Source organism: Haliotis rubra, unplaced genomic scaffold (genome assembly GCF_003918875.1).
Source record: "Haliotis rubra isolate DU_JTF1 unplaced genomic scaffold, ASM391887v1 Scf154, whole genome shotgun sequence".
Classification (NCBI taxonomy): domain Eukaryota; kingdom Metazoa; phylum Mollusca; class Gastropoda; order Lepetellida; family Haliotidae; genus Haliotis; species Haliotis rubra.
Window position 1 is genome coordinate 1,648,717 of NW_025765492.1, and position 72,089 is coordinate 1,720,805.

Sequence of the window (72,089 nt, forward strand, 5' to 3'; positions counted from 1 at the left end):
ACGTGAGGTTAAAAGTGGTTTATGTGACTGAAACAGAAATGCACAACATTCATCGAAAAACTGTTTTAGTGTCCATAAAAACGTGACTGAGTGAACATATTCAAACGCGTTTCATTGTAACACTCCGAATACAGATGTAACACACACCATTTTGCACGCCAGGCTGAAGATGCATGTTTTTAACATGACAAGCTGAAAACCTATACGAATTTGGCCACACCGTAATGATTCCATTGGAGTAAGTTCGTTACGGCTTGTGGTTCCGTGGTATGACTTCCTGGTTAGGCAGAACATGACATAGCAACCATACTGAGAGAGTAACACTTAGTTCAGCCTGATACCAGACGGACTATTCACTGGAGACATAGCGGTTGGATTCGCTTCACATGATGACCTCATTTTCTCAGTGAATAACATGATCCAGGCTTCTGAACCTCATTGTACTCCTGGTTACCTGAATCCCATGCAAAACCCGAATGACGCGATATCTATGCAGATGTAGGCGAGGACTTGACACCGTCACATCAATACTTGGATTGTGAGGGATTGTGACAGATTGTGGCCGTCTACTTTCATGTACATATATGCAGTGAATGCAATCACAGTTCTTTGAACAAGGCACGGATTTCGTTGAAGGTCTTATTATAATGTGCATATCATTAGTGGAGTAACAATTCGATGTGATTGTTTTGCGGTTGTATTCTTTTCACTAACTATGGAATTAAGTTTTTTATTCCGTGCGATACTTACAGCTGTGTGCATGGGAGGACTGAAATGCGTGGAACTCAAGGACAACGGATATGAACTTGTAGTGGCAATACACAGGGATATCCCAGAGAATCTCGCCATTATCTCGCAGCTGCAGGTGAGTTGTGAGCCAAGGTCCCTGTTCAGCGTTCAAAATGTGTTATGGTAGACATATGAAGCCCATTTCCAAATATGACGCATCAGTTACTATGAAGAACGATGAAAGTCCCTCTTTTTGTATGTACCAAGCGTTCCTGTGTATCTTTCAAATAATTAATTGACATACGTTTGCATATGTGTGACGGGTGCCACAGACGGGGCTGGATACCCACACTTTTCCGTAATTTATAGTATCATCGTTACTTGACAGTCCCTAAAAACATACTCATAGTATGGTAGGAATCGTGCAGTGGACTCTCTTTATAAATATTGACAGGGTTTTGTCCCTAACCCATTGTACAGTACAACTCGCATTGGTGCTGAAGCCAGCGTTTCCCAAATCAAGTTCCATACTTTCAGGCTATAGTTTCCACATTGAACTCAATGTTTCGTAATCTCGTCAAAAGTTTGATATCATTTTCTCATTATTGTATTATTTGTTTAATGAATATTTTGAATTGGTGCTGTGTGTTGTGTGGAGCATGTTCATAATTGTTTGTTTTATGCTCATATATATGTTTTCCTTCACGACCTTTTCAAATATTTCTCAAAATGAAATGCATATTATGTTTTAATCTTATTTCAGAGCATGTTTACCTCTGCCTCGGAGTACCTGTACACCACAACCCGGAAGTACACTTACATAAGAAATGTGACCATCTTAGTACCAGACACGTGGACCAAAGATCCAAGCTGGACAGACGAAGGGGAGATAACCTTTACTGATGCGGATGTTAGAGTCGACTCGCCACATCCTACATGGGTAGGTCAACCTTATGAATTATGTAGCAAGTTATAATCGAACTGTTCAGGTCTTTTGTCCAGGACAGCTAACATTTGCTGAGAAAGCACCACTCATGTGAGAGGAGAACCACCAGTCTGACGCTGCTATAATGATATTAACCCGTTTGTTCAGCTGATCAACCATCCATCTATAGACTGAGAGAGCACCAGCCAATATGATGTACCAACCATAATATCAAACTCTTTGCCCACTGGCCAACCATCGATCATTCGATTGAAAGGGGCGTCCACCAGTCTGATCTGCTATGTAAATATTGAACCGTTTGCTCAACTGGCCAACCATCAGTAGAAAGTTTAAGAGAACATGAATTAATCTGATGCTGGCATGTTGATATCAAACGTTTGCTCAACTGGCCAACGATCCATCTAATGATGGATTTATCGACTGAGTGAGACCAGAATATGCGTTAATATCATACCTTTAATTTATCTGACAAATCCTCCATGTATAGATGTAATAGATATACCCACACCTTCCAAGATGTATCGTCCTATGCGCCAGTGAAAGTGCAGATATATTTGTATGACAGATGTCTTAATGTCGAGCTGACGTTGAAAAAAACAAACAGTTTGTATCCATATCAGGCATTTTGGGTTAGGGTTCTTTCTGTGTAATTCATTTGCACCCACACGTTAAGACTTTCTCAAACGAACCCGTTCTTGGTTAGAATTGGCCTTTAGCAACCCATGCTTGTCGTAAGAGGCGACTAACGGGATCGGGTGGTCAGGCTCATGACTTGGTTGACACGTCATCGTATCCCAACTGCGTAAATCGATGATAATGTTGTTGATCACTGGATGGTCTGGTCCAGGCTAGATTATCTACAGACCGCCATTATAAAGCTGGAACATTGCTGATTGCGGCGTTACACAACAAACAGAAACAATCTAACGGATCGGGTGGTCAGACTCGCTGCATGTTATCGCATCACAACTGCATAATGAATGCAAGTCTTGTCAGGCACCGTCGTGCAGCGTTAAACAACAAACCAAGCAGCCACAACACGTGACAATGGATCCCCTCGATACAAAGACGTGGACTTGTTACAAGGATCCCTGAACAACAGTATATTGGCAGAGCACATGCGGTTATAACAGAAATGCATTTCAAAATGTACCCACTATATGTCCTGGATTTTTTGCTTTTCATAAAGCTCCCCCATATCAGTTCATATTGAGTAACGTGACGTCAAATGGAGATACCCGTGGCGTTTTCTCCCACTAACGTTCTCAAATGATGAGATTTAAATATAGATTTCGAATCCATGACAACTAACAGGCTTGTATGCATGTTACGTGGTGCAGACATATAACATGGGAACGCGACATTGTAATAGATAGAATGCCCTCACGCTGTGTTGCTAGTCACGGTCTGGTGGTCCAGTTTATCTTGTTTTGAACTGGTATAAGAAATAGAGCATTGATAACTTCACGATAACATTATTTGGATGAAAAGACCTACACTCCTTTGCATATGTGCAGGATCCATTTCATATTTGATATTAATGCTTGTCATCGCATAGACAAAGTTATACAACGGAGATTATGAATAGTTTTTGTTACACCTTCATTGACCCATGCTTGTCGTAAGAGGTGACAGACGGGATCGGGTGGTCAGGCTCGCTGGCTTGGTCATCGGTTCCCAATTGTGCAGATCGATGTTCATGCTGTTGATCACTGGATTGTTTGGCCCATACTCGATTATTTACAGACCACCGCCATATAGCTGGACTATTGCTGAGTGCGGCGTAAAACTAAACTCACTCACTCACTACATCTTCAGTGACATTTCATGGTATATCTTCCGGATATCATTCCAAACAGGCAAACATTCCTTTGCGTATTTTTGGCTCGATTTAATCATGCATAGTTTTTGCTGTTACTTAGCAAGTTTTCATTGTATTTTTTCAGTATAATTATCCAAAGAGGCTTTGAAATTTGATTGAGTTTATATGAAATATTGCAATGAAATACATCATGCATCAATTTAGTCATAAAAAGGAGATCGAACATCCAGCCTTGACAAACCAGTAGAATGACAATAACGCATAATAATGATATTTGAATGCTTTAACTATTGTCGTTTCTAGTCATGGAAATTTTTACAACCGATACTCATAACTATATTGGATCAAATAGTTATTATGTTCCAAATTATGTAGATTGAAGTGTTAGTTTCGTTAAAAGCCAGTGCGCGTGTCGCAGCGTTTACCACCCGCAAACACGTACATGATGCTTACAAACCTGTGTATATACATCACAGTGGGATTCGAACACGCCACTTCCGGATCCTGGCATAGATCAATATGTGCAACTGTTAAGACTAGGGCCACACGGCCAGCTTTGCCCCGTGCAGATTGGGGGAATGTATATGATCTCGCCGTCAAGTTGAACCAAGTTATGAAGGTTTAATTACAGAAGGACATGGGTTACCGTAAAGACTACCATTATGGCATGTAAATGCAGAGCAAGACTATGGATCATCTGAGAAGACATTTCTCAGCAATTTTGCCTAACAATTATTTGTTACCGAGTATTCTGCACACACTGAATTATTTTGCGAAGTTCACACGGACTTTTAAAAATGTTTGTCACATTCCACTGAAAATGCATTATAGGCCGCTCAGTTGTTTGTGGTTTAGATATAACGTTACCTCGTCATCAGCAGGGTGCTCGCTGAAGCAAACATGTGCACAATACCACTCTTACGTTAATGATAGACTAGCTCCATTATACATGTTGTGTTTGCCACTGAAGTAACCCTGTGACGAGGCGTAGGCTGAATACTTGACGCTGGGCTATGAGCTGTATTGTTAGTTCTTAGTAGATGTCAAGTTTCCGCTTGTCCTTTCATTTGTAAGTGCTAAAATGTAATTTCCATAATTTATACTCTCAAAATAAGGAGGGAATATGAGAAAAATACAACAGACGACGAATGACGATAGCTGACTTGATGTTGATTAACTGAGCAATATCCCAGCTATATGGCGGCGGTCTGTAAATAATCGAGCCGGACCAGACAACCCAGTGATCAACATCATGAGCATCGATATACGCTATTGGGATATGATGACATGTGTCAACCAAGTCATCGAGCCTGACAATCCGATCCCTTTAGTCGCCACTTACGACGAGCATGGGCTGCTGAATACAATTTCTAACCCGACTCTTCACGGGTTGGACAGTATATGAGACGAGTCGCGATTAAATCTTTCTCTACCCTCTAAACAGGTCTGGCGTCTGTGTAGAATGTGTCGGTTTGTTAATGGTGGTATAACTGACAGTAATCTGAACTCCAGATGCCTTGCGCAAGTGAACAGCGATGGGATTGGCTTTTGGGCTCGATTTCTAAACGTTGTTTCTGACAGACATGGTTGGACGGGTTGTTGACCCAGGGCGCCGTTGGGGCCAATTGCTTATATTTTGTGTTTGCAGAAACCTATTCCAGGGTCTGCAAGTCACAGACCGAGGGCATATTAACTACATCTCGCTGAGTTATACCAATTTGACGCATATCCACGGGGTATATTCGTTCATCGGGTTGTGGACGACGCAAACTGCATTAGGCCAAGCGCAAAGAGCTTACTTGTTACAGCGAAAGGCAAAGGTACTAACTACCTTTTACCGCGTGTGGCTCCGAACACATAGCAACTCCATGGTACACGGGGGCAATACTTCGGGTGTGTTTGGGGTGTTAGAATTTGGCTTCTCCCGACAGTTATTTTCAAAGCTGATCTTTCTTCTGACGATCGATCGTAACATTTATATGTCATGATGTAGTCCGTGGTCCTGTGAATAGAACTCAAAATTGCGCCTGTTCATCCAGCAGAAAATGGGTACCCAGTGGGATAATAACCTCCTAGTGTGACTATAATCTTCAGGCGCCTAACAGGCAGTTTGGGTTATCCGGGATAATAACGTGTTAGCGCCAAGAGCATGCTTACGCGTTTGGACATGTGCGCATGATAAATATGCACACTATATAAATATTGTGAATTACTGTTCTTCAAGTGGAGAGTGCATACTGAGCAATATGGAAATGCATTAGAAGTGTGCAAAGTACCAATATCTAGTCCACCTTTGGATTAAATAGAGGACATAGACCTTGTATATATGTTTCACCATATATTTCAGGACAATACTCCCTACACGTTCCAACCAGGGCAGTGCGGGGAGCCTGGACGTTACATCCTTCTGACGCCCGACTATGTTCTGGACAATGGAATCAATCGTGTCCTTCACTATGGCGATGCAGGTAGATACAAGTTAGACATATGGAACCAACGCCGTCCTAATTAACGATTCCAAAGTTATCTACAGATATACTGAACACAAAATATAAAATTTAATATAAATATTTTCCCTCCTTAGATAATTATAAGATAATAATTTATTGAAATATTCTGTGTTTGTTATACGAGAAAATGTTTAGTATACGACGTCTACCTTTGACATGCAACAAACATTCTGAATATAGGGAAACAAACAATAGTTATGCATTCCCAAAGAAAAATATTCGTCTTCACCATTGATCCATGGGATATATAATTACTGTCACACACATCACATTGTTTCAAACTCAGAAACCACTATTTCACGGGAAACTATTGGATACAAGTAACAGCCCTGAAATAGATCCAAAACAAATTAAGTTAACTTTTGAAGGAAACGCGGCAAAATACAAAAAGAACAATCATACGCATCGGGAATTGTTCTATTCTAACTGTATCGTGAGCATGTCGTGTTTATGACTTTTGGTTAAATAATGATGATAACGCGTGTATCCTGATTTAGGATTTAATGTATATATATATATTAGGGTATTTATATAGCGCACATATCCACGCAACTATTGCATGCACAAGGCACTGGTAATTTTTCCCTCGTTCATTGGATGTCAATCTCAACGGCACATCGTATTATCAATCTCAACTCCCTGGGAGTATACAACTATTTAATATATAATCCTAACAATATCTATTAATCAGGGTTTTGGGGTTATAGGGTTTGAAAAGATTAATGTGGATCTCGGTCCAGTTCAAGATAATGTCAAATTCTCTATTTCAAGGTCGTGCTCTGGTCCATGAGTTTGCTCATCTACGGTTTGGAGTCTTTGACGAGTACGGCGTTCCCGGTAGCGACGTCCATCCAGTTGGGTATATCGACGATACGTCAACAATCCTTCGCCCCACCGCTTGTTCCAACGACATCAAAGGTGACTTTGTCAATTTCGAAAAGGACGCCAGCTGTTCATCGGTCAGCACCGCCAAGCTACTGGATGAAGGTTGTGTATTCCTTCCAAACTCTTACATGAACAAAGCCACGTCATCCGTGATGTATGCACAATTTCTAAAGGAGGTAGGTGAATACTGTACACTTCTTGGTATGGATAAGATATCACATGTTCTTGCTACGAGTGAGCACACATGACTTTACTAGTGCATTTTTCTCATTATGACGTGAAAGAAACGTCATCCATTGTTTGTGAAGTACTGATGATTCTCTATGGCGTCGTTCCAGTCATACAGTAACTAAGCAAACATGAAACATACAACGTTATGGATGACAATTTATTGCAAAGAGCGACGTTTCGATGTAGATTCTTACATCGTTATAAAGCTAAAAGTCTTAGCTAACGATGTAAGAATCTACATCGAAACGTTGCTCTATGCAATAAATAAGAAGCTGTCATCCATAAAGTTGTATGTTTCATTTTGGAGTCACCAACTTGTAGAATGCCCATCAAACAACAAGTAACTAAGCAGATGGTTGACACTGAGATTAAGAAACCTATCTATTTCTCGCAGAATATTACTGTGATATAACCATGTAGAATAACGTCATCGCTACTCGGAGCTGAATTTTAATTGTCTTTCTCAAATTAAAGTTAAACTGTATAGTTACAATAGTAACTCACCCAGGAGTTAAAATGCCATTTAGTCATTGCTATGCTGGGAAGACCTACATGCCACTATTCGTTGTTTCAAAAAGAGAAACATCAAGCTAGAAATATGGTAATGCCTGCATTGTTGTATGCCCCCTTAACAATTGCTGATTGCTGCGTTAAATAATAAACGTTGTACGTGGTGGAGTGAGGCTTTGGTGGGTTTGACTTCAGGTACATCAGGGCGAGCGAGCTTCTTACGCTTGCTGGTGGCATTCGTAACTACTCGTGTCATTCCGGCATGTCTTCTTGTAGTCACGGAAAGAGGCGAGTAGGAACGAATGTTGCTGGTGGCTGTCATCGTGCTCCGATTCAGCTGTTGCTTGTTGTCACTCTCTGATTTACTGCAAATAGAGTAAATCTTTTACAGTAGATGTAGCTGCTTGTTAGATTATTGCTTTACATAAACATGATTTCCTTTGCCGTAACTGACATTTCCTCGTATTTGAACAAGGTTAGTTGTCGAAAAGGGGAAGATCGAAATGAATGCGTTTCTGATAATCGACCGAAACTAGTCGCACCCTAACACAAGGTAGTTTACTCTGTATTGTATTGTGGGGTCACTCGGTCTTGAATGATCCCAAGTATGCGTTAATTTGCAATTTAACAAAACACAGCATGTTTGTTTTTCCAGGTGGTCAATTTCTGTGAAAGCAACCCTGAAAGTGGTCGTATGGATTTGAAGCATAACCCAAATGCACCAAACAGGCATAACAAAATGTGCAATGGAAGAGGGACATGGGATATCATCCGGGAACATGCAGACATAAAGGGACGTAACCCTCTTGACGTTACCAACCGAAACCCACTGTTTAATATTGTATACCGTCAAAAAGAAGCAGTTGGCAACACCACGGTTTGCGGGCGAAGATTTGTATTCGTCTTAGATCTCTCGGGCTCAATGGCATCGGTAAATTACGTACAATCTGTTAGAAAGTTCCCATTGCTATTTTGAGGTTTGTGTTCAATATTAATTAATGTAGTGAAAATATTGATGGATAAGACATTCGCCCTCCTCTTCAGAATAACAGATACTTCAGACTCCGTCAAATGGCTGACAAGATTATCCGAGACGTCCTTCCTGAGGGAACTGAGACAGGAATCGTTGTCTTTTCATCCTCCGGAAGAGTGTGGTCTCCCATGGGATTCCTCACATCTCCCTCAGACAAAGATGCGCTTGCTCAGGGGCTGCCGCAACTTAGAGACTTCGGGGGCGGCACAGCCATCGGAAGTGGTCTTCTCGAGGCTGTAAAAGTAAGATCTTATGTGACAACCAGAGCCCCGTTCCACATAGCGATATTGGGGCTACGGTGATCGTAAGCTTTGTTGAAGAATGGAACTTAAGGACACCACAAGTTCGCTTTGTGACCCCGGTCCTAGTGTTTGGTGCAACGCGATCTAGCAGGACCGTAATCTATACGCTAAACAGCATAACTACACAACTATATGTCTGTATGTGTATTCTTATAACCAGTCGATTGACCATTTTCTGTGCGATTATAAATTTTTGAACTTTATATAAAACTTAAATTCACTATTGTGGACGGAGAATACAAGTTTTACGATTTATTTTATGGATTCATAACAAGGTCATTGAGGGATGTCAAAGTGAAAATATCATCCCGCTTACTTGACCTCATTTGTCTAGCATGCACCGTTGACATGTATCTGATGGCCATATTTCAGTTATTGGAGTCCAACGGTAAATCAGCAGCAAATGGGCGGATATTTCTCATCACTGATGGGGAACAAACCGTCGCACCTTCTGTACAAGATATATGGACAGACATCACATCAAAGAATGTGGTTGTCCACACTCTCGCCTACAGTGACGCTGCTGCAGCGGTACTGCGATCCCTGTCTCAAGTCACTGGCAAGTAGTCCACAGACACTGACTTGACATGATGCTCGTGGTAATAGTGACAATGTATTTCAGTTATATGATGGACACTATTTTCTACGTTGCATATTTATATAACGTGGCCAATGACCCTTAAGTAGAGTAATAATTTCATAGCGTGGCCAGTGATGTTTACGTAGTGTCATATTTACATAACGTGGCCAGTGATGTTTATAAAGTGTCATATTTACATAACGTGGCCACTGATGTTTAAGTAGTGTCGTATTTACATAACGTGGCCAATGATGTTTAAGTAGTGTCGTATTTACATAACATGGCCAATGATGTTTGATAGTGTCGTATTTACATAACGTGGCCAATGATTTTTAAGTAGTGTCGTATTTACATAACATGGCCAATGATGTTTAAGTAGTTTCGTATTTACATAACGTGGCCAATGATGTTTAAGTAGTGTCGTATTTAAATAACGTGGCCAATGCTGTTTATGATGTTTTCGTATGTACATATTGTGGTCAATGGCCCTTAAGTGTTGTCGTATTTATATAAACATGTAGTGAGGTATTAGACTCATCGTGTATCCTAGCCCAGGAGTGAGTGAGCGAGTGAACATAATTGTACACAATATTCCAGCAAGGTGATGCTTACACTGATGCTATTTGTGCTAGGTGGCCAATATTCCTTCTTCGACGAGAGTACGAGTTCCACAGCCCTTGAAGGAGCAGCGGAAAGGCTGCTTGAGGATGTCAGTGTCTGCGAACAGGAAGTAGATGCAGCTGTTGAGGTAGATGTCACAAACTAATAACGTAGAGTACTGTAGCAAATGCTGGAAAAATTCTTTTCTGGCGTCGTTTTATAAATACGAATCGAATGGATATTCAAATTGCAAAATTCAACATAACGCAAATCGACCTAATCTAGCCTACCCAAACTGACCCTGGGATCATTCACGGGTACGTGTGTAAGAGTAATGATAACTTAGACAATTTTAACGTTCTCATGCATGTTTGCAACGGCCCCTAGCATCAGGTATTTATCTTACACCTGTCGTGACATAATGACGTCATACCCAAGACGATGCGTGTGTAATGCGCATCTTGCATCTTGGTAAAACAAGTGAAGATCATTTTCTAAGATGCACACCTGTCCACCACATTACTTGTTTTCTGGACACTGGAGGTTTCAGGAAAAGTACTTTGGTAACATAATCGCATGGCCATATTTCTATAGTCCGTTACAAACTTCCCTCGTTGAATATATATTAATGTTAACCTGAACTTACTGTTTCCGTTCGAAGTTCAAAGTAAAAGTGTATACTTTGTGTCTGACATAACTCAAACAGGAATGGCAGATCGATAATTACTCAATCTTTCAATATTCAGTGTGAATATTTTATCTTTTTTGACAGCCAAAGACAAAATTGTAGCATTTCCGATAGTACCTCTTTATATTGGGAATGGGAGAAACTTACATTATGCGTTTTAGATTTTTCATCATCTATTGAGGAAGTTTTACTATTTGAAGAATTATTATGTCTGAACCCAGACTTACATGCTCCACTCGTTATCTCGTATATATATTTTTAACAGATTGACCGCCATGCGATAAGTTTGAATTCGACGTTGTCAACGTACGAACGGAATATCTTGATTGACTCCACCATCGGGAACAACACACTGTTCGTCTTTACACTTTCGAGAGGTTCTGAAACAGAGGTAATCTCATATCACTTGCTTGTATAGAAACTGGTAATGTCATACCAGATGTTTGTGTACAACTGGTAATGTCATATCACGTGCTTGTGTACAACTGGTAATGTCATATAACTTGCTTGTGTACAACTGGTAATGTCATATCACTTGCTTGTGTACAACTGGTAATGTCAAATCGGTTGCTTGTGTAGAACTGGTAATGTCATATCACTTGCTTGTGTAGAACTGGTAATGTCATATCACTTGCTTGTGTACACCTGGTAATGTCATATCAGGTGCATGTGTAGAACTGGTAATGTCATATCAGGTGCATGTGTAGAACTGGTAATGTCATATCAAGTGCATGTGTAGAACTGGTAATGTCATATCAGGTGCATGTGTAGAACTGATAATGTCAGCTCAGGTGCTTATGTACAACTGGTAGTGTCATATCACTTGCTTGTGTAGAACTGGAAATGTCATATCACTTGCTTGTGTACAACAGGTAATGTCATATCACTTGCTTGTGTACAACTGGTTATGTCAAATCGGTTGCTTGTGTAGAACTGGTAATGTCATATCACTTGCTTGTGTAGAACTGGTAATGTCATATCACTTGCTTGTGTACAACTGATAATGTCAGATCAGGTGCTTGTGTACATCTGGTAATGTCATATCACTTGTTTGTGTACAACTGGTAATGTCATATCACTTGCTTGTGTAGTACTGGTAATGTCATATCACTTGCTTGTGTAGAACTGGTAATGTCATATCACTTGCTTGTCTTCAACTGGTAATGTCATATCACTTGCTTGTGTACAACTGGTAATGTCATATCATTTGCTTGTGTTCAACTGGTAATGTCATATCACTTGCTTGTGTAGAACTGGTAATGTCATATCACTTGCGTGTGTAGAACTGGTAATGTCATATCACTTGCTTGTGTTCCACTGGTAATGTCATATCACTTGCTTGTGTACAACTGGTAATGTCATATTACTTGCTTGTGTAGAACTGGTAATGTCATATCACTTGCTTGTGTACAACTGGTAATGTCATATCACTTGCTTGTGTACAACTGGTAATGTCATTACTTGCTTGTGTAGTACTGTTAATGTCAGATCAGTTGCTTGTGTACATCTGGTAATGTCATATCACTTGCGTGTGTAGAACTGGTAATGTCATATCACTTGCTTGTGTTCAACTGGTAATGTCATATCACTTGCTTGTGTACAACTGGTAATGTCATATTACTTGCTTGTGTAGAACTGGTAATGTCATATCACTTGCTTGTCTTCAACTGGTAATGTCATATCACTTGCTTGTGTAGTACTGGTAATGTCATATCACTTGCTTGTGTACAACTGGTAATGTCATATTACTTGCTTGTGTAGAACTGGTAAGCTTCGGTGATACTTGCATATTACTTGCTTGTGTAGAACTGGTAAGCTTCGGTGATACTCCACAATGAAATGTAAACGTTTGTTTGCCTCAATGTTACATCGAAGAATTGAAAACTGAATATATCTGCTGAAAATTCTCTATGTAGACGGATAAGAACATGTTTTATTCAACGTTAATGGAAAATCCGTTTTAGAAACGATTCAGAGCGATGACGTTTTGAAACGCCGCGGTTCGAACTATAAATGGGAGAGTGAGTCCCGGTTGTAAGAATCTTCTCAGAAAACCGAAAAACCACTATACACTATTGGAACCACCACCATGCTCTGATTCTCTGCTGCTGCACTCGACTGACACTGATGCTGAGGTCAGTGGATGGAGAGAGGTCCTCGTGAAACGTCGACCGCCAAACCCAGTGGTATTTGCGCAAACAAAGTGGCGCAAACCCCATAAAACCTGGATTATGATATCTCCTTATGATTTACCTTCATAACACTTCCGCCCCCACTCCCTATCTACTGCCAGCTACCTTGAAGATACATAGATAGCGTGATATTTGAATCACAACATGTCATACCTAACCCAGTTTCGTGTAACTAAACTGGCTGTACATGTGAATTCCTTGCATTTTACAACTGGCTTAATCAGCGACAGATCATCAGTTGTTTGTATTACTATATAGTTCACAGTCTCATAGTTCATTACACATCCTTTGGTATTTTGTTACAGGTCAGCATTAAAGATCCTTCAGGGAATGTCCAAAACATGGATTCACTAACATACAGTAAGGACGAATCTCTCAACATCATCCGGTTCCTCATTCCGCTGGCCCGGGTATGTACGCGTATTTGGCTGAAATCCACACGATGGGGCTAAATACTTTTGAATAGCAGTGTACTCGAGTTTACATAAGGATTAAGCCAATATGAGTGAGTGAGTGAGTGAGTTTAGTTTTACGCCACACTCAGCAAAATTCCATCTATATCGCGGCGGTCTGTAAATAATCGAGTCTGGACCAGACAATCCAGTGATCAACAGCATGAGCATCGATATACGCTATTGGGAACCGATGACATTTGTCAACCAAGTCAGCGAGCCTGACCACCCGATCCCGTTTGTCGCCTCTTACGAGAAGCATGGGTTACTGAAGATCAATTCTGACCTGGACCTTCACGTTTGTAAGGCAATAGTAACCTTTTGTGAAAATTCAGATAACTGATACGTTTATATAGCCAATACATTTAGGTTCAGTGTACCCCAGTTATAAAGTGTGGATCTGGAACTGATATTTACCCTAAGGTAAATGAGAGACAGCCACGTGTACTTACATGTGCTTATTTCTCTTTTAGACAGGGAGATGGACGTATAAACTGAAACGTGGTGCAAACTCAGTTGAGTCCGTTGTGGGTGTGGTCAAGTCTCACCCACGTGTCGGAGCCCTGCCCTATGAGGTGGAGACGTGGATTAGCTCAAAAGAGTTTAACTATTCAAGAGGCAGCGGAGTTGTTGTGTATACGTACGCCCACCAAGGGTATGCTCCAATCATCAGAGCCAAGGTTGACGTCACTGTGTCCAGAGCAGGAGAAGCTCCCTTCAATGTGATCCTGAGGGACAACGGACTGAGTAAGTGAAGGGAGCCTCTGCTACTTCAAACTAGTGAACCCGCCTTACTTCTGGCTGAGTAAGGCCAGTGAACCCCCGTTACTTCTGGCTGAGTAAGGCCAGCGAACCCGCGTTACTTCTGGCAGAGTAAGTGCAGGAAACCCGCGTTACTTCTGGCAGATTAATTGCATGAAACCCCCGTTACTTCTGGCTGAGTAAGACCAGTGAACCCCCGTTACTTCTGGCTGAGTAAGACCAGTGAAACCCCGTTACTTCTGGCTGAGTAAGGCCAGTGAACCCCCGTTACTTCTGGCTGAGTAAGACTATTGAACCCCCGTTACTTCTGGCTGAGTAAGGCCAGCGAACCCGCGTTACTTCTGGCAGAGTAAGTGCAGGAAACCCGCGTTACTTCTGGCAGATTAATTGAACTGCATGAAACTCCCGTTACTTCTGGCTGAGTAAGGCCAGTGAACCCCCGTTACTTCTGGCTGAGTAAGACCAGTGAAACCCCGTTACTTCTGGCTGAGTAAGGCCAGTGAACCCCCGTTACTTCTGGCTGAGTAAGACCAGTGAAACCCCGATTCTTCTGGCTGAGTAAGGCCAGCGAACCCGCGTTACTTCTGGCTGAGTAAGTGCAGGAAACCCCCGTTACTTGTGGCTGAGTAAGACCAGTGAACCCCCGTTACTTCTGGCTGAGTAAGACCAGTGAACCCCCGTTACTTCTGGCTGAGTAAGGCCAGCGAACCCGCGTTACTTCTGGCTGAGTAAGTGCAGGAAACCCGCGTTACTTATGGCAGAGTAAGTGCAGGAAACCCCCGTTACTTCTGGCTGAGTAAGACCAGTGAACCCGCCTTACTTCTAGCTGAGTAAGTGCAAGAAACCCCCGTTTCTTCTGGCTGAGTTAGACCAGCGAACCCCGTTACTTCTGTCTGAGTAAGTGCAGGAACCCCCCGTTTCTTCTTGCTGAGTTAGACCAGCGAACCCCGTTACTTCAGTCTTAGTAAGTGCAGGAAACCCGCGTTACTTTTGCCTGAGTAAGGCCAGTGAACCCGCCTTACTTCTGGCTGAGTAAGGCCTGCGAACCCCGTTACTTCTGGCTGAGTAAGTGCAGGAAACCCGCGTTACTTCTGGCTGAGTAAGGCCAGTGAACCGCGTTACTTCTGGCTGAGTAAGGCCAGTGAACCCGCGTTACTTCTGCCTGAGGAAGGCCAGTGAGTTACTTGTGCTGAGGAAACCCGCGTTACTTCTGGCTGAGTAAGACCAGTGAACCCCCGTTACTTCTGGCTGAGTAAGGCCAGTGAACCCGCGTTACTTCTGGCTGAGTGAGAACCCCGTTACTTCTGGCTGAGTAAGTGCAGTTAACTTCGCCAGCCCAGATTTCTTCGCCTAATGTCCATGCTGCTGAGTAAGGTGTCTTTGTGAACCCAAACGCTTTTATACTTTGTGTGCTGCTGGTGGCGCACGACATGCTTTCCCGTTTCGCGACCATTGTCAGAATCCTTCAATATCGTTTGAACCGCTTGTGTGTCTGACGTTTCTTATCGATGCTGTTGATTCTTTAGCGTTGAGGTTTTATGTTTAGTTCAACGTACAAAATATGACATAACATAGCGACCTCACTCTGCCTTTCGTTCACCGTTTCAACATAGTCTGTAAAGGCCCTTCTGATCCGGATTGTCTGGTCCATGTCTTGATTGCTTGGTTTGTTTACATGTCGACGTCGCTGTTCGACATTAGGCAACTAACTAACATTTATGATATTGTTTAAATTGCATGAGTATGTTAGTGATACTGGTAGGGCAGAGCATATATACCCTTTAGTCGAGCACCCGATACTGGTAGGGCAGAGCATATATACCCTTTAGTCGAGCACCCGATACTGGTAGGGCAGGGCATATCTACCCTTTAGTCGAGCACCCGATACTGGTAGGGCAGAGCATATCTACCCTTTAGTTGAGAACCCGATACTGGCGGGGCAGAGCATATCTACCCTTTAGTCGAGCACCCGATACTGGCAGGACAGAGCATATCTACCCTTTAGTCGAGCACACGATGTCATGAAGTGCGATTCTGTGATCCATTCATAGAATGTTCATTACCATTTTGCTTCCCTTATCTTGGATAATCGGTACTGGGATTCACTTGCGTTATATCTTCATTTACAATTCATATGGAGTACAGACAATATAGCACATTTTGTTCGATTGAATAAATATATATTCGGTTTAACAAACTGCTTCCAAGGCATGGCTTGAAACATGTAGGATGTCATGCTCTCCCAGAAACGATTGACAGCGTCTCTTTCTAAAATTATGTTTTTTTTTACAAAACTCAGGTATATGGATGTTTGTTTTGTCAATTGGTCCTAGAGCTGGTTTCCTTTTCACAGTCCCTGACAACACAGCAAATGACGGCGTTTACAGCAACTACCTGCTCGGCTTCAAGTCCAACTCCCGTTACTCTGTGGAGGTGAGGGTGGAGTCGGTGGACGGACAGACTGTCATCATCAAAGCTGGAACCGCCCTGTCTGGCAGAACACTATCTGTGTATCAGAGTAAGAACTAAACTTCTGGTTAACAAGAGTACACATCAATGTAAGGATAAGATATATGGATGAACAACGTCTTCACTAACATTATAAGCGATGTTTTTGTGATGTAAAGATTGAGGGGCACATCTGCAAGAGGGGCACATATACAAAAGGGACACCTATACAAGAGGGGCACATGTACAGAGAGACATTTAAAGGAGGGACACATGTACAAGAGGGGCACATGTACAGGAGAGACACATTTACAAGAGGGACACATGTACCAGAGGGGCACATATACAAAATGGACACATATAAAAGAGGGGCACATGCTCAAGAGGGACACATGTACAGGAGAGACACATTTACAAGAGTGGGCACATGTGCAAGAGGGTCACATGTGTAACACCGTTATCAAACGTGATATAAAGATTGAGGATCATATCTGCAAGAGGGTGGGGACGGATGGGCACATATACAAAAGAGGGGCTCATGTGTAACACCGTTATCAAACATGTGATGTAAAGATTGAGGATCATATCTGCAAGAGGGGCACATATACAAAAGGGACACACATGCAAGAGGGGCACATGTACAGGAGAGACACATGTACAACAGGGACACATGTACAAAAGGGACACATTTAAAAGAGGGCACATGCTCAAGAGGGACACATTTACAGGACACATTTACAAGAGGGCCACATGTACAGGGGAGACACATGTACAAGAGTGGGCACATATACAAGAGGGCACAACACCGCACATGCATATCTGCAAGAGGGGTTATCAAACATGTGATGTAAAGATTGAGGATCATATCTGCAAGAGGGGCACATATACAAAAGGGACACACATGCAAGAGGGGCACATGTACAGGAGAGACACATGTACAACAGGGACACATGTACAAAAGGGACACATTTAAAAGAGGGCACATGCTCAAGAGGGACACATTTACAGGACACATTTACAAGAGGGCCACATGTACAGGGGAGACACATGTACAAGAGTGGGCACATATACAAGAGGGGCACATATACAAGAGGGCGCATGTACATATAAAGTTATCAAACATGTGATGTAAAGATTGAGGATCATATCTGCAAGAGGGGCACATATACAAAAGGGACACACATGCAAGAGGGGCACATGTACAGGAGAGACACATGTACAACAGGGACACATGTACAAAAGGGACACATTTAAAAGAGGGCACATGCTCAAGAGGGACACATTTACAGGACACATTTACAAGAGGGCCACATGTACAGGGGAGACACATATACAAGAGGGGCACATATACAAGAGGGCGCATGTACAAAAGGGGCATATATACAAGAGGGGCACATTACATGTACAGGGTGGGCACATGTACAAGTGGGACACATGTTCTAAGGGCATGTGTACAAGAGGGGCACATATACAAGAGGGGCACATATACAAAAGGGGTATATATACAAGAGGTGCACATGAACACGTTTAGTTGATTGAATAGGGCGTGGCTTTAATAGAGTGGTACAAAATAGATGAAGTCTGCAGAGAAGCCAAAGGATAAATGAAAGGATGGTGATTGGAATCATTGACGGGGCCTTGGTCACAGTTATTTGGTGTTTGGGACCATGGCTTCAAAACTTGATATCCAGTGACCATATCTGTGACAAACCCCAACATGGCATCCAATGGGACAAAATCAGAGCCCTCACTACCAACATCAAAGACCCTCAAGATCAGAAAAATCCAAGACTCAAAGTAGCGATATGAGTTTATACAATAGAGAAACCCCGTGTGGAAATAAATGTTGTGACGAAGGGTTCGCTTTCAAATACAGTTCAGCGTGGTTAAATCTACCGATAACCTGCATCCCTTGAGGAGATTGACGATTTGAATGTATCATGTACTCAACACGAACATGACCAGTTTTGTAAAAGCAACACATTGGCGAACACCATCAGTCTAGACATCTGAGACCGCCTCCGTGGTGTAGTTGATAGAGCAGGGGATGATAAGGGGTTCGATTCCCTGGCTGCGTCGCATCTAAGATTAAAAGGTGGTACTTTCTGTATGATTATCCTAGCTGATGTTCGGCATTAACGTGAACCCAGTGTCACATAATATCACCTTACCATAACATTTTAACTTTCCCTTGGCATATGAACTGATCACCAGTACCTGAGTATACCAACGTTTATTTTCCAGATAACTCAGCTCCAGTGATCTACCAGCCGGTGGACGCGTTCAGCAGGACAACATCCCCTGGAGCAATAGATATCCAAGGTTATGACCCCTTAGTGGATCAACTAGATCCGGGTCGGGTCACTGACCTTGACATCGGCATAGTGAACAGAGACAGCAGAACAATAGCTATCACTTGGACAGCCACTGGGGATGATCTCAATGTCGGCACAGGTAAGTGATGGGTCGGTGATGATGTAGCGCGATCTGTATGTTGACTGTAGTAGATGGGATAGGGACAGGCAAGAAATGATCTTAATACCGGCTTTGGTAGGTGCCGAAGGAGATGGGGTATGATGTCATGTCTAGCTTTAGTAATTGAAGGATAGAAGGATGGAGGATGATCATAAGCTGGCTTCAGTAAGCACTAGATGGATGGGGGATAATCGTAATACTAGCATGGTAAGGATGGAGGATGATCATTAGCTGGCTTCAGTAAGCACGAGATGGATGGGGGATAATCGTAATACTAGCATGGTAAGGATGGAGGATGATCATAAGCTGGCTTCAGTAAGCACTAGATGGATGGGGGATAATCGTAATACTAGCATGGTAAGGATGGAGGATGATCATTAGCTGGCTTCAGGAGGATGATCATAAGCTAGCTGATCAGGACGGAGGATGATCATTAGCTGGCTTCAGTAAGCACTAGATGGATGGGGGATAATCGTAATACTAGCATGGTAAGGATGGAGGATGATCATAAGCTGGCTTCAGTAAGCACGAGATGGATGGGGGATAATCGTAATACTAGCATGGTAAGGACGGAGGATGATCATAAGCTGGCTTCAGTAAGAACGAGATGGATGGGGGATAGTCTTAATACTAGCATGGTAAGTGCTTGAAGGATGGAGGATGATTATGAAACTGGCTTTGATAAGCACTAGAGAGATCGGGAATGATCTTGATAGTGGTATAGATAAGTGCTGGATGGATGGAGGATGATCATAAGCTGGATTTAGTAAGCACGAGAGGAATAATCTTAATACTTACATAGGTACGTGGGTGCCACTGGACGTATTTTAGTAGGAACATAAATGACATGTAGGTGGGGCTTTATTAATACAGACATAGGTAAATTTCTGGTGGGACGTTCCTACGGTTGACAGTTTTGAGTCTGGTGCAAGGGACATCATAGAACGCTAATAACCAAAAGTGGTTTGCCGCTACTATTTACTCTATATTAGCTCATCCCATTGTTGAGTTATTGATAAACCCGTGAAGATACAGGTTAGAAATGATCTTCAGGAACCCATGCTTGTAAGAAGCGACTAACAATATCGGGTGGTCATGCTCGGTGACTTAATTGACACATGTCATCGTATCCCAATTGCGTCGATCGATGATAATGTTGTTGATCACTGGATTGTCTGGTCCAGACTCGATTATTTACAGACCGTCGCCATATAGCTGGAATATTGCCGAGTGCGGCGTAAAACTAAACTCACTCACTCACTAGTTATTGATAAGGATATTGCAATTTGCTAATAACACTAAGTTAATAGTTTGTGCCATAGATGAGGTGTGTAAATTGTACGCCATGCGCTGTTTGTGTCTGTCATAGTGGGTGAATGCAAAAGCTGGTAGTCGAATATACTGTTTCGATTCCACATAATAACTAAGTTGCTTGAGACGGCATTAATCACAAACGGCGTCGCAAGGTCAAGATACTTCTACTTCGATAGGAACACTCAAATTCTTTCAGTCACATTATTTTGTCTAAGTCAGCTGATTTTTAAATCTAAAAAAATCGGTATTAAAAAAAGTTATATTTATGTATTTGGTGCTATGTTTTGTATTTCAGTTGCAAAATATGACGTCAGAGTAGCAAGTTCTTTTGATGAACTTCGTAAGAATTTCATAGCCGCCTACGAACTATCGAGCAGCAACGTTTTGAGTGGCAGCCTCACCGCACTTCCGGCAGGCTCGCAACAAACGGTACAAGTCGCGTTGCCTAGCAGCCAGACAAATAATTTCCACGTCATTGGTCTGAGAGCAGTGGATGACGCAAACAGAACTTCATCGATATCAAATCTGAGATCTGTAACATTTCAAGCAATCACAATTCCACAGCGAACTACGACAACGACGACAACAACAACAACCACCACGACACAAAGGACAGAGAATACTGAAAAGACTACGAGGCGACCTAGTATCACCTTTACACCATCAAATAACAACTCATTGCTTTTTGGGATTGCATTTGGAGTTGGGGCTGCAATTATCATCCTTCTCATTATGATCATGTTTATTGTATGTGTAATGCCCATGCGTGATAATGTTTCTCGTAAGTCTGAGCCTGTTTCCAATGTTACTAGTGTAGCACAAATGGTCCGCTTATCTAAGGCGCCACGATTTGCTAGGCAGAACTATTATCTCCCTTAGCCGTGCAGGATCCCGTTTTGATTTGTGAGAAAGAAAGCATCGTATGATCGCCACTACTATAGATACTTGTGGGTTAAGTGTAACAAAACCTATCCCACATTCTTTCCAAACTGAGCTGACAGTCCCTGATGGAAATGAAATATTGTTCAAAGAGCGTTTTATCCACTCACTACTTATGTACTCCTGAAGGTTCTGTTTGATTGCTGCTCGTAGCATTGCTGGCATACCATGATGTAAAGCTGGCACGACAACTAGAAAGACACGATATTACACAAAATGTAATCAAGAAATATCGATTATACTGACTAAATAATTAATCCATGCACCCGCATTCTATAACCATGCAAATATTGCTCACTAAAACAACTGGTGCTAAGTACATGTACATATATGATTGAGTAGAGAGTGTTGGCGTGATTCTCTAGCAAGCTGCTGCTGCGCTCCTTAGTAGGGATTTAAAACCCAAATTTTGTCTTATTTCCATCGCTGTCTGTGGTTTGTCTGAACCATAGCGTGTTGAACACGGCCACTATCAAAGTATACAGCTTTTATCACCACTGGAAGTTTCCGCTTCAAGAGTTTTGATGAGGTTTTCAAGACAAACGATGAAGGTGACAGACTGTCATGATCTTGAAACACAAGAATATAACCAACATGTGATAGTGGCAGAGCACAACGTAGGCAATGGTATACTTCATTATTTCGTCTGTCAAATGTTCTTTGTTTTCATGTGTGTCCGTTTTCTGGAGAGAGATAAATCATCTTTCTGAATGAGAAATAATTATGCTGGAACAACTCACCTGCTCACTCATGTCATCATTATCAGTCAGGAAAGGGAAACAGAAAGCGTGTATGTATTTCACATAAGCAAGGTCTACACTTAACACGGCAACAATGTATGAAGATGAGATAGAAATAAGTAAGGTACTTCTCCGGTGGCCATTGACTTGCGAATACCGAAAACGTCATTTGCAAGGTGTTTTATTCATTCATTCCCATAGTTGCATAGATACAAACATATTATTGTAACAGAACGCCGCTTTTAGGAACACTCCAGCAATCTCATGGACACCAGAGACAGGTCCACACATAGTACCCTTGTGGGGAACACAACCCGGGTCAACCACCCAACCACTAGGCTACTCTGTCGCCTCAGTAACAGAAGCAATATACAAGTAAATTACGTTAAAACATTAACGCTTTTATAGGGTGGTTGAACATAGTCAATTATTGAGATATGGGATGAAAGGAAACCATTTCTTCAAACTTTTCCACGCCATTGTTTCGTTTGGAAATATTTTTTTCTGTAAGAAAGATGACGGTTTTCAGATAGTTAATTAAATTGCGAATTGCTTTTTTTGATATTACATATATAAATATGTATCTTTGCAGAGAAAATTATATAGTTTAGTATTTTGTTGGCATGTGAAGTAGCAAACCAAACCAGATATTTTGTTGTTCTGATTTCTTTGTTGAGGTATTTACTGATCCAGATCTCAAGCTCATTCCAAAATGTCTTGGTTTCCTTACAATTCCAGTATACATGACAGATTGTTTCCTGTAGGTCATTACAAAAACTGCATGTGTCAGAATCTATTAGTTATATTTTCAAAAGCTCCTTTTCGGAATATTTTATTCCATGTAAGAATTTAAACTGAAAATCAAGAAGTTTAACATCTTTTAAACCATATCTATAAATAAATATAAAGTCACAATCAAAAAGTTTTTCCCATTTCGAAAATATCTTAAGTTTACTGTCATCTGATATAAGTCTATCATAAAAAAGTGTTGGTCCTTTTCAGACTGTAATGAGGCTTTTGTTACAAATAGTAATGGCCATATTGTTGATAGGTATCATCCTGTTATTTCTAACAGTTAGTTTCCAGGATATAGGTAAGATGTGTATAACAATTGTAACCCAACATTGTTCCTCTTATATCATACATATGTTACAAAAGGCATTAGTCCAGATTTATCACATATATTTTTAATAGTTAAGATTCCTTTATCAGCCCAATGTTTTATGAAGTGATGAGTATCTTTTAATCTGTGATTTAACCACAAGGCTGTGCGAGAATATCATCAATATTACCTGCATCAACATCAGTCTTTTACAATATTTAGTCCAAGCCTATAGAACATCAATCCAATAAGGGTTTTGGATATCAAAAACTTTTGAAGCATTAGCCCCAAACTTGAATATATCATTGAAGGATATACTACATGGATTAGTTGTAGTGATTTTTCTACAAAGCAATCTCAAATTGGAGATTTTTAAAGCTTCAATAAAAGTTTGTATATCAATCATCCGTAGCCCACCCACTTTTTTAATCTTTTCATAGTTTCTCTTTTAAGTTTATCGCTTTTGCCATTCAAAATAAATTTGAAGAATATTCTTTCAAGTGAAGTAATAAAAGTGTTGGGTGGATTGGGTAATGTGTTAAAAATATGTACTAATTTTGTAACTGCTAATGTTTTGATAACTGTAATGTTCTCCAGACTGCCAATAGTCTATTACTTTCTTCATGCTTTTTTCTAGTAGTACTCACCCATAGGTCATATGGCGTTGAAGTAAATGTGATACCTAATACCTCAAATTCGTGTCTGTGCCATTTTGTTTTTATATCATTGCATAATCTTTCATCACTACCTTCTTTTGATCCTATCCCGATTGCTTTAGTTTTATCAAGTTTTATCTTAAGACACGACATCTTGTAAAAGGTATTCAATGTATTGATAGCAGCATACAGACTATCTTCTGAGCCATCGAGAAATAATTCTGTGTCATCAGCATATTGTCCAAGATTGTATTCTTTATCATCTATAGTAATTCCTTTTATGTCCTCATTTCCTCTTTTCATGAAACCTACAATTTCAGCTACAAAGAGACATAGGTAAGGGGATATGAGGTCCTCTTGTCTGCACCCTCTTTCATTTGAAAACAAATCTGATAAATGGCCATTTTTAACTATACAGGATGTTGTGTCTAAAGTTAAGAGATCTATCCAGCTCCTTGGTTCCTTTTTCCAATACTAAATCAATAAACCTTTATGAGACAGTATCAAAAGCCTTCTCGAAATCAATCAAAATCAGTAAACCTGGAATATTTCATTTTTGGTTTCAAACATGATATCATATAGTAGTCTTGTGTTTTCACTAATGGTTGTCCCTAGAATGAATCCAGTTTGATAACCATGAAAAAGTGAGTCTAATGTTTTCTTTAATCGGTTTGTAAAACAATTGCTGATTATCTTATAAAGGGCATTTAAAAGAGTTATTGGCCTCCATTTCTTTTAGAAAAGATCTATCTTTATTTGGTTTAGGGATATAACTCACCTTTTCATAGTAAAAGACCGTTTCCTTTCAGTTGAGACTTCTTTAATAAATATAAAAATCTAAACGTTTAATTCTTTTCACAAAAAAATGAAAAAAATCTATTGGAAAACCATCAATTCTTGGACTTTTGTTATTTTTCATATTTCTGACTGCAGACGTTATTTCATCTAAATCAATATCTTTTTCAAGTGTGTTTCTCATATCATCATTTAGAGTGGGAGTTATAACATTCTGTACACCTATTTCTTCATTCAAGTCTTTATTTGCTGTAAATAATTTCTTATAAAACCATTTGACTTCATTCAGAATTGAAAAGCTATCAGTAATTTCCTTATCATTATCTGTTTTAATTTTATTAACTGATTTGCTGCCAAATGTCTGTTTTCTAGGTTACAAAAATAATCAGTTGGTTTTTCACCTTCTTCATATCATAATATTCTGTTCCGGATTTGTATTCCTCTTATTTCTTCTTCCTTTAGTTTTTGTACTTCTATTTCATGTTTTGAGAGTTCAGAAAGCAAAGTTTCATCAATATTTTGAAATCTTTCCTTATTGTGTCTTCACCACCCTTAATTTTAGTTTCTAGTTCTGTCTTCTTTTTGTTATTTTATTTTTTAAGGAATGATGAAACAGATATTGATATTCCCCTGACCTACATTATAAAGGTCTCTAAAAATAAGCTGTCATCAATTTTAAGTTTGATTCCACTGTTATCAGAGTCATTATAGTTATCAGTTATTTCAGTTTCTGAGTATTCTTCTATTGTTTCCCTTAAAATGGAGTTAACCAATTTTCCGTAATCAGGATGAAGTAATGAAGTGTTGAATTTCCAGTACGCACGCCCTCTTTCCTGACTAATAGTGTTTGAGAAGGTGATGAGTTTTATAAGCTGGTAGGATATCAGAATCCAGACTTACATGATACATGTCTTGTGAAAGTAAAATAAAATCTGGGCTTGCTTGTTGTCTGTGATTTTTTCCCCAGCAAGTGTACTTCCGAGAGGAATTATTTAGGTCCCACCAAACATCTATAAGGTCATGTTGTACAATTTTCTCTAAGACAGTTTTTCTGGATTTTGGCTTATTAACATGTTTATAATTGTCTAAATCTACTGATGGATCAAGGACCAAGTCCAGCCCCCAACAATGACTAAGGAGTCATTTTGAATGAGAATATGTCTTCAAATAGTTTTATAAAGAAGTTTGGGTCACCATTGTTAGGTCCATATAATAAAAGTTAATGTAAATCTTTTACCATCAACAGTTATGTCTGCCATTATAAAGTTACCGTTTTCACCTTCAAAGGATCTGTGAATAGTGAGGTCTACATCTTTATTAATTAGTATTGCCACTCCTCTGGCATAAGACGTGAAAGGTGCAATAATGCTTTAGTAGGCCCCATTCATTTCTCATGACATTAATAACATCTTTAGCTACATGGATATCTTGTAAGCAGATAATTGAATAGATGTAATTCTGTTTTCTATATATATCCATGACTTCCTTCCTCGTATTTCTATCTGCTACAGTTGGCAGAAATAAGTTTTATCTTCTTTATATTATTTATAGCCATCTAATTGTAGCATCAAAAGTTTTATGAAGGGATAGGTCAGAATAGTTACCGGTTAAGGCTCAGTATTTCACTAATATATTGAAATGGGAGTGTTTATAATGTAGTACAGTGTCAACTAATGGGAAGAGACTATTGTTTTGATAACAAAAATAAAAGAGAAAGGAAGGAAAAAGAAAACGCAAAAACAAAGAAAAGGGTGACATTGCCCGTTTTTTTTTCCAAACCCTGTCCTCATTCTGATTGATGTTCTAACAGGTTGGTTTCCATGAATCGAGTGGTCAGTACCGGGAGTAAGTCTTAAAAAAATACAAGCCATTTGGGTACATCTGCAATACATGTTTGCCAAATCTTTATGACTAACTCCGTATCATTATCATCATCTAAACTATTAAATAAAAAAAGCAAGAGTAAACTATGTTCGTGTTTCTTTGGAATAGTTTTGTGAAGGATTAAATGGGGTATACTAGTTCTGCATGGCTTATTTAGCACAAATATATTACTTTTATTCTCTGGTTCATTTACCAGACCTACAAACTGTATCTTTCAAATGTTACCATGGAAACTACACACTTTAGTATGTGTAGGAAAATGGGGTTTTGTTGGGAATAAGAGTTACTTTCTTTTCACATTATTGGGGTTGTAATATATATATTTAGTGGGAAGTTTTACGTAGCAGTTTCCGGGATTTCTTCAGAGGTTGCTTGTAGTTAATAAAATTCCGCTTTTTACCTTCGTTTGGCTGTAAAATTCCGTTGGAATTATTCCTTTCCCGGACAGTTTACAGTCACGGCATGCGCTGCCATGCCGTGCACAGATTGCCGTGGCCCGATGTGTTTTCTGTTTGCATTCCGAGTGCGGTATGGTAGAGCTGTCGTGATTGGTCGGCTGACTCCATTGCAGGCCAAAGGGAGTTAGGCTACTTCTCCCGGGTCAAAGGTTAGCGCGCGGGGTATTTAAGGGCCTGTAACGCTCAGAGAAGTCGCTTGCTTCAGGACATCCTGACCGAACAGTAAGTCGGGAGGTCTTCCTCCTTTCCCTAGGTTTTGTATAGGATTATTTTGCATGTAGAGTAGGAGAATATTTAGTGGGTTGGGGGAAACGATAGGATTAGAGTAGGCTTTGTATGTAGGAATTAATTAGTGAGGACTTTCTTTTTCTTTGGGTTTCATAGACTGATAGTTGTGAGGATGTGTGATGCTGGCTTCTGTTTATTTTGTTGAGTTTGGCTTAGTTTGTTTTTATTCATTAATAAACTGTATTTATTTGGTGAAATCTGAACTTTGTTCTTATTTTGTGAAGAATCTTTAACAATGACTTGAACTACCATAGAACCTGAAATAAGGTCCATGAAAGGTTCCGTTCTCCAGGCACAAGATTAACATCTAATTAAAAATACACAACGCAAAGTCCACAACGGAGAGCGTTAAATAACAACATCGAACCTTGATATATGAACCTTACTGTCACTGGGTGACCTCCCTCAGCGGAGGCGCCTATTACAGATTTGGTGCCGAGACCAGGATTGTTTTGTCATTTTCTTAGTGAAAACTAATTGATTCTTGTCAGAATAAGTAACATTGTTTCCGTAAGAAAAATAAAAATCCCAAAACAAGTAAAGTATTACATTTTGTATTTATATTATGTGAATCAAGGTCTGTTTCATCATACAGGTATATCCTGTAGAAACTGATTAGAGGTCATCAAGTACATTCATAGAGTACGTTTAGAAGCAGAATTGTAAAGTTCTTGGTTTTGCAGCATCTATAGTCAAACAAAATGGCATCAGGGGAGACACGTGATTTATATTCCATGGCACATGATCGGGTTGAGTCCCCTCCAGATAATCTGGACCATGCTCTTATTGACTTGTCAGATTTAGGTCAAGTGGGATTTGCAACCTCTACACCTAATGTTTGTCGTTCAGTTGAAAACATTGGTTCATCTCATGCACTCCCAAGTGTTAGTACACAAGCCGGTAATAGTGAGATAATGGGTATTTCATCATCTGTGAATGAAGCAATGCTGAATTTTCAGCAAGGGTCAGCTTATGGTAGAAGTGATAGACAGGATAGACGTTCTGTACATTTTGGTGTTCCATTTGTAGATAGACACTTTGACAGGCAGAATGAATTCTGTAGATACAATCAGAGGGCACCTTCAGCAGCAGGATTGGTTCCTGGTCCGATGTCGAATACTTCTTTGATAGATTCTAACTGGACAGGTGATAGGGTTTATCATAGTGATGGTGATAGCTCATTTGTGCAACCATTTGTGACGAAACCTACCCATCGTGAAGTTAGACCGGATACTTTTGATGGTAAAAGTTGTGAATGGCCGGATTTTCTTGTTTATTTTGAACAAGTTGCTGCATGGAATGGGTGGTCTAGTGGAGAAAAAGCACAACAGTTAACTATGTGTTTACGAGGTACAGCTCAAAAACTTCTCAGTAGCCTTACGCTATTACAGTTGAGTGATTACAGTGCAATTAAAGGTGTACTAACTCAGAGGTTCAATCCTAGAGAAAGAGGTGTAGCTTTTCGGACTGAGTTTAGGAACCGTAGACTGGGCAAGGATGAGTCGGTGTCTGACTATGGTTACCAGTTGCTGAGATTGGCACTTTTGGCGTATCCAGATGCCACCTTTGTTTCGCTTGAGCCACATGTCATAGACCAGTTTTTGACAGGGTTGTTGAATTTCAATATGAAGAAACACATTACGTTTGCACATCCCCAAACATTAGAGGAAGCAATTGCTCATGGTGTAGAGTTTGAGGCAGTTGAGGGACAAAAAAGCAGGAAACCTGAAACGTGTGAGCGGATTGCCAGGGTTTCCGAACCAGTGTCAAATGAGGGTTTGACTGTGGATGCTGTTGTCAAGTTGATAGATCAGCGTTTAGAAATATTTGCAAAATCATTCCAGAGGCCAAGGAAATTTGCATGTTATGTTTGTCAGGATCCTGGACATATGAGAGATAAATGTGCACATGTAGCTAAGTTAGACTTACCTGGACCTGCTGCAACAAAACCAAATGGGGGGAACTAAGTCAGGCTGGGATCGAGGTCGAGATTCCAGCCAATGTCAAGCAGAATGTTAGGCCGACTGAAAGTTGCACTGCTGGGAAGATGTCATCACATGTAGGAGAAATGCGTTCAAATATGCGAGAGCCAGTAGTATTGCGTGCTAGTACTAGTGGTAAATCATGTCTTTTTCTGGATATTGAGCTTGGGTCAGATATATGTACAGTACTTGTGGATACAGGTTCTCCTGTTTCAATACTATTATATCAGGATTTCCAGAAGTTGGGTCTCAATGATTCCACTTTGAGTGTCATTGATAGGGACATTTTCACAGCGAATGGTACTCCGGTTCATGCGTATGGTTGTGCAACATTTGAGTTTACTGTTGGTAGAGCACAGTTTGTGCAAGAGTTTGTGGTTGCAGACCTAGGACATTTGAGAAGTATCATTGGTATGGATTTCTTTGAGACGTATGATTGTGAAATCAAGATCAGAAAGAAGGTGCTTAGTACTTCACAGGGTAAGCTCAAGCTTTACAGTAAGAAAACATACAGCTGTTCTCGTATTCTTGTGAAGGACAAAGTTGTTGTTCCTGAAGGTGCAGAAAGATGTATTGAGTGTAAAAGGGTAGGTCCCTTTTCATATGAACATGGTTTGATTGAACCAAATAACCAGTTGCGAAGTAGAGGTCTTTTTGTGGCTAGGAGTTTAGTTAGACCTAAGGATGATAAGGTTGTGGTTTCAGTTTTAAACCTCAGTAACAAGGGAGTATCATTGAACAGCTCGTCATTAGTTGGTAACATCAGTGCTATTAGACAGGTGGTTGAGTGTCAAAATCAAGAAGTTGAAACAGTCAAACAGGAACTTCCTTCTCACTTGCAGCCTTTGATTGATAAAAGTTCAGAAACCCTTTCGGTTGAACAGAGACAGGCTTTGACTCACTTAGTTTCTGAGTTTGAGGATATTTTTGTTGGTGAGGACGGGAGATTAGGACAAACCAGTGTGGAAACTCATAGGATAGACGCTCCTGGAGTGGTTCCCATTAAGCTTCCTGCTAGAAGAGTGCCTTTGAGTAGGAAACAGGTGATAGAGGATGAAGTAGACAAAATGTTGGAACATGGTGTCATAGAGCCTAGTGATAGTCCGTGGTCAGCTCCAGTTTGCTTAGTGACTAAGAAGGACGGCAGTTGTAGGTTTTGTGTGGACTTTAGAAAGTTGAACTCTGTCAGTACAAAGGACGCATATCCTTTACCTCGTATTGATGAGACTCTCGAGACTCTGGGAGGTTCCAAGTGGTTCAGCACGCTGGACTTGGCTAGTGGATATTGGCAAGTAAAGATGGATCCAAGGGATAAGCATAAAACTGCGTTTGCCACGCATATGGGGTTGTACCATTTCAATGTCATGCTGTTTGGTTTAACTAATGCACCAGCTACATTTGAGAGGTTGATGGACAAAGTTCTTGGAAAACTTAGGTGGAAGAAATGCCTGTGTTACCTTGATGACGTTATTGTTTTGGGGTCAGATTTAAGTGATGCTTTACTAAATCTGAGGTTGGTTTTCACACAGTTACGTCATGCAAACCTTAAGTTGAAGCCTAAGAAGTGTACACTCTTTCAAACAGAAGTTGCTTTTCTAGGTCATATTGTGTCAGAAGAAGGGATCAGATGTAATCCTGATAAGATCAGTTCTATCGAAACCTGGCCAATTCCTGGAAGTCATACTGAAGTTCGAAGTTTTTTAGGTCTGGTGGGATATTACAGGCATTTTGTGTCAGATTTCTCTCACATTGCATTTCCCTTGGTTAGACTAACACGAAAAGGTGTTCCTTTTGTATGGACAGAGCAATGCGATGAAGCATTCAACTAGTTGAAAAAGTGTCTTGTTACTTCTCCAGTATTAGCATTTCCAAAAGATGAGGATATGTTTATTTGGATACTGATGCTAGTGCTTTTGGTATGGGAGCAGGATGGTGAAGAAAAAGTACTTGCTTATGCCAGTAAAACTCTAGGTCCAGCACAGAGAAATTATTCTACCACAAAAAGGGATTTGTTGGCAGTTGTCACATTTTTGAAATCTTTTCGACACTACTTGTTTGGTAGAAAGTTTTTGCTAAGGACTGATCATGCTCCGTTGTTCTGGTTGAAAAATTTCAAAGCTCGATGGTTAAGCATCATTGAGACTTATAACCTCCAGATTCAGTATCGTCCGGGCACAAAACATCTTAATGCTGATGGTTTATCTAGGAAGCCGTTACGGAAGTGTAGTTTTGAAGAGTGTCCAGACTGTAATGGTGACAGGAGAGATAGTGTCAAGCCAGTTTGTTCAGGGTGTTGGGCCATGAATACAGAATTAGTTAGTATCACCTCTTACATCACCTCTTACACATGACAGTGCAGCAGGTTTAGATGTGTCAACTGATGGGAACATCCTGTCTGATTCTGGAGTTGATTCTACTAGTACGCCTAACTGGATACCGGTTTGGACTAGGGAAGAGCTGTTAGAAGGTCAATTAGCAGATCCAGGTATTGCCCCTGTCTTGAAACTGATGAGGGAAGGATTGCAGTGTCCAGTTAGGGAGGATATTACTGAGTGGTCAACAGAGGCAAAGACTCTGTGGGGTCAGTGGGATAGTTTGGTTGTGGAGAATGGACTGTTGTATCGAATATCAGAGTCTGATATTTTTGATAAACAGTTGACACTGATTGTTCGAAATAGCATTTTTGAACAGTTACACGTGAAACGTTGTGCTGGTCATTTTGGTCGAGACAAAACATTATCTGCTATCAAGTCAAGATTTTATTGGCCAAATATGTCAAAAGACATTGTGTTGTGGTGTAAGTCATGTTTGTTCTGTGCTCGCTGCAAACCTGGCCCAGGTAAAGGCAAGTCCAAGTTGAGGCAGTCTCAGGTCCGACATCCATGGCAATGTTTGGAAATTGATATTGTGGGTCCTTTACCAGTTACCCGGAATGGTAATGAATACATCATGGTTGTAGGGGACTATTTCACTAAATGGAAAGAGGCATTTGCTATTAGAGATCATACAGCCCTTACTGTTGCTGATAAGCTAGTCACCAAGGTATTGTGTAGATTTGGTTGTCCAGAACAGATTCATACCGATCAAGGTAGGGAATTTGAGTCACACTTGTTCGCAGGTATCTGTGATTTGTTAGGTGTGGAGAAAACCCGTACGACTCCTTACCGACCACAGTCTGATGGATTGGTAGAACGTTTCAACCGTACTTTGAAGCAGATGCTTTCAATTTATGTCCATCAGGAACCATTAGACTGGGACGACCACTTACCATATCTCCTTATGGCTTATAGGGCTAGTGAACACAAGAGCGCCAATTGTACCCCTAACTTGATGATGTTAGGTAGGGAAATTCAGTTGCCTATTGACGTGATGGTGGTCATCCTACAGGTGTTCAGTATCCACTGTGTCCTGTTGCATATGTTCAATGGTTACAAGATGTTTTTCAGAAGATTTTTCAATTTGCTTCTGACAAGTTGGATGTTGCTGCTGCAACACAGAAGAGAAATTATGACCATGGATTGAAAGTTCGATCATTTCAGATTGGAGATTTTGTTTGGAGATGGTATCCACCCAAGGCCAATCGAAAGCTAGGTCTTGGTTGGGATGGTCCATACCTGGTTATCAGGAAAATCTCTGAAATAACGTATGGAATACAGAAGAGACAAAATTCACCTGTATCAAACGTCCACGTGGATCATTTGAAGCCTTTTGAAGGTCAACCTGTTCCTTGGAACTGGCTAAGGGATACAGAGTTATCTCTGTCTAAGACACTGGACGACACAAATCCAGTTGTGTTGTTTTCCAGGGATGAGGAGGATGAGGCTGATGAGGGTGCAATCACTCTTGACAAGGCATCTGAAATGAAATCACCAGTACGTACCAGAGTAGGCAGTGCAGTAAAGCCGAAGGTTGTGTATTCACCAAGTTAGGTATGGGAAAGGAGGAGAACCTCGGGGTATGCAGATGTATATGCAAGACATATATATATAGCGGCTACAGTATGTTTTTTTTTTTTTGCCAAATAAATTCTTAAAACGTGTTTGAAATGTTTTAGTTGTTGATGCTTGTTTTCTTTACTTTGCTTCGTTTTTGCTTGTTGTTAATCTGCTTATGGGGAAGTTTCCTTCCTTTTCTCGCTTTCAGCGATGGAAACGCTCGAAATTATGGTGTCTGAAGAGGAGGTACAAGACTTCCTAGATGGTGAGAGACCGATTTGGCCTGCAGCGGGAATGCCTTGTCCAGTTCCCGGATGTGGAGTACATGTTTTTTACAAATATGGCAAGTTCATGGACCACTGGCTTAGAAAGCATAAGCCTAGAGTTACATGTCATCGATGCTCCCGATGTTCCCGTGAATTTGCTAAACTTTCTTCGGCACGATGGCACGCTAGATCACACAGTGATTCAGGAGATGTCACCATCACTAAAGTAGAGGTCGCCAACAGACAGTTCATTGACCCTGGCCCTTATGTCCTGCCAAGACTCCCGAAGCCACATGAGAAGAGTCTTTCTCCACGAAGGCTACGGCTTCGGCAGGAGGAAGCCTCGAGGCGTCATCGCCTCCCTTCCTGAAGAAGGTCCAGGGAAGAAAGAGAAGAAGAAGAACTGGAGGCCATGGCTGCCTTGAACAGTGATTGAATTTATATTGTAAATGTCGCATTATTTCTATTGTATTTGTCGCATTTTTGTGTTGTAACTTATTGTAAGTGTGAATGTGTGTGTGAAAGGAAATATGGGAATAAAATTGGGAATTTTACTCTTAAGTAGGGAGGAATGTAGGAAAATGGTTTTTTGTTGGGAATAAGAGTTATTTTCTTTTCACATTATTGGGGTTGTAATATATATATTTAGTGGGAAGTTTTACGTAGCAGTTTCCGGGAGTAAGTGATTTCTTCAGAGGTTGCTTGTAGTTAATAAAATTCCGCTTTTTACCTTCGTTTGGCTGTAAAATTCCGTTGGAATTATTCCTTTCCCGGACAGTTTACAGTCAGATTGCCGTGGCCCGATGTGTTTTCTGTTTGCATTCCGAGTGCGGTATGGTAGAGCTGTCGTGATTGGTCGGCTGACTCCATTGTGGGCCAAAGGGAGTTAGGCTACTTCTCCCGGGTCAAAGGTTAGCGCGCGGGGTATTTAAGGGCCTGTAACGCTCAGAGAAGTCGCTTGCTTCAGGACATCCTGACCGAACAGTAAGTCGGGAGGTCTTCCTCCTTTCCCTAGGTTTTGTATAGGATTATTTTGCATGTAAAGTAGGAGAATATTTAGTGGGTTGGGGGAAACGATAGGATTAGAGTAGGCTTTGTATGTAGGAATTAATTAGTGAGGACTTTCTTTTTCTTTGGGTTTCATAGACTGATAGTTGTGAGGATGTGTGATGCTGGCTTCTGTTTATTTTGTTGAGTTTGGCTTAGTTTGTTTTTATTCATTAATAAACTGTATTTATTTGGTGAAATCTGAACTTTGTTCTTATTTTGTGAAGAATCTTTAACAATGACTTGAACTACCATAGAACCTGAAATAAGGTCCATGAAAGGTTCCGTTCTCCAGGCACAAGATTAACATCTAATTAAAAATACACAACGCAAAGTCCACAACGGAGAGCGTTAAATAACAACATCGAACCTTGATATATGAACCTTACTGTCACTGGGTGACCTCCCTCAGCGGAGGCGCCTATTACATATGTTTGCAGTTGCAGTAGAACGAGATTGTGTGGATTTTGAAGGGACATTTGATATATTATATAGATATGAAATGTAGTGGAATTGTTGGTAGTAGTAGTAGTCGTCGTCGTACAGGTACTACATCTACGACGACGACGACGACGACGACGACGGTGACTACAACAACAACAACTACTAATACCACCACCACTACTACTACTACTACTACTACTACTACTACTACTACTACGTGAAGGACCTTCAATTCGCAACAGATTGGTCCGAGAGAGATAACTCTAACTGGTGAATTTTGAAAAACATTTCATGATATTTTCACAAGAAACATCCTTCGCGTGAAATCGGTTTTAACGTCACCGATGTCAACACTGAGATAACATGTATGCACCTTATGTGGATGTTTCCAGTGAATAAAAAATACATACTGGGTGGAAGCTTTCATCTAAGGGTAGCAAACGTATGAAAAAGACTCCCATCAAAATATCCCAAAGCATATGCTTGAGAAGTAGAGCTAAGGAGTAATGCCTAGTGGAATATTGGGATAAAGCGTGTAAGTTTCAACGAGTTTTTAAATTGTAAAGCGTGACATAAAGTTATTTCTCTCATTTTCCAGATTAAACTAAGCATGAAATAGAATATATCGTTGTGTTTGTAACACACTCTTTTACATGCAATGGGCTCTACGGGTCACAGTTCGTAAAAACAATTTGCCAAATATAATGCAGTTTACCATACGTTTATCATTCACCTGTCGAAGGGGCAACAATCTGCCCTGAACCTCTTTACTGAAATACGGTGGAGAAATTCTTATTCATAAAAAGCTGTCCCGTCTTTTTTTGTTCTTACAGCTTCCAAAGACTTATCACAAAATGCTTACTGTGTTGAATTTGGTCAGGGCAAACGTATTCTATAATAATAAACTGACGTACAAAAGTAAGTACACAGGATGTGCTTTGGGATTGGTTTAAAGCAACAACGTAAATATTTTGAAAGTTTTTTCTAAAGATAAGTCCATGTTATATGGCATCAAACATCGAAGGCGTGGGTATTGTCTCGTAATGTCAATCACTAGGTTATACGGTACACATTCAACTGTTTTCATGTTGTCGTCATAGGGCTGCTTCCAAAACATCACAGATATCTTGCCAGCGCCTCACGGAAATGCGAATACAGGGTTAAACCACTAGGTTACCACAAAACGCCAACTATAATGTCTTTCAGGATTGAGGTAATAGTTCTAGTAGAGCATTAATAAAGAGTGTCCTGTAAAATATTCTGATGAAATCTCATGAAATGAGATTTCTTTTTAGTTTATTACTCTTTTGATTTTCATTTCCTTTCAGGACATACGTTATTCATTTCACATGTATTTCATTTCAAATGTAATAGAATTATTTTTGTTTTTCTTTTGTAAGTCGCTTCAATTAGACTAAACAACCGGTACCTTTTCTCTTTTTGACTCCGTGCGTCACGGGCGATAAGAATTCATCATCTCAAAGTTCCTTCAAAATATCTAATGGTACCTCTAAAGCATAACAAGCTAGTTAAATAGTATGCACATTAATGTATAACATGTCATTATCGATGACAATGAAACTGTATAATTTTCTTCAATTATCTCCTGTCTTGTGTTTACACTAACTTCACATTGCTTGCTACATGTTGGTATGTTGCTATTGTGCGGAGCTCTGGTGAAAGACTTGCTTTGCTCATTTGAATGTAGCATAGTGTCTTTCGGTTGTTGTTGGGAACACACTGATATATCTCTTGGTGAGTACCTCTGTATAAAGCTATCGTGTTGCCTGTAATATATTTGAATTAAAGGGATGGATTTACCTTTAAAACACGAATAAAAAGAATGAAAGGGTTGAAAAAAGGATGATAACATCGTCACAATAGCGTAAAGTGTACGTCACAATAGCGTAAAGTGTACGTCACAATAGCGTAAAGTGTACGTGTTTGAAAGTTTCTTTGTTTGTTGTTTGACGCCCCACTCCGAGATATTCTATATGGCTGCAGTCTGTAAATAATCGAGTGTGGACCAGACAAGCCGGTGATCAACATAATGAGCATCAATCTACGCAATTTTGACTCGATGACATGTGTCAACCAAGTCAGCGAGCCTGACCACCCGATCCCGTTAGTAATCAATTACATCAAGCATAGGTTGCTGGTTGAATCATTTCTCGTCCTCCTGGCTGTTCTGTTTGTCTTCAAGCGCTTAAACTACTCCGCCCTTTTCATCTAAGACCCGGGTTCGATTCCCCACATACGTACAATGTATGAAGCCCATTTCTGGTGTCCTCCGCCGATATAATGCTGGAATATTGCTAAATGTGCGCGTAAAACTCACTCAGTCAGTCTTTACAACCGCTTCAGTCTATCTTCATCACTTTAATGGTCTGCTGTTTTGGTCTTGGATAGAATTCGATTTATTTTGTTGTTTTCCTTTGATGTCAAGATGCTTTGTGCACAGCATACAACTAGAAATATTGTCTTAAACCTAATATTATAAACCTAGTAAAGTGTCACGTTTTCAATCTGCTCAGTCCTAGTATATCCTTCATTTAATTTAGGGATGGTGTTGAGTAGGAAATTCAAGGTACTAAAATGAAAATAAGTTAATATTTTCATCAAAACTAAACTCTTGCCTCATCTTTAAGAAACATTATAAGTATTTCATATGGAATCCAGGGCCCCATGCACCAGGAAACAAGTGTTTCAGGAAAACAAAGTATCTAAAAACCCAATGAGGACAGTAACGGGTGACCTCACCCAGATAGGCAAACCAGCATCATTTCGCGATGAACGTCCGGACAATATTCCAGCTATATGGCGGCGGTCTGTAAATAATCAAGTCTGAACCAGACAATCCAGTGATCAACAACATGAGCATCGATCTGCACAATTGGGAACCGATGACATTTGTCAACCAAGCCATCGAGCCGATCCCGTTAGTCGCTTCTTACGACAAGCATGGGTTATTGAAAATGAATATTCTAACCCGGACCTTCACGGGTCGTCACTTCATTGTCATAAATGTTTGGGGTGGGTGTAGTCTCATTCCTTGCCCGATCCAGTAGTGTTGTCATGAAGGCGTTGATGTTAAAGATGTAGGGTGGTGCTTAATGGTTGTGTTCAGATCCAATCTTCAGTAGGCGATCATTTTGTGTGTGGACATTTACAGTGCTGCACTGTACATGTCCAGTCGCAGATGTCATCTACTAGTCGGTTGACTTTAAACCTATGTCCTGCGCAATAGATAACTCTCAGTACGTATGAAACCTCAACAGAGTGACCCCCGTCCTCATTCTCCTCTCCCAATGTTGTTTCACGCCCCAATTTCCTCATTGAACATGTTATGTGGGCAGACCTTAATTTGGTTAAGTGTTTTTTTCAGGTGTGAATTTTAGGCTAGGTGGGTTGTGACCATATAAATACGTTTGTTGTTTGAATGATTTGTTTTGTTAACATTTATGTAGCAGTCAAGAAAAAGAATTGATATAGTATTTGTTGACTTTCATCAGCTGATAAAAATCAAGAGCATGAGTATCACGTGAGAAATATAATGCTAAATGAAACCATTGCACAAGGAAACCAGTGTACTTGGAAAACAGTGCACCTGGAAACCAGGAATCCAGTGTACTAGGAAAGCAGTGCACCTGGAAACCAGGATTCTAGAATATTAGAAATCCAGTGAACAAAGAAACCAGGCCCCGATTTCTCGAAACAAACTTAAGTCTGAGTTTTAACTGAAGTTAGAGTTTTTACTCAAATTTGAGAAAATGCAGGAAAATGCATTTCCCAGAATAAACTGATATTGATATTAAACTCAAACATAGTAGACAATGTGAGTTTGGTGGATAGATTACTTAAGTTCTTTGAGCTTTTGTATCATAAAAATGCAGCTGAGTTAAAAATTCAGCTGTTTCAAATTGTCAAACTCAGTTTGAAATCTGAGTAAAAACTTAAGTTTGTTTCGAGAAATCGCAGCCAGGAATCCATTTCACCAATGCACCAGGAATCCAGTATATTAAGAATCAAGTGTACTAGGAAACCATTGGATTCTAGTGATTATGGACCACTAATGCATGCTGATAGAAGATATATTCTTCCGAATGTCCTCTGAATAAGACGAGCGACCAGTACATGTGAAGCCATATTTTCATGTTGTTGGCAACTAGGAGATAACCTCTCTGTACCAAGTACTTGTTCATACTTTCGGTCTTTACGAACACCTCCTGTCATAACTGATTTCAGCGATCCATTCACACAAGTCTTATCACTGTTTATTTTTTTACGCCTGCTGGAACCTGTTTAAGTAAATAATCGAAACTTCTCTGGAATTAACGTTTTAAATTTGTTTTCTCATCGTTATTTACATCTGACTGAGTATTCTCTGGCGTTATGAAATAAGGGGTAACTGTACTGTGTTGAACGAATTGGGGACGTATACCGGTTGTTATATAGCCGCAAATTTAGCGGAGCCGATATAATGTTGTTAAATTTGCGACTATATAACCACTGGTATACGTCCCCAATTCGTCAAACACAGTAAATTTATCCCCATTTTAATTCACCTTGTTTTACGCTGTTTTTCGTGAAAGAAATTCGTTAATTTAACCAGGTCAAAGTTCCTCTAGGTCAGAGGTTAATAATATCAGTTCTTGAACTTACATCATCGCCATAAAAACTAGTTCCCTTTGTAAATTTTCACAAACTGAATAACAAGTCAAATAATCACAATAAACACGTTTGTTATGAGCACACTGACTAAATCTGACAATGATGAATAAATCATAGCTAAAATGGATCGAATTATCATTAAACCACCCTCAAGTTATCACAAATGATTCTTCAACCCCCTGGATGGAGTTTTGATAAAGGTTTGATAAGTGAACGTTTGTGACAACTGACAACGGCTAAAAAATTACACAGAAATGTAGAATATTAAATTTCCTATCCGTTGGTATAAATATAAGTGCAAATACCTCGGCGATTTGAGAAATAGACACTGCTAAATGTTGTCCAAGATTTTGTTCTACGTTAAAAGCAGAAAATTTCTCTGCTTTTTCTCGTGCACTGTGCTACGATTATTTAATTTGGCTTCTTTACAGAAAGTGTGAACGACATAAGTATATATTGAAAGATATCTGAACGACATAAGTATATATGAAAGAAATCTGAACGACATAAGCATAGATCAAATGTTTTTGTATGCTTATGCATAACGTTATCCACTCAATCTTACAAATGACTCACAATAAATGTCGAAAATGGATTTTCTTCTATGACGTCAAACGACGACAGCGAGGCCATACACATATAAAGATAAGGGGGCATAACTCCGCTATGCTTAACACTCGGATCGCTTGGAGAGGATTTGTTGTGGATGCGGACGCTATATTTTCGTCATGTTGTGTTCACCTTAAACCAGACTATTCCAACACAAAGTTCCCAAGTATGAGCGGATACGTTTTGGTAGTTTCGCAATTTATAAGAAAAGACGAGAACGTACTACATGAGAAAGCACGTAATAGCGCTTTGGTTGGCCCTATCCGATATGTAAATTAGCACTTAGATTTCCATATTCTCCGGTTGGAATTAATGTATTTTGCATCATTATTAACAGAGTACAAGTCATATCTTCAAATGCAATGAAGTTACTAAGAATAGTACTGTCTCTTAGTTCACGTTATTGCTTGTTTTATGTATTTTGCGACCTCGGAAAAAGACGACATTGGTATGCTGATTAGTATACATCTTACCTAATTTCCATTAATTGTATAAAAGGTCTCGGATTCTATGTCAGAATTAAACATTCTTTAGACAAAACATAAACTGACTGATTTTACCATTTGAATAGTGTCCTGAATATATTAACAATTAGACGGTTTGACTGTGTATCTTATTGTGAGCAACACGCGCACCTGTTTGGCATCAATTTAACGTAAATAAAAAAAATACTATTTCACAACACCTAAGAATTAAGGTTAAGAATTGTCTTTGTTTATGATTATGTAGCTCTTTTTCTTTATACGTATGCAATGAAAGGTGCAAAAAAAATAACTATAGAATATGGATGTAAGGTTTGTACAAATTAAGACATGACATGGTTTATTTATTTCTTAATAATTTTCGTATAAATATATTTAGAGTTTGATATCCTGTCATCACAATATTTTTTTAAAGTTTGGACAACATTTAGCAGTGTCTATTTCTTAATTCACCGAGGTATTTACACATATATTTATACCACCGGATAGGAAATATAATATTCTACATTTCTATGTAATGTTATCTCCGTACTTAGATCCAGGACACGTGAGCGCAATTCTCACACAGCATTCACTTTTCAAACCTTTATGAAAATGTGCGCTGAAAAATAACTCGGCATCCTAGGGGTTAACCACTTTAGCTTTGTCTATGATAATAGTGGATGGTATCTCGAAACACGGACTTTCCCACAGAATTCGAAACTGTGAAGTATATTTGTGTGCGTGATATATTTATTGGACTTCAAAGTGAGGGGTGAAGAGGAAGGCATTCAGGGAGTTAACGACAGGGCATTACCAGTTCAGTTGTCAAATGACATCACAGTGGGTGACATCACGATCCATAATGACGTTTTGTTCCATGACCTAACAAGGTGAACAGCCGTTGCGAGTTGTTTACAGTAAACTCACAGTTAAATTTATGATACTGTTTTGTCTTTTTTTTAAAACACAAATTCCAACCATTTTAGCTATAATAGGGGAGTGAATTGAAGACCTAGGACCTCTGTAAATGATAATACCCTGAAAAACAGCGTCACCCCTATAGTGTAGGGATACATTCAAATGTTTTGGTGATTCGGTTTTAAAATTGCGACCGTATATGCTGATTATACGGTCGGAAATTTATAGCATTGACCAATCAGAACTCGTGTATCATACTATGAATTAGAATGTGGTTTTGTGATGTTTAGTTTGCCGTCAAATATCAAAATGTGAACAGTGTGTATCGTGTGTCAGAAATCTGGCCTGTTTATCATGCATGTGAGAGTCACATATCCGATACATTTTGAATATTTCACAAGGGCTTGAAAGTTATGTTTCAACAGATCAATTGTGACTTCTTGAGTCGGAAATCGTAACGACTACCAAACAGGTAAAGAAATGATTGTTAAATTGATTAAATCTCGCAGTAATCTGTCTCATTCCTACTGTATGCTTCGTGTGTGTATTCTCTGTGTGTATCATACTATTCAAAGAAACATCTATGCAGGTAAAAGATCCTTACACATAACAATCTTCTAAGCAACGGAAAGCAAACGTCATTTTATTAAGCAAATATTTATGTATAACACGTCGAGAGGGACTGAAAAACACATACCTGTACATGCACCATTGAGTATAACGGTAAAAGAAGACATAAACGGTCCATCTGTTAGCAGTAATTTACTTTTTACGTCTTGTTTTATTGGTGAGTTAAAACAAAATGATGACGATGTTAAGATATCTGGGTGGGTTCTGTTTGGCAACGCTACAACTGACATAATACTGTATAGTTTTAGTGAGAAAGATAGTATCAGTCATACTTTATATAAGCGACATGAAACCGTATCCTGAAACAAAGGAACACGCTTAGATGGCACTTATGATGCTTGCTATGCCAATTCTAAATGAATTATAGAAATGAAACTGAAATATTTCTCTGTGAGTGGTGTATCACGTTTAATGGACAAAGGTTAATGCTGCTGTCGGATATAAAAAGGTCAGTCCAGTTAAAGTCATTATATGAGCTTCTTTTCAAGAAAGACAACGTATATATTGCAAGAACATCCACACAGTACTTAGTAGAAGGTACTCTAAAGTTGAGTTGTAGCTTTCATATTGACATTCTGTGTCTAAATCCTATAAATAGTCTCAGAATAGTTCAATATCATTGTCTAGCAAATGAACATTAGTCAGTTTGGATGCTCATGTACCGTTTTTGTTACAGAATATAGCGTCAAAGACCGTTCATCGTTGAGATGCGTTTTACCACAACCGCCTGGGTTGTGCTCGTGAAGTTGTCAGTCTACTGCAACATTGTCAGAGGTAGCAGATTCAGCAGGATCATCAAAAGCTCCGGCTACCGTAACGAAATCTGTACGGACGACGTCCACGAGCAGCATGAAGACGCTGTCAGTGTCATTGCCTGTGCCGTCATCTGCATTGGGGACTATGTATGTTTGTCTTATTCCTACGACAGTCTGACCTCAAAGTGCCGGACACACGATCAATGGAGTCCCTGTGTCGGAGGATCGCGATTTCGGTATTACAGAAGTTTAGGTAGGGTAGTATGAACATGTCACGATTTGATAATAAAATCATCAAACTACTTTCATCATACGAATTCCTTTGTATGATTCCGATTGCACCATATGCATACTTTTATTAATATAATATCCAGTAGTGATAATACCAGGGCTACATTTTCGAAACAATCTACAATTATCGCAAAGAAGTAAATGTAGTCTGTCGAAACTATCCTACATGTAGCTCTAAGTCATCGTCATATTGTCGTAGCTCTAAGATAGTTCCATATCTGTCGTTCATTTTATATTTATCAAAGATGACGGCATATTTTGTCACATATATTTCAAGATGAAAATTGTTTTACTTGAAGACACTGACATTTCATTCTGTTAAACTCTGTGCTTCAAACTGACCCCCTAGAATTGATGATACCAGGCCCTACATGTACATTTTCGTAACGATCTAAAATTATCGTAAAGAGGTAATTGTAGTCTGCAGAAAAAACGTTGGTCTATGTCATCATAAGATTGTCGTAAATCTAAGATAGAATATTTTAACTTTATTCAAGATGACGGCATATTTTGCCACATATTTATCAAAGAGAAAATTGCTTTACTTGAAGACACTGACATTTCATTCTGTTAAACTTTGTGCTTTAAACTGACCATTTGAATACACGAGGAACGCATAACATTTCACGACACAAATTTCTTCAACGCTGTTAGACGATTAAGGAAGGACAAATGCGGATGGTGTCAACTGGCAAGCGGTGTTATGTGTCTCTTAGCGAATCTTGCGTCAGACCGATGGCTTTGGGAATGATTACATGTACATAAACTTTAATGTAAATTGGACAGAAACATATATGATTTACTCTTGTTTGTCTTTAAACGTTATGTTCAGAGCATAGTACATATTACCACTCAACTGGATATACATAGAGTATAACGAGATGCACGGGGTATGGACTCACGGGTGTTTTACCTGTCCAGATACACATCGGGGAGGCCATTATTTGTTTGTTTATTGTTTAACGCCTCCAGAGGGATGATTATCATCATCTTTCTTTGTTTAGTTTGGTGTACGTGACAGTTTTTTATGCAGTAAATCTCTAAATCTTCTGAAATTGTTATTCTGACAATTATTGGGCTAATAGTATGAACTTTTATGTTCCTTCCAGATCCCAGCCCAACGCCAGGTAAGTGATTTCGTCCTTTATATTACACCTACACATCAATACTCTTTATCAAGAAGTACTTCTTAGATAATTACTGCAAAATGATTTCCATCCTAGCCGCAGCACCATCAGTTGAGAGAGACACACATGTCTTAAGTCAGTATGAGTGTCCAGAGTCTGGATCAACGGGTTTTCCCTGCCCAGATACGCATCGGAGAGGCCATTATTTGTTTGTTTATTATTTGGCGCCACCAGAGGAGACATTATTATCATATTTCTAAATTACGTATGGAATATGGGTGACAGCTTTTAATGTAGGAAAACTCTAAATCTTCTGAAATTGTTATTATGCCAATCATTGGGTTAATAGTATGTACTTTTATGTTCTTTCTAGATGGCAGGCCAACACAAGGTAAGTGCTTTCATTCTTTATTTTCCACCTATACATCAGTACTCTTTTTCAGCGAGTAATTCTTAGATAATTACTGCAAAAATGACTTCCATTCTAGCCGCAGCACCATCAGTCGACAGAGACACACATTAGGTAAATCAACATGAGGTTCCATGATCTGGATTCACGGGGTCTTTCTTGTCCAGATACACATGGCCGAGGCCATTATCTGCTTGTTTATTGTTCAGCGAGACCAGAGAGATTGTTATCACGATCTTTCTCAGTTTAGTTTGGAGTATGTTACAGTTTTAATGTAGTAAATCTCTAAATCTTCTGAAATTGTAATGATGCCAATTATTGGATTGATAGTATGCACTTTTATGTTTTTTCCAGATCGCCACCAAAAGCCAGGTAAGTGATTTCGTTTTTTATACTCCACCTATACATCAGTACTCTTTGTCAACAAAAGGTAATTCTTAGATATTAACGCTAAGTTGATTTTCTTCCTAGCCACAACCAGCATAAGTTGACAGAGAGACCTATTTGTTTAGTCAGATGAGAGTCCATTGTCTGGAATGACGGGTTTTCCTTGTCCAGATACACATCGCCGAGGCCATTACTTGCTTGTTTATTGTTTAACGCCACCAGAGGGATGATTATCATCCTCTTTCTCTGTTTAGTTTGAAGTACGTTACAGTTTTTAATGTAGTAAATCTCTAAATCTTCTGAAATTGTTATTATGGCAATTATTGGATTAATAATAGATTTATGCACTTTCATGTTCTTTTCAGATCGCAGCCCAACGCCAGGTAAGTGATTTTGTCCTTATATTCCACCTATACATCAGTACTCTTTGTCAACAAGAGGTAATTCTTAGATATTAACTGTAAGTGTATTTCCTTTCAAGTCGGACCACCGTCTGTTGACAGAGAGACATTTTTGTGCAGTCAGTATGAGGGTCCAGGGTCTGGATTAACGGGTTTTCCGTGTCCAGATACACATCAGGGAGGCCATTATTTGTTTGTTTAGTGTTTAACGCCACCAGAGGGGTGATTATCATCATCTTTCTTTGTTTAGTTTGGTGTACGTGACAGTTTTTATATAGTAAATCTGTTAATCTTCTGAAATTGTTATTCTGCCAATTATTGGGCTAATAGTACGCACTCTTATGTTCTTTCCAGATCCCAGCCCAACGCCAGGTAAGTGATTTCGTCCTTTATATTACACCTACACATCAATACTCTTTATCAAGAAGTAATTCTTAGATAATTACTGCAAAATGATTTTCCTCCTAGCCGCAGCACCATCAGTTGAGAGAGACACATATGTCTTAAGTCAGTATGAGTGTCCAGAGTCTGGATCAACGGGTTTTCCGTGCCCAGATACGCATCGGAGAGGCCATTATTTGTTTGTTTATTATTTGGCGCCACCAGAGGGATGATTATTATCCTATTTCATATTTACAAATTACGTATGGAATATGGGTGACAGCTTTTGGAATATAGGAAAACTCTAAATCTTCTGAAATTGTTATTATGCCAATCATTGGGTTAATAGTATGTACTTTTATGTTCTTTCTAGATGGCAGGCCAACACAAGGTAAGTGCTTTCATTCTTTATTTTCCACCTATACATCAGTACTCTTTTTCAGCGAGTAATTCTTAGATAATTACTGCAAAAATGACTTCCATTCTAGCCGCAGCACCATCAGTCGACAGAGACACACATTAGGTAAATCAACATGAGGTTCCATGATCTGGATTCACGGGGTCTTTCTTGTCCAGATACACATGGCCGAGGCCATTATCTGCTTGTTTATTGTTCAGCGAGACCAGAGAGATTGTTATCACGATCTTTCTCAGTTTAGTTTGGAGTATGCTACAGTTTTAATGTAGTAAATCTCTAAATCTTCTGAAATTGTAATGATGCCAATTGTTGGATTAGTATACACTTTTATGGTAAGTGATTTCGTATTTTATAATCCATCTATACATCAGTACGCTTTGTCAACAAAAGGTAATTTTTAGATATTAAAGCTAAGTTCCATCTATACAACATCAGTACGCTTTGTCAACAAAAGGTAATTTTGCCATTAAGGCCATTTGATTGTTTATTCCAGATGCCACCCGAGGAATGATTGTCTGGAATGACTTTCTTTGTTTAGTTTCAGGCCATTACTTGCAGTTTATTGTTTAACTACCCGAGGGATGAATTTTCATCCTTTCCAGATACACATTGCCGATTAATATTATAGATTGATGCACTAGACCTATTCTTTTAGACCGCATGAACGTCCAGGTGGAATGATTATCATCCCTTTATCCAGATTACATCAGTACTCTACAGTTTTGATTGTAGTAAATTTAATATCTTCTGAAATTGTTATTATCATCCTTTCAATTATTTCAATTAATAATAGTTTTATGCAGAGAGACATTTCTTTTGCAAACTCAGTATCTGGATTAACGGGTTTTCCGTGTCCAGATACACATCAGGGAGGCCATTATTTGTTTGTTTAGTGTTTAACGCCACCAGAGGGGTGATTATCATCATCTTTCTTTGTTTAGTTTGGTGTACGTGACAGTTTTTATATAGTAAATCTGTTAATCTTCTGAAATTGTTATTCTGCCAATTATTGGGCTAATAGTACGCACTCTTATGTTCTTTCCAGATCCCAGCCCAACGCCAGGTAAGTGATTTCGTCCTTTATATTACACCTACACATCAATACTCTTTATCAAGAAGTAATTCTTAGATAATTACTGCAAAATGATTTCCATCCTAGCCGCAGCACCATCAGTTGAGAGAGACACACATGTCTTAAGTCAGTATGAGTGTCCAGAGTCTGGATCAACGGGTTTTCCTTGCCCAGATACGCATCGGAGAGGCCATTATTTGTTTGTTTATTATTTGGCGCCACCAGAGGAGACATTATTATCATATTTACAAATTACGTATGGAATATGGGTGACAGCTTTTAATATAGGAAAACTCTAAATCTTCTGAAATTGTTATTATGCCAATCATTGGGTTAATAGTATGTACTTTTATGTTCTTTCTAGATGGCAGGCCAACACAAGGTAAGTGCTTTCATTCTTTATTTTCCACCTATACATCAGTACTCTTTTTCAGCGAGTAATTCTTAGATAATTACTGCAAAAAATGACTTCCATTCTAGCCGCAGCACCATCAGTCGACAGAGACACACATTAGGTAAATCAGTATGAGGTTCCATGATCTGGATTCACGGGGTCTTTCTTGTCCAGATACACATGGCCGAGGCCATTATCTGCTTGTTTATTGTTCAGCGAGACCTGAGAGATTCTTATCACGATCTTTCTCAGTTTAGTTTGGAGTATGTTACAGTTTTAATGTAGTAAATCTCTAAATCTTCTGAAATTGTAATGATGCCAATTGTTGGATTAGTATACACTTTTATGTTCTTTCCAGATCGCCACCAAAAGCCAGGTAAGTGATTTCGTATTTTATATTCCATCTATACATCAGTACGCTTTGTCAACAAAAGGTAATTTTTAGATATTAAAGCTAAGTTGATTTTCTTCCTAGCCGCACAACCATAAGTTGACAGAGAGACCTATTTGTTTAGTCCAGATGAGAGTCCGGTGTCTGGAATGACGGGTTTTCCTTGTCCAGATACACATCGCCGAGGCCATTACTTGCTTGTTTATTGTTTAACGCCACCCGAGGGATGATTATCATCCCTTTCTCTGTTTAGTTTGGAGTACGTTACAGTTTTGAATGTAGTAAATCTCTAAATCTTCTGAAATTGTTATTATGGCAATTATTGGATTAATAATAGATTTATGCACTGTCATGTTCTTTTCAGACCGCAGCCCAACGCCAGGTAAGTGATTTTGTCCTTATATTCCACCTATACATCAGTACTCTTTGTCAACAAGAGGTAATTCTTAGATATTAACTGTAAGTGTATTTCCTTTCAAGTCGGACCACCGTCTGTTGACAGAGAGACATTTTTGTGCAGTCAGTATGAGGGTCCAGGGTCTGGATTAACGGGTTTTCCGTGTCCAGATACACATCAGGGAGGCCATTATTTGTTTGTTTAGTGTTTAACGCCACCAGAGGGGTGATTATCATCATCTTTCTTTGTTTAGTTTGGTGTACGTGACAGTTTTTATATAGTAAATCTGTTAATCTTCTGAAATTGTTATTCTGCCAATTATTGGGCTAATAGTACGCACTCTTATGTTCTTTCCAGATCCCAGCCCAACGCCAGGTAAGTGATTTCGTCCTTTATATTACACCTACACATCAATACTCTTTATCAAGAAGTAATTCTTAGATAATTACTGCAAAATGATTTCCATCCTAGCCGCAGCACCATCAGTTGAGAGAGACACACATGTCTTAAGTCAGTATGAGTGTCCAGAGTCTGGATCAACGGGTTTTCCCTGCCCAGATACGCATCGGAGAGGCCATTATTTGTTTGTTTATTATTTGGCGCCACCAGAGGAGACATTATTATCATATTTACAAATTACGTATGGAATATGGGTGACAGCTTTTAATATAGGAAAACTCTAAATCTTCTGAAATTGTTATTATGCCAATCATTGGGTTAATAGTATGTACTTTTATGTTCTTTCTAGATGGCAGGCCAACACAAGGTAAGTGCTTTCATTCTTTATTTTCCACCTATACATCAGTACTCTTTTTCAGCGAGTAATTCTTAGATAATTACTGCAAAACTGACTTCCATTCTAGCCGCAGCACCATCAGTCGACAGAGACACACATTAGGTAAATCAACATGAGGTTCCATGATCTGGATTCACGGGGTCTTTCTTGTCCAGATACACATGGCCGAGGCCATTATCTGCTTGTTTATTGTTCAGCGAGACCTGAGAGATTCTTATCACGATCTTTCTCAGTTTAGTTTGGAGTATGTTACAGTTTTAATGTAGTAAATCTCTAAATCTTCTGAAATTGTAATGATGCCAATTGTTGGATTAGTATACACTTTTATGTTCTTTCCAGATCGCCACCAAAAGCCAGGTAAGTGATTTCGTATTTTATATTCCATCTATACATCAGTACGCTTTGTCAACAAAAGGTAATTTTTAGATATTAAAGCTAAGTTGATTTTCTTCCTAGCCGCACAACCATAAGTTGACAGAGAGACCTATTTGTTTAGTCCAGATGAGAGTCCGGTGTCTGGAATGACGGGTTTTCCTTGTCCAGATACACATCGCCGAGGCCATTACTTGCTTGTTTATTGTTTAACGCCACCCGAGGGATGATTATCATCCTATTTCTCTGTTTAGTTTGGAGTACGTTACAGTTTTGAATGTAGTAAATCTCTAAATCTTCTGAAATTGTTATTATGGCAATTATTGGATTAATAATAGATTTATGCACTGTCATGTTCTTTTCAGACGCAGCCCAACGCCAGGTAAGTGATTTTGTCCTTATATTCCACCTATACATCAGTACTCTTTGTCAACAAGAGGTAATTCTTAGATATTAACTGTAAGTGTATTTCCTTTCAAGTCGGACCACCGTCTGTTGACAGAGAGACATTTTTGTGCAGTCAGTATGAGGGTCCAGGGTCTGGATTAACGGGTTTTCCGTGTCCAGATACACATCAGGGAGGCCATTATTTGTTTGTTTAGTGTTTAACGCCACCAGAGGGTGATTATCATCATCTTTCTTTGTTTAGTTTGGTGTACGTGACAGTTTTTTTATATAGTAAATCTGTTAATCTTCTGAAATTGTTATTCTGCCAATTATTGAGCTAATAGTACGCACTCTTATGTTCTTTCCAGATCCCAGCCCAACGCCAGGTAAGTGATTTCGTCCTTTATATTACACCTACACATCAATACTCTTTATCAAGAAGTAATTCTTAGATAATTACTGCAAAATGATTTCCATCCTAGCCGCAGCACCATCAGTTGAGAGAGACACACACATGTCTTAAGTCAGTATGAGTGTCCAGAGTCTGGATCAACGGGTTTTCCCTGCCCAGATACGCATCGGAGAGGCCATTATTTGTTTGTTTATTATTTGGCGCCACCAGAGGAGACATTATTATCATATTTACAAATTACGTATGGAATATGGGTGACAGCTTTTAATATAGGAAAACTCTAAATCTTCTGAAATTGTTATTATGCCAATCATTGGGTTAATAGTATGTACTTTTATGTTCTTTCTAGATGGCAGGCCAACACAAGGTAAGTGCTTTCATTCTTTATTTTCCACCTATACATCAGTACTCTTTTTCAGCGAGTAATTCTTAGATAATTACTGCAAAATGACTTTCCATTCTAGCCGCAGCACCATCAGTCGACAGAGACACACATTAGGTAAATCAACATGAGGTTCCATGAGGGTTCTTTCATTAACGGGTTTATCTTGTTTATTGTTCCAGATACACGGAGAGGTCTTTATTTGTTTGTTTAATAAGCATTCTAGAAGTTGTAAGCAATAGGAATTAGTCAAGTGTTTATGGATGATTATCTACAGTTGTTTATTGTTTGATTCCTTTTAGCCGCACAAGCATGAGACCTTGAGTTTATTGTTTATGCCACCAGAGGGGTCATTGTTGTTGTTCTTTTTTAATGCCACCCGAGGGGTATTTAGTTTGGGGTACGTCTACAGTTTTAATGTAGTAAATCTCTAAATCTTCTGAAATTGTTATGATGCCAATTATTGGATTAGGTACACTCCTGTTTGATCCTTTGTTCCAGGTAAGTGATTTCGTCCTATATTCCATCTATACATCAGTACTCTTTGTCAACAAGAGGTAATTTTTAGATATTAAAGCTAAGTTGATTTTCTTCCAGTCGCACAACCATCTGTTGACAGAGAGACACATTTTGTTAAGTCAGTATGAGGGTCCAGGTGTCTGGATTAACGGGTTTTCCTGTCCAGATACACATCGCCGAGGCCATTATTTGCTTGTTTATTGTTTAACGCCACCAGATGGGTGATTATCATCATATTTCTTTACTTAGTTTGGTACGTGTGACAGTTTTTAATGTAGTAAATCTCTAAATCTTCTGAAATTGTTATTATGGCAATTATTGGGCTAATAGTATGTACGCACTTATGTTCTTTCCAGATCGCAGCCCAACGCCAGGTAAGTGATTTCGTCCTCTATATTCCACCTATACATCAGTACTCTTTGTCACAAAAGTTAATTCTTAGATATTAACTGCAAGGTGATTTCCATCCTAGCCGAAGCACCATCAGTCCACAGAGACACACATTTCTTAAGTCAGTATGAGGGTCCAGGGTCTGGATTAACGGGTTTTCCCTTTCCAGAACGGGTTCATTATTTGCTTGTCCAGATACACATCAGAATGAGGCCATTATTTGTTTGTTTATTGTTTGCGACGCCACCATAGATGCTTATTCCTTTTCAAGCATGATATATCATTATTTGCTTGTTTGTTTATTATTTATCATCCAGATCTTGTTTAGTTTTTCTATTTAGTTTGGTGTACGTGACAGTTTTTAATATAGTAAATCTCTAAATCTTCTGAAATTGTTATTCTGCCAATTATTGGGCTAATAGTACGCACTTTATGTTCTTTCCAGATCCCAGCCCAACGCCAGGTAAGTGATTTCGTCCTTTATATTACACCTATACATCAGTACTCTTTATCAAGAAAAGTAATTTCTTAGATAATTACTGCAAAATGATTTCCATCCTAGCCGCAGCACCATCAGTCCACAGAGACACATTTCTTAAGTCAGTATGAGGGTCCAGGGTCTCGATTAACGGGTTTTCCTGTCCAGATACACATCGGAGAGGCCATTATTTGCTTGTTTATTAAGCATTCTAGAAGTTGCCACCAGAGGAACGTCATTGTTTATCATGATTTTCCTCTTTATTACAGTTTGGACGTATCGGTATACATGCTTTTAATTTAGTAAATCTCTAAATCTTCTGAAATTGTTTATTGTGCCAATTATTGGGGGTAATAGTATGTACTCTTATGTTCTTTTAGTTTATCGCACGTCAACAGTTTTAATGTAGTAAATTTAAATTGTTATGATCCAATTATTGGGCTAGGTAAGTACTTTTGTCTTTGTCAACAAAAGTAATTCTTAGATACTAACTGCAAGGTCATTTCCATCCTAGCCGAAGCATGATCAGTCGACAGAGACACATATTTGTTAAGTCAGTATGAGGGTCCAGGGTCTCGATTAACGGGTTTTCCCTGTCCAGATACACATCGGAGAGGCCATTATTTGCTTGTTTGTTTATTGTTTAACGCCACCAGAGGGTGATTATCATCCCTTTCTTTACTAGTTTCTAGTACATGTGACAGTTGTTAATGTAGTAAATCTCTAAATCTTCTGAAATTGTTATGATGGCAATTATTGGGCTAATAGTATGTACGTTTATGTTGTTCTTTCCAGATCGCAGACAAACACAAGGTAAGTGTTTTCGTCCTCTATATTCCACCTATACATCAGTACTCTTTGTCCACAAAAGTTAATTCTTAGATACTAACTGCAAGGTCATTTCCATCCTAGCCGAAGCATGATCAGTCCACAGAGAGACACATTTGTTAAGTCAGTATGAGGGTCCAGGGTCTCGATTAACGGGTTTTCCCTTTCCAGATACACATCGGAGAGGTCATTATTTGCTTGAACTGTTTAATAAGCATTCTAGAAGTTGTAAGCAATAGGAACGTCAAGTGTTTATGGATGATCAACTTCTTTATTGTACAGTTGCGACGTTTCGGTATAGATGCTTATTCCTTTTTCAAGCATGATATATCATTATTTGCTTGTTTGTTTATTGTTTAATGCCACCAGAGGGGTCATTGTTGTGATCTTTTTTCTATTTAGTTTGGGGTACGTCTGACAGTTTTTAATGTAGTAAATCTCTAAATTGTTATGATACCAATTATTGGGCTAATAGTACGCACTCTTATGTTCTTTCCAGTAAGTCCTTTTGTCCTTTGTTCATAAAAGGTAATTCTTAGATACTAACTGCAAGGTCATTTCCATCCTAGCCGAAGCATGATCAGTCCACAGAGACACATATTTGTTACGTCAGTATGAGGGTCCAGGGTCTCGATTAACGGGTTTTCCCTGTCCAGATACACATCGGAGAGGTCATTATTTGCTTGTTTGTTTATTGTTTAACACCACCAGATGGGTCTTTATCATTGTATTTCTTTACTAGTATCTAATACATGTGACAGTGTTTAATGTTGTAAATCTGCAAATCTTCTGAAATTGTTATGGTGCCAATTATTTGGCTAATAGTATGTACTTTTATGATGTTTCAAGTGTTTGAACCCTCTATCTTCCACCTTAACATCAGTACTCTTTGTGAGCAAAATTAGATTTCCATCTTAGCCGCAGCACCATAAGTCGACAGAGACAAACATTTGTTAAGTCAATATATAAGAGGCTTTCTGTGTGCAGATACACATCGGAGATTCCATTGTTTGCTTATTTGTTTATTGTTTAATGCCACCAGAAGGGTCATTGGTATGATATTTGTTCTATTTAGTTTGGAGTACGTGACAGTTTTTAATGTTGTAAATCTTCTGAAATTCTTATGATACCAATTATTGGGCTACCATTATGTAGTATTATGTTCTTTCCAGATCGGAGACCAACGCAAAGTAAGTGATTTCGTCCTCTATATTCCACCTGTACATCAGTACTCGTTGTGAACAAATGGTAATTATTAGAAACTACAAGGCGATTTCCATCCTAGCCAAAGTACCATTAGTCGACAGACACACTCATGTGTTAAGTCACGGTCAAGGTTTTTTGAATTTCTTTGTCACCTTCTTTCGCAATAACGTCGTGAAATAGCTTTCCCCAATTTGCTTGAGCACTCAACTGTTAAATACTTCTCAATGTCTAGCCGATTACGGCCTTAACCGTTGAATTTTAAACAGTCATCAGTGCCGATCCGCCGAATCATGCTTGAGTGGTTCTGTGCTAATCGGTCGAATTTCAGACCGTGTTTACACTCTGGGAGAGTCTAAGTTCATTAATTAAGTGGTCGGAAGTAGCGTCACCCACTGGGTCACAGTAGGAATGCGAGCTTTCAGATCTTTCAGATGGTTGATAATGTTCATCAGATCTACCATCACTTTCATCAGAATGATCACCACCAAGCTCCCGTTGCATAAGTTCAAATAAGTTTGGTTAATCCATTTAGAATGTACTCTGGGCACACAAGTCACAGAAGACCCGCAAAAAAGTTAAATGAATCTGATTGCCTTGAGGAATTCTAAATGCTGGTCAAAGAGTTGTCAGTGGGGTCTGCATGGACCCCATCAGTCCTCAGTAGGGTTGATGCAATAACACATCAACTAGTTAATAATGGCAATTCTTTCTAAATCTTAAAACTGAGTTTTTAAGGGTTAATGCATCAATTTCAATTTTGTACAAAAGTACAAAAATAAAGAGAGTCCAAACATATATTTAATGCATCAGTTTCTCATTGTATCATATGAGTAGGCAAAGATAAGTACAAAAGTATGAAAATAAAGAGAATCAACCCATCCAACACCCCTTGCGTCTTATTCTTGGTATGATCCAATGTTTTGATAACCAATTAATAGCTAAGATCACAGTGCTCATCCGTCGAATGTATTTTAGTACTTTGAAATCTCAGAAATTCGACGGATCACCATGCCAGCCGTCACCATTTGGAATTCTTTGTAACCAGCGCCTTCAAATTCAAGATATAGTGTAAGAGAATTTTCGCCTTTGGACACTATTCATAGACGCACCAATTAGTCTCCAATGAAGTAAGATTGCTTAGTTTTTGCTTTCCGCTGTATCATATTTACATTCGGATTCTTTCGTGTATAAAACATAACATATGAATTGCCAATTGAATCGGCTGGCTGAATAGATACGCAAGTGGTTTTATGTGTCTTTTAGCGAATTGTATGAATACGTGTACATACCCTTTAATGTGGAATGAATCGAAACAGTTATTATGGTTTATTCTTCTTTGTCTTTAAACGAAAAATCCATAGCATTGAACACATCCCCACACAAGTGGACATATATACAGTATTTTCAAGGAGATTCACAGGGTCTGCATTTAGATTTACGTGTCCAGGTACACATCGGAAAGGTCATTATTTGTTTGTTTAGTGTTTAACGCCGCCAGAGGAGTCATTTTCATGGTATTTCTTTACTTGTATCTAGTACATGTGGCAGTTTTTAATTGCGTACATCTCTAAATCGTTTGAAATTTTGTTTTTATGCCAATTATTGGGCTAATAGTATGCACTTTTATGTTCTTTCCAGATCGCAACCTAACATCAGGTAATTGTTTTCGTTCTATGTATTCCACCTATACATGAGTATTATTTTTCAAGAGAATGTACGTATTAGATATTAACTGCTTGTGCGATCACTTCTGGTCAAACCGATGATAGTAAACTATGATTATTTAACAATAGTCATGTGATGTGTTCAATATGTGTTCGTGTGGATCCCCAATGTGACAGTAGAAACATTTTATTCTTTCTGACACTGGCGACACTCACAATGAAAACCTATAGGAAATGGTCGCACGTTGTGTCATGACAATTACTCATGACGTCATCGAACAATATGTGTTTGTTTTTTCTGTTAGACATGTGACATCAAGCGCGTTTTCCTATCAGGTTTATATGATAATATGTTAATGTTAACGTTAACATGTCTCGCTATCGGAGACAACATTACGTCATATACGGTGTTTTACCACACACAAGTGGCCATTTATGTAAGATGCGATTACTCTCAGTACAATATTTGTTGTAAGCGCTTGCTTGCGAGCAAAGTTGTGAATTAATTAGACGAGTCTGGATCAAGCAATCAGTCTAGTGCAATCATGTGCACTGATATATACGGTGACATACATCAATCAAATTAGCGAGCCTGAACACCCGATCTCGTTAGTGAGTGGGTGCGTTAACGAGTAATGGAGGAGTGCGTTTTATATATATTACGACGCTTTGTGCAGTTGTATTTCCGAAATTATATTTGCATTTGAACGTTTTTGCCAACATTTCTAATGTGCAACACGGACATCAAGTGTCATTGTGCAGCATATGTTTCATGAAGTAGATGCCTCTCTCCAGAGTGTCGCCTCCATGCTGGCTACATATACAATCGAGTCGGCATCTGCTATAAGCTGCACCACACCAAGATCTCGTGGATGAAAGCACGTGAAAAGTGTCGCGTGGAGGGTGGAGATTTGATTAAACTCGACACCATACAGAGGCGCAAGGTAAGCGTTATCGGAGGCGTTCTCAAAGGGTCATCCAGCTCATCCGGGTCACCCAGGTCATTCAGCTCATCCAGGCCATCCAGGACATCCGGGACATCCAGGTCATTCAGCTCATCCAGGTCATTCTGCTCATCAACCAGGTCATCCAGGCCATCCAGGACATCCGGGACATCATCCAGGTCATTCAGCTATCATCAGCCATCCAGGACATCCGGGCCATCCAGGTCATTCAGGTCAACCGGGACATCCAGGTCATTCAGCTCATCCAGGTCAACCAACTATAATTGTAAGTGCTATGCTGAGAAGCATACAAGTACAGTACTATTATCCTTTACACTATTCTGATGACCACTGTTACATCAGTACATACTTATAACCATACACTCGTTTCGTACATGTACTTGTGCTTGGTGATTAACTTGAGGCTAGAGTTTTGGGAATAAAAATGCCTGCGATTAGGTTATAAAGATATATCCCTGCATTTGAACCTTCTAAAATATTAGACAGAGATGTTAATTTTCTGCATTATAGACAAAAGAAGCGGATATTGTCGTGAGGAGGAGTTCTACATCGGAGGTCAACGCAATATTAATACTGGACGTTGGGTATGGGTGTTGGACAACACCAACATTGCCAAGTTCATAAAGAACGACCCCAGGTCCAACTGCATGGAACTTGTACCTATATGCAACAGCCGCGGGCTGCTCATGGACGATACAAGCTGCTACAATCAGTATCAGAGGTTTTTCTGTGAGATCGTTTTAGAGTAGTTTTGATCGTCAAGTACACAATTTTGACGCATTTATGGATACTCCAGAGATTCCTTCACATCATGTTTTAATGTTCATATATTCATTAATTGTTCATTTTTTTTCAATTGATACAAAAAAAGAAAGAAACATGAGATGTTCACCAGAATAACCTCTGCCTCTCTGTCTGTCTAATCTGTCGATATTTCTGACTTGCAATCTCAATGTGTAAATAAACCAAACAACAAGCAATATATAAACATCAGTAACCCATATTGACAGACAATTCCTGCACCTGGTTCAGTATTCCGGGGAAGCAGTTGCCCTTGATTAATTCTGAAATAGCAATTGTTATATTTCCTATTATATAATTGGATTCATCTTTGTTCATTGATAAAACACTTTCTGCAGATGTACGGGTTTTCATGTATTTTCACAACAACAACAGCAACAACAACAAAACTTGGGAAGAGAGTCATTGGGTATTTTAATGAGCTTCATCAATGAAACAACACATGGACGAAACTATGGCAACACCTATGATTTTAACAGGATATAGTCATTTATATTCACATCATAATTATGTTTATATAGACCCTCCGCGTACCCCATGCGTTGATTTTAGATATGCACGTGTTACGATCAAAGGCGAGCATTATGTGCAATAGTTGCACCCGTCATTAAGCAAGTATCATGTTCCAGTAAATTGTTCTTACAGCTCGATAAGGCGATCAGTTGATTTCGTTGCTGATTTGTTGATAAGCAAATATGGGGGTCTTCACAACTGACAGCTTCTCAATAATGGCAAGTTACTGAAATGCAGAATGATCGATTGTCATTGAGGGCTGTTGCAAGAGATGCTGCTTGTCAGCCATAGACTATCAGCCGATTGGCCAGAAAGTATCAGCAAACTAATGACGTTAATCACAGTCGATGCTCAGGTCGACCACGAGTGGCAACTCCTATGGAGGATACAGCCCTTCTAAGAATCACAAGATTTCATCCGTTCATGTTAAGTGGCGTGTTAAAACGGAGGGGCTCCAACGTGGTCGTTTGTCCAACAGAACTGACTGAAATATAGAGAAAAACGATCGACCGATCAGACGTCCATTGTTACCCTGAGAGCACAAAGAAGCACGGCTGGCTTTGTGTCAAGCTCGAAACACTGGAATTTGAGATTATGGGGGAGGGTCCACTGGTCGCACGAAAGTGAATTTCTTTTATTCATTACTGATGGCCGAGCTTGTGTAATGCGCTACAGAAACACTGCATAGACTCAACGGAATATCTTAAAGCACATACCGTCTGGACAACGGTTCATCACTGACAATCCAAGACAGGGTTGTTGTACCACAAGACCAGTGTTCATGGACGTCAATGTTATCGTTCACGTACCGTTGGTGACTCCGTCAAGCAGCTGTAGCAACTCTACCTTGGCCCGCCAGGAGTCCAGGGTGCCGTTGTACAAAGCGATCTTTGCGCTAAGGTGACCATAACTCCCATACCTTAACACAGACTTAAAGTACTCTTAGCGCTAAGGTTGTTTAGTACAACCGCACCCGGATCTTAGTCCAATAGAGCATGTCTGGGAAAATACGCCAGAGGGATATTCCATCAAGCATGGAACGCGTTACCTCGACGTCAAACTCAACGTCTGATACAGTCGGTGAGGATGAAGGTCAGGGATGTTATTGCAGTTGGCGGAGGTTACACCAGATATTAACATTGTGCGCGGTTATAAATACCTGTGTAATTTCTTGAGGATTGTATGCTAGAATCCTGGAAATGACCCCACTAAAACATATGGCTGTTTGCTTCAATGAATTAACAACATTTTTGCCATTACATTTAACATTGATTGGCTTTGTCATTTAATTACTCCGTTTATCTAGATAGTAAATTATGTTTAATAAGTTCCATTGCTATGGTCAATGCTATGATACCGAAACCAGCAAAATATGGAGTGTTGCGATACTTTTTTCCATGTGTATATACTATAAACATTAACAGTGGCAGGAAATACCCAAGATTGTTTGAGGGTTGACTTCTAATTGAATAACGGTCAACTCTATATTCAAGCTACTCCGTGCTTTGGCGTAAACAAACTATGCAGTCGGACATGGTCTTTCTGCGATGTCAGACTACGCACCTCTTGCTGTGTGAACACTGTCTCAATAAGAACTTTGAAAAGTGTTCTGAAAGGCATCTGGGCATCAATATATTACAGTGGCAGTACAAAACAGAATGGAAGTACACATTCAAAGGCAGTAGAATACATAACAGTGATTATAGTAATGAAGACAGAGATGCTAATATCCACCTCACTGCAATAATGATTATGTTTCCGATATGGCGGGGCTGAGTGTCCAGGATAGAAATGATTGCCACGCAATTCCTGATCTCCTCCTACTCTCTGGATCGGAATACAGTAGAAAGGCCTACGGCGTCGTAGGACCCTGTACTGAGACAACTGAGGAGCTCGAGTGGTCAGACTTAGAAGATGCTTGTAATCGTATCATACACCGATAGCGTTGATTGGTGCTCATGATATCAGTCATTGAAATAAAAAATAATGATGTTATTCATTTGTACAGCGCTTATAGCCACTGTAGCCCTGCTCAAAAGCGATGCTGTCAATGATTCTGCATTTATGTTTTATTGCAGTGGGCACAAAACAAATGAGTCTTTAGTTTTGATTTGAATACATCAAGGGTCTCACCTGTTCTGATATTTTCTGGCAAATTGTTCCACAGCAATGGTCCAGCAATTGCGAAAGATCTATTCTTTAAAGGATTCCTTGATGTATACTTTCTGAACTATCATTGTTTTAAATAACCGTGCTTTGTACATATCATATGTAGATATATGTAATTGACTGATGTTTGTTTATGTAATCCTCGAATACATTTTTGGAGGAAATAAAGACATTCATTCATTGCGAAAGATCTGTCAACCATAACTCTTGGTTCTGGATTTGTGCACTTTAAGCAGATGTTGAATGGTAGATCGCAGGGTGCGGGGAGGTTCGTATGGCTGAACCAGATCATAGATGTCGGCTGGAGCAAGATGATTGACTGCTTTGTAGTAAATTGTTATTAGCTTGAAAGTGATACTGCTCTCAACGGCAACCAATGTAGGAACTTTAAGAGCGGAGTGACCTGTTCGACCTGTAGTCAAGCTTGGAGTGGCTTGAATGTGATGTATAACTGCGTGTCATCCACGTACAAATGAAAGGAAAGTCTTTGATTTCTGGCTATGTCGCTCATGGGAGCAGTGTATATCGTAAAGAGCAATGATCCTAAAACGGATCCCTCGGGTACACCGTATTTGAGCTTGACCTTCCGTGTGACCATTGATAGAAACTTCTTGATATATTTCTGATAATTATGATGTCTGCTTGAAAATAGACTGAAAACAGCTGACTGCAGTGTTAAACAACAAAGAAACAGACCGACAGAAAACATATATTGATAAGGGTTTACTTATATTGTCACCAGTAGACTGGATCCATTGACTTCATACAACATCGTCTGCCACGCACAAGATCTACAACACTAAGCAAGGTATCCGACCCGACTCTGTGCACAGCTGGGTCCTTAAACCTACACTGGCCTAACGGGCACAGCATAAGGGAGATTTATGTGATCACGTGACACATCTTCAGCAGAACTGAAATCACAAGCATTTACTGTGTCGTTACTTTTCACAACACTGTGACTCCCGAAACAGTAAAACCTCTTGGGGCCAAACTCAGTGCATACACAGGTTTCTCTTTTGCAAAATGCACGAAGTGGATCAGTTGTGAGTGCCCCGATGTAGCAACCACTGTCCAGGTGTTCACATACTGTCCACATATAGCGATAGCGCAACGCTGTGGCATCATCCTGCTGATGTGAACACTGCCACATTTCATACAGGTTGATCACCGTGGTGCTGAGGCTTTGATCAACATTTTCCTTTATCCTCTCGCGTTACAACAAGACAATTGTTTTTTTGAAAAGTAAGCATGAATAAACTGGTGACGATCTGTTGACTTTAGTCCATAATTCTTTATCCGTTTGACAGGGAAGAGATTGGCTTTATTAAGTATGTAATAAGATTGTATGATTCGGGGACAAGATCAAGCCCAGGTTCGGGTGTTAACAGAAATAGAACCAACTTCACCCGGCTTGTATAATAGCTCTTCATAAAATCCGTGCTGTAGACCTATTTGTTTGAAATGATAGAATTTCAGAGAGTTTGTTCTACAAAGTTTATTTGATACGTTTAAAATATATCCTATATTTGGATACTTAAAATCACTGCAGATATAACTGACATAAATAGTTTTCCGTATTCCAATTGATAACACACGTGTGTGAGCTTTCCTGTCACTTCTAAGTGTCCTTTCCGTTGGTTGGTTTTATAGTTTTAAGGCGACGTGGGCAAATAAGAGGCCTATTTGCGCCCAGTACTAGTGTTCTTTCCGAAGGATTATTAAGAGTTTTCTCCCTTTGACTTTCATCTAACACAGCTGATGTCAACGAACATTTATTTATACACTTCCCGCGCAAGAGATACCCATCCATATACCTCCCCAACAAAGAACCCTCACAAGCAAATACAGTGACATTGAAGGACGCCTTTTGTGTAGCACTTGATGGTTCGAGAAAAGTGAAACGTCCATGTTTGTAGCCTGACTAGGTGGCGGGCGGTCTGAAAATAATCGAGACTGAACCAGACGATCCAGTGATCAACAACATGAGCATTGATTTTGGGGTACGATGACATGTGTCAACCTGACCACCCGATCCCGTTTGTCGCCTCTTACGACAAGTATGGATTGCTGATGAGCGATTCTATGCGGATGTACGACAAGCGGGGGACACTAAGGGTCTGTCATGCCCGAGTATACCTACATGATCATTTGTAAGTCTTCGGAGGAGGGAACATGAAAGGTCTTACAATATATGCTGATACAATAATTACAGAGTTTACACAACGGTGGTTAAAATTAGGATTCGATCCTATAAGAGACTCACTTGCTTAGTATCGATTGCATTTGATTCATGTAACATGCGAGGTTTTGGAAGTGTTGTATTACATATATTTGCAACTTGTAATTCCAACTGCCTTTTATTAGATTGTTAGATAAGAGGTAACTGTGTATGTAAAAAGTAATAAAGTACTAACTCATTACTTCTTCTAACATACGCTGTGTTGGATTTAAACTGATCATGTGTCTGAGCGTCTGAATTATGCAAGTTTCACGAAGGAGTTTCACGAAGGAATCTTGTCAATAGCGATGACTCATAGCTCACGTTCTATTGCCTTCTGATCTTTCTAAGAACGCTTCTGAGAGCCAGCAAAGTGTTCCAAAATGTTGCTAATTCGACATCAGCGTATTAACTATCCACGTCTTCTTAGCGGCCTAAAAAATGCAAGCACAAAGAGTGAACAAGGAAGTAAGTCATTGACATGAACTACCCAATGGTGTTACAGGACAGGTTGAGTAGTTCACTCACTAAGATTAAAACCATGTAGTGAGCAAGACAGATGTAAGTCCGGACCTCTCAGCCAATACCTGATTAAATGAGCAACAATCCACACTGCTATGATGAACATACATAAGCTGATAAATGATGTTGCTATGTGGTCCCATAATGTTTAAATTCAGCAGTTAATGTGTTTTATATATATATATTGTATTTAAGAAAAAAATATCGACGTGGTCGTAAATATTATTATTGGAACTTGTGGGTATTGTCTCCTAGTATCAATCAGCGGGTTATACGGTCCACATTCAACTGTTTTCATGCTGTCGTCATAACCCGTGAAGATCCGGGTTGGAATTGATCTTAAGTAACCCATGCTTGTCGTAAGAGGCGACTAACGGGATCGGGTGGTCAGGCTCGCTGCCTTGGTTGACACATGTCATCGTATCAAAATTGAGTAGATCGATGGTGTTGATCACTGGATTATCTGGTCCAAACTCGATTATTTACAGACCGCGGAATATTGCTGAGTGCGGCTCACTCACTCACTCACTGTCGTCATGGGGCTGCCATATGGCTGTTCTCAAAACGCGACAGATATCTTGCCAGCGCCTCACGGAAAAGCGAATATGGGGTTCAAAATAATAGTTACCACAACCATTAATTATTATTATTTCATGACGATACGTCGTCATTTCAGGATTGAGATAATAGTTCTAGTAAAGCATTATTAGCGAGTGTCGTGTAGAATATTCTGATGAAATCTAATGAAATGAGTCTTTTTCAGTTAATTATTCTTTTGATTTTCATATCATTTAGAAGCAAGTAGCTCATTATTCCTTCAGAACATAAGTTATTCATTTCACATTTATTTTCTTTTACATTTTGTAGATTTATTTTTCATGTGTAAGTCAGTCCAATTAGACTAAACAAGTCCCTACCGGTACCTTTGCTCTATTTGACTGCGTGCGTCACGGGCGATAAGAATTCATCATCTCAAAGTTCTTTCAAAATATCTAATGGTACCTCTATCACATAACAAGCTCAGTGATGTCAACTCAGTAAAATACCAGATATTATGCACATTAATGTATAACATTTCATTATCGATGACAATGAAACTGTTTAATTTTCTTCAATTTTCTCCTGTCTTGTGTTATCACTAACTTCACATTGCTTTCTACACGTTGGTATTCTGCTATTCAGTGAAGCGCTGGTGAAAGACTTGCTTTGATATTTTGAATGTAGCGCAGTGTCTTTGGGTTGTTGGTGGGAACACACTGATCTCTTGGTGAGTACCTCTGTATAACGTTATATATGAATTTTTATATTTGAATTAAAGGGATGGATTTACCTTTAAAACACGAACGAGAAGAATAAAAGAGTTGAAATAAGGAATCTGATGGTAACATCGTCATAATAGCGTAAAGTTTAAGTGTTTGAAAGTCTTAATATTCTTTGGTTGTTGTTTGACGCCCCACTCTGAAATATTCCGGCTATATGGCTGCAGTCTGTAAATACTCGAGTCTGGACCAGACATTCCAGTGACCAACATTATGAATATCGATCTACGCAATTTTGATACAATGACATGTGTCAACCAAGTCAGCGAGCCTGACCACCAGATTCCGTCGCCCCTTACAACAAGCATGGGTTGCTGAAGACCAATTCTAACCAAGACCAAAACAGAAGACCATGAAGGTGATGAAGATGGGGTGAAGTGGGTATAAAGGCTGATTGACTGAGTTTTACGTCGCATTTAGCGATATTCCAGCAATATCACGGCGGAGAACACCAGAAATGGACTTCACACATTGTACGTGTGTGGGGAATCGAAGCCGCATCTTCAGATGAAAAGGGCGGAGTCGGAGTAGTTTAAGCGCATGGAGACAAACAGAACAAAGAGGACGAGAAATGATTCGACGAAGAGGATGAAAAAGACGAGGACGGGGAAGAGTACGATCTTAGTCACCAGTGCACCGTTCCACTAAGCAATCTTAGCGCTTAGATGACCATGAATGCCAAACGTTAACACGGACAGTCGTACAACAACACCCAGGAATCTTCTTTCGGAGCTTAACACGTTATTAAAACCAAGTTATGGATATACGTTCCCGACAACACCATCATTGCCAACTTCAGCAACGCAACACAATCCGGATGGCTGGATGGCTGTGGAATCTTCATGTGACAACAACGCATCCCAGACAAGAGCTATTTCTGTGACACAAACAGAAAATACAACAGAAGATTTAGGTTGTACAAAATGCTTGTTTGGACATTGTTTAGAGTTTCATGATCTGTGCTATGATTTGTTACACAAATCGAAAAAAAATCTTTTAAAAAATCAACGAGCAGTGATAACGTGAAGACAGACCAAGACTTTAAAACTGAGGCTCCTGACACGATTAGGGGACGCAACTATGCAGAACCATCGAACAGCCCCCTGGAACACGCACAAACATGGCATTGCTCAATTTCACCTTGATAGTCTCATGGTTGTTTCAGTTGTGCAAAGTTACATTGGATCGGGCGGGGGTAGCCTGATGGTTAAAGCGTTCGCTCGAAGACCCGGGTTCGATTCCCCACATGGGTACAATGTGTGAAGCTCATTCTTGCTGTCCCCCGCCGTGATATTGCTGGAATATTGCTAAAGGCGGCGTAAAACCAAACTCACTCACTCACTACATTGGATCGCCACATGAACATTGCTTATATATGTTTTACTGAATTTCATAAGACGTAATTCGCCGATTAGGACATAACTGTGGCTGTAGTCAAAGTGTGTCCAATCATTTTTCAAGGTAGCTACGTGATTGCAATCGAGCTACGCAGAAACATATGGAGTTATAGCGTGTATAGCACGGCATGTCAGCCTAACATGAGGAGAGCCCAAGTGAGGCAGGTGTCAGACGTTTACCACGATGGTGAAACCCACGGCCGAGCCCATGAATATGTCCCTAAAGACTCGAGTGTGTGGAAGACATCTTGGATTGCATATTCTCCAGGGAGCTAAGCGTCTACTTGCTGAATGGAATATGACGTATTATCCATGGAGTTACTCAGCAAAATTGAAAACTTGATGCTGATAAATTTCGACATTGGATTTTTTCTGTTTAATCAAATACATTTCCAAGTATATTAAACAGTTGTAAACAGTGCGAATGCTTTCGTTTCTCGAAATTGTAAGTTCACGTGCAAACCTTTGCTTTGTAACCATAAAGATAAAAAACACGAAATGCACGTGTGAAAAGCAAATTCATGAGGTCATTCAGAACATGTTTGCCTAAACTAAACACACACATTGAATGTGACAGACAGACTGACTGAGTTGGGTTTAACGCCGCCTTTAGCAATATTCCAGCAATATCACGGCGGGGGACACCAGGAATGGGCTTCACACAGTGTACCCATGTGGGGAATCGAACCTGGGCCTTCGGCGTGACGAGCAAAACATTGAATGTGAGCTGAAAAACAAATTGAACTTTTCATTTCAATTTTTGTTTGGAAATGCCTTTCAAATCAAGAATGTCAACGTGTTATTGGGAGGCTTGATGCTGGCCAGTCTGTGGTCGCTGTTGCAAGAGCCTTTAATTGCTCACGACAAACAATTTTTAATCTTAGGATGAGAAACCGGAACTGTTACCGACCGCTTGAGGTCGGTAGCGCCACGTCACTCTGGCCACAAGACACATAAAGTTCAATCGGTTGTCTTCAGCACCGAATCTCAATTCTCTCTGAGGGCCCGAGTGTACCGCAAGCGAGCTGAACGTCACGCTCAAGTCAGTGAAGTGAACAGATTTGGTGGCGGAGCGTAATGGCATGGGCTTCGTTTTGCGCACACGGAGGTTTCTCCCCCTTGTTGTCTGTCGTGAGAGGGAGCTTACATTCTGCCCAGTACAGAGATTGGACTTTGCAACCTGCCCTGCTTCCATTTATGCAGAGACATGGCCCTGGACTGACGTTCCAACAAGACCGCATACGGCAATACACAGACTTTTCTACGAAATGCCGGTATTCAAGTCCTGGATGGCCGTCGCGTAGCCCCGAACTCAATCCTATCGAACAATCGAGTTTGGACCAGACAATCTGATCAACAGCATGAGCATCGATCTGCGCAATGGGGAACCGATGACATGTGTCAACCAAGTCGCGAGCTTGACCACCCGATCCCGTTACTCGCCTCTTACGACAAGCATGGGTTACTGAAGGTTCATTCTAACCAGGACGCTCATGGGTCTGTGGCTGTAGGAGACGCTAAAAGGAGGCTACAACCCTGTCAAGATGTTCTGTGCCCAGCATACAACTAAAATTATTGTCTTAAACTTAATATTAAAAACCCAGTAAAAAATCCGAGTGTCATATTTTCAGTTTTGCTCAGTATACATCCTTCATCTAATTTTGGGGATGGAGTCGATTGAAAATTCAAGGTACTTAAATGAAATGAAGTTCATATTTCCATCAAAATTACACTCTTTGCCTCATATCTAAGAAACATTACAATTTAAAGAGTCACGCGCAAGGTACTGGAGAAGCTGATCTTGCTGATTTAGATAGACTTTACTGTATTTCATTTAAAATATCATTATGCCTAAAATGGGTACCTGTCAGTGACACAACTGAATTCAGGAATTGCTGACGTAAGTTAAGACGCTTACAGCAGTGCATGTGGAAAACAGGACAGGGGAACAGCAGTGCATGTGGAAACCAGGACAGGGGAACAGCAGTGCATGTGGAAACCAGGACAGGGGAACAACAGTGTATGTGGCAAACAGGACAGGGGAACAGCAGTGTATGTGGCAAACAGGACAGGGGAACAGCAGTGTATGTGGCAAACAGGACAGGGGAACAGCAGTGCATGTGGAAACCAGGACAGAAGGACAGCAGTGTATGTGGAAACCAGGACAGGGGAACAGCAGTGCATGTGGAAACAAGGACAGGGGAACAGCAGTGCATGTGGAAACCAGGAGAGGGGAAGAGCAGTGTATGTGGCAAACAGGACAGGGGAAGAGCAGTGTATGTGGCAAACAGGACAGGGGAACAGCAGTGTATGTGGAAACCAGGACAGCAGGACAGCAGTGCATGTGGAAACCAGGACAGGGGAACAGCAGTGTATGTGGAAACCAGGACAGGGGAACAGCAGTGTATGTGGCAAACAGGACAGGGGAACAGCAGTGTATGTGGCAAACAGGACAGGGGAACAGCAGTGCATGTGGAAACCAGGACAGGGGACAGCAGTGTATGTGGAAACCAGGACAGGGGAACAGCAGTGCATGTGGAAACCAGGACAGGGGAACAGCAGTGTATGTGGAAACCAGGACAGGGGAACAGCAGTGCATGTGGAAACCAGGACAGGGGAACAGCAGTGCATGTGGAAACCAGGACAGAGGAACAACAGTGTATGTGGAAACCAGGACAGGGGAACAGCAGTGTATGTGGAAACCAGGACAGTAGGACAGCAGTGCATGTGGAAACCAGGACAGGGGACAGCAGTGCATGTGGAAACCAGGACAGGGGAACAGCAGGGTATGTGGAAACCAGGACAGGGGAACAGCAGTGTATGTGGAAACCAGGACAGGGGAACAACAGTGTATGTGGAAACCAGGACAGCAGGACAGCAGTGTATGTGGAAACCAGGACAGGGGAAGGTATGTGGAAACCAGGACAGGGGAACAGCAGTGTATGTGGAAACCAGGACAGCAGGACAGCAGTGCATGCGGAAACCAGGGCACCAGGACAGTAGTGCATGTGGAAGCCAGGGCACCAGGTCAGCAGTGGATGTGGAAACCAGGGCACCAGGACAGTAGTACATGTGGAAGCCAGGGCACCAGGACAGCAGTGGATGTGGAAACCAGTACAGCAGGACAGCAGTGCATGCGGAAACCAGGACACCAGGACAGCAGTGCACGTGGAAACCAGAACACAAGGACAGCAGTGCACGTGGAAACCAGAACACAAGGACAGCAGTGTATTGCAGTGTATGAGGAAACCAGGACAGCAGGACAGCAGTGCATGTGGAAACCAGGACACCCGGCACCAGGAAACAAGTGTTTCAGGAAACGTGGACATCAGTCTATGTGGAAACCAGGACCCCAGCAGAGCAGTGCACGTGGAAACAAGGACACCTGACACCAGGAAACAAATGCATCAGGAAACCAGGAAACCAGGACAGCAGGACAGCAGTGTATGTGGAAACTACTACACTAGTACAGCGGTGCACGTGGAATCCAGGAAACCAGGAAAGCAGTGCATGTGGAAACCAGGACACCTGACACCAGGAAACAAGTGCATCAGGAAACCAGGACAGCAGTGCATGTGGAAACCAGTACAGCAGGACAGCTGTGGATGTGGAAACCAGGACAGCAGTGCATGTGGAAAGCAGGACACCAGGCACCAGGAAACAAATGTTTCAGGAAACCAAAGTATAAAAAAACCTAATGAGAGCAGTAACGGGTGATCTTACGTACATAAACCCTACCAAGCCAGCATCATTTCGCGATGAACGTGCGTTTGTCGCATCATTACGTAGGCAATCGAGAGAAGAGGTGCGTAACTACGTTTCCATTCAGGTGGAAATGAATAGGTACTTGAAAATATATTATCAGTACATTATATATAGCGCTAGGTTAACAGAACAGATTGTGACATAGTGACCAACATTTTATGAAGCTGTCATATTTGCAATTTGAATAGGCATTAAAACGTTCAGCATAATATGTTGTCTTTACGTTTTCTATAATGTAGTTCAAATTTGGTGTTTTATCGCTTTGTTTCATTTTGTATACATACTCTCCAAAAAAAAAGAAACGCATCATGAAAATAGCAATTTCATGTAGCAATGAATTAAAACGTGATTCATTTTACAAAAGGTTTTGCTCTGTTTATGGTGTTTATGTTTTGAAACATCACAACAAAACGCACCATCCGTAAAATACCCGTATTTAAGAGCATGATTTTCAATTTCGGCGTGTAGTGTCACAGAATACACAATTCACATGCAATGCACGTGAAAGTTGGGGATCAGATAGTCCCAATGATGGGTATAAAAGGTTGATCGCTGTCTGTCGATTATTCACTGTATTTGGAATATTGTTGACGAACGCAAAATGCCACGTCTAAGTGAAGCCAACCGTCATATCGCCATTGGTTTGCTTGAAGTTGGCCAGTCTCAACGTGCAGTTGCCCGACGCATGAATGTTCACCAAGCACCATTTCACGGCTCTGGGAGAGATATCGCCGGCAGAATTTTCGGTAGCAGATGTCGTAGAGGGCGACCTCGAGCGACCACTGCAGCGCAGGGTCGCTACATCCGGGTACATCACCTGCGTCATCGAACAGCTACGGCGACCAGTACCGCTCGACAAATACCCGGATTGCGGAGGCTTTCTGCACAGACCGTCAGGAACAGGTTGAGAGAGGCTGGTTTACGTGCCAGAAGACCTTATTTTGGCCCTGTGTTTCGACAACAACATCGTCGACATCGAGTTCAATGGTGCACCAACGTTCAGGCCTGGAACCTACCGAATTGGCGTAGAATCTGGTTCAGTGATGAATCACGATTTCTATTGGAACGACTCGATGGAAGAATGCGGGTGTACAGACGTCGACGTGAACGTTTCGCCGACGCTTGCGTTCCCCAGGTGGACCGATTCGGCTGGGGAAGTGTTATGATGTGGGGAGCGATCACCTGCCGTAGGAGAAGTGATTTGGTGATGATCCAGGGCAACCTGACAGCTCAACGGTACTGTGACGAAATCCTACGCCCACACTTCCTTCCAATCATTGATCACCAGAGGGAGTTGTTTCAACAGGACAATGCCAGGCCCCACACAGCACGTCACACTAGAGACTTCCTCCAGAACCACAACATCAATGTGCTCCCCTGGCCCTCAAGATCACCGGACTTAAACCCGATCGAACATCTGTGGGATGCCCTGGACAGACGGGACGGGTGCCAAGCCGTAACCCTCAGCCCCAGACACTTCAGCAGCTCGCACAGGCACTACAGGCAGAGTGGGCTGCGATTGGGCAACACGAGATTCTGAGACTTATTCGTTCGATGCCGAGGCGATGCCGTGCAGTCCTGGATGCCAACGGTGGTCACACGTGATATTGACTTCAGCGCCACCACACGTCTCCACGTGACACTCAAACGGACTTTCCTCGAGTTGGTGCCAAAGACAGATAAGTCTGCATTCCCAGTGTGCAATTTCGCTATACATGTATTTCATTGACTCATAAAGCCTACAAGATGTTTCAAAATAAACATAAAAATACAGTTGAAATTCTTATATGCGTTATTATCAAATTCAGAGCATGGTTTCTCTTTTCACAATATCCTAGAATAATGTTTTTCTTTGAAAAGATAATATTTGACCCTGTTTTTTCGAATATCCATTCTTCTATTTTCTTCCAAATAGTTTTTATGACTTTACAGTCACAAAATAGATGTAGAATTGATTCTTTCTCGGATTTGCAAAATGTGCATGTGTTGGAATCTTTATATTTCATTTTTGTTAGCAAATCATTTGTTGGCAGAAACCTATGCAGTATGCTGTATTGAAACCACGAGTGTTTTACACTATTATACGATTTAAAGGTTGTTTTTTCTATCGTTTCCCATATGTTATCGTCAATAGACTCATTAAGTTCTTTTTGCAACTTGTTTCGATATGTTAAAGGTTTTCTAGATTTACCATTTATGAGTATGTCATAGATATCTCTACACCCTTTTGGGTTTCCTACTATATTTCGTAAA

The 72,089-nt window shown here is 40.1% G+C and overlaps 1 protein-coding gene across 1 annotated transcript; it reads left to right on the forward strand.

Moving 5' to 3' along the window:
- Positions 1-306: 306 nt before the first annotated feature.
- Positions 307-22,804, forward strand: LOC124270747 (calcium-activated chloride channel regulator 1-like). The gene is made up of 15 exons (XM_046705785.1): positions 307-865; positions 1,493-1,669; positions 5,845-5,965; positions 6,779-7,068; positions 8,289-8,564; positions 8,678-8,908; positions 9,341-9,527; positions 10,181-10,296; positions 11,102-11,227; positions 13,334-13,438; positions 13,954-14,227; positions 16,596-16,760; positions 18,935-19,144; positions 20,775-22,334; positions 22,753-22,804. The coding sequence occupies exons 1-14, from the start codon at positions 716-718 to the stop codon at positions 21,356-21,358; spliced, it is 3,012 nt and encodes a 1,003-aa protein (XP_046561741.1). The 5' UTR covers positions 307-715; the 3' UTR covers positions 21,359-22,334; positions 22,753-22,804.
- The last annotated feature ends 49,285 nt before the right edge of the window (positions 22,805-72,089 follow it).

Excerpts from the sequence above, each read along its gene's own strand:
- LOC124270747 (XM_046705785.1), top strand. The coding sequence starts at position 716 with ATGGAATTAAGTTTTTTATTCCGTGCGATACTTACAGCTGTGTGCATG. Across the intron at positions 1,670-5,844 it reads ACTCGCCACATCCTACATGG|GACAATACTCCCTACACGTT; the intron begins GTAGGTCAACCT and ends CATATATTTCAG. Across the intron at positions 9,528-10,180 it reads ATCCCTGTCTCAAGTCACTG|GTGGCCAATATTCCTTCTTC; the intron begins GCAAGTAGTCCA and ends TATTTGTGCTAG.